We start from the raw sequence: 69,483 nt of genomic DNA, 5'->3' as shown, positions 1-69,483 counted from the left end.
CTCTGCTTTTTAATATGCTATTTAGGTTGATCATAGCTTTTCTTCCAAGGAGTAAGCGTCTTTTAATTCCATGGTTGCAGTCATCATCTGCAGTGATTTTGGAGCCACCAAAAATAAAGTCAGCCACTATTTCTCCATCTTTTTGCCATGAAGTGATGGGACTGGATTCCATGATCTTAGTTTTCTGAATGCTGAGCTTTAAGCCAACTTTTTCACTCTCCTCTTTCACTTTCATCAAGAGGCTCTTTAGTTCTTCTCCACTTTCTGCCATAATGGTGGTGTCACCTGCATATCTGAGGTTATTGATATTTCTCCCAGCAATCTTGATTCCAGGTTGTGCTTCCTCCAGCCCAGCGTTTCTCATGATGTTCTCTGCATGTAAGTTAAATAAGCAGGGTGACAATATAGTCTTGACTTACTCATTTTCCTATTTGTCTAACTCAATGAAACTAGGAGCCATGTCGTGTAGGGCCACCCAAGATGGACAGGTCATCGTGGAGAATTCTGACAAAATGTGGTCTACTGGAGAAGGGAATGGCAAACCACTTCTGTATTCTTGCCCTGAGAACCCCATGAACAATATTAGGGTAAAAGAGGAGAGTGTAAAAGCTGGATTGAAACTCAACTTTAAAAAAACTAAGATCATGGCATCTGGTCCAATCACTTCATGCAAAGTGAAGGGGAAAAAAATGGAAGCAGTGACAGATTTTCTGATTTTGGTCTCCAAAATCATTGTGGACAGTGACTGCAGCCATGACACTAAAAGATGCTTGCTTCTTAGACAGAAAGTTATGAAAAACCTTTTGTTGTTTTTCAGTCGCTAAGTTATGTCCACTCTTTGTGACTCCATGGACTGAAGCCTTCCAGGCTCCTCTATCCATGGAGTTCTCCAGGAAAGAATCCTGGAGTGGGTAGCCATTTAATTTTCCAGGGGGTCTTCCTGACCAATGGATCAAACCCGTGTCTCCTGCATTGTAGGAGGATTCTTCACCAACTGAGCCACCAAGAAAGCCCATTATGTAGAAGTAGTTTCCCTCTATGCCCATCTTCTGAAGTGTCTTTAGTCATAAACCTGTGTTGAATTTTATGAAAAGCTTTTTCTGCATTGTTTGAGATTTAATCACTGCATATCAATCACTGCATATCACAGTGATTGATATGTGGATATTGAAAAATTCTGCATACCTTGTATAAATCCCACTTGATCATAGTGTATGATCCTTTTATATGTTGTTGGATTCAGTTTGCTACTATTTTGTTGTGGATTTTTGTATCTATGTTCATCAGTGATATTGGCCTGTAATTTTTTCTTTTGTGTGTGTGTGATGTTTGTCTGGTTTTGGTATCAGAGGGATGGTGGTATCGTAGTATGAGCTTAGGAGTGTTCCTTCCTCTATAATTTTTTTATTACTTTTTTTTTGGGTCTACATTGTGTGGCATGTGGGATCTTAGTTCCCTGACCAGAGGTGAAACCCGATCCCTCTGCAGTGGAAGCACAGAGTCTTAACCACTAGACCACCAGGTAAGTTCCTTCCTCTACAATTTTTTGGAAGAGTTTCTAAAGGGTAAGTGTTAACTCTTCTCTAAATATTTGATAGAATTCATCTGTGAAGTTATCTCTCCTGGACTTTTGTTTGTTGGGGGATTGTTAATCACAGTTTCAATTTCAATACTTGTAATTGTTCTGTTCATATATTCTGTTTCTCCTTGGTTTGTCTTGAAAAGCTGTACCTTTGTAAGAATTTGTCAGTTTCTTCTAGTTTGTCCATTTCATTGCCATACATTGTATTTCTGTGGTGTCCCTTGTAACTTCTATTTTATTGGTTTGAGTCCTCCCTCCCACCCCCATTTTTTTTTTTCTTGAGGAGTCTTGCTAAAGATTTATCAATTTTGTTTATTTTCTCAAAGAACCAACTTTTAGTTTAATGGATCTTTGCTTTTATTTTCTTTGTCTCTATTTCATTTAATTCTTTTGTGATCTTTATGATTTCTTTCTTTCTACTAACGTTGGGGTTTGTTTGTTCTTCTTTCTCTAGTTGGTTTAGGTGTGAGTTTAGGTTGTTTATTTGATATTTTTCCTGTTTCTTGAGGTTAGAGTGCATTGCTATAAACTTCCCTCTTAGAACTGCATTTGCTATGTTTCATATCTTTTGGATCATCATGTTTTCATTGTCAATTGTCTAGGTGTTTTTTGATTTTCTTTTTGATTTTTTTTTTCACTGATCCTCTGGTTGCTTAATAACATTTTGTTTTACCTTTTAGTGTTTATGTTTTTTTTTTTTTTCAGTTTTTTTCTAATCTCACAGCATTGTAGTTGGAAAAGATTCTTGATATGATTTCAATTTTGTTAAATTTATCAAGGCTTGATTTGTGGCCAAAACTGATCATTCCTGGAGAATATTCCATGTGGTCATTGGAAGAAAGTGTGTTCTGTTTCCTTTGGATGTTCAGTTCAGTTCATTTCAGTCGCTCAGTCGTGTCCGACTCTTTGCCACCCCATGAACCACAGTACCAGGCCTCCCTGTCCATCACCAACTCCCGGAGTGTACCCAAACCCATGTCCATTGTGTCGGTGATGCCATCCAACAATCTCATCCTCTGTCGTCCCCTTCTCCTCCTGCCCTCAATCTTTCCCAGCATCAGGGTCTTTTCAAATGAGTCAGCTCTTTGTATCAGGTGACCAAAGTATTGGAGTTTCAGCTTCAACATCTGTCCCTCCAATGAACACCTAGGACTGATCTCCTTTAGGATGGACTTGTTGGATCTCCTTGAAGTCCAAGGGACTCTCAAGAGTCTTCTCCAACACCACAGTTCAAAAGCATCAATTCTTCTGTGCTCAGCTTTCTTTATAGTCCAACTCTCACATCCATACATGACCACTGGAAAAACCATAGCCTTGACTAGATGGTCTTTTGTTGGCAAAGTAATGTCTCTGCTTTTTAATATGCTGTCTAGGTTGGTCATAACTTTTCTTTCAAGGAGTAAGTGTCTTTTAATTTCATGGCTGCAGTCACCATCTGCAGTGCTTTTGGAGCCCAGAAAAATAAAGTCAGACACTGTTTCCACTGTTTCCCCATCTATTTCCCATGAAGTGATGGGACCAGATACCGTGATCTTTGTTTTCTGAATGTTGAGCTTTAAGCCAACTTTTTCACTCTCTTCTTTCACTTTCATCAACAGGCTTTTTAGTTCCTCTTCACTTTCTGCCATAAGGGTGGTGTCATCTGCATATCTGAGGTTATTGATATTTCTCCCAGCAATCTTGATTCCAGCTTGTGCTTCTTCCAGCCCAGTGTTTCTCATGATGTACTCTGCATATAAGTTAAATAAGCAGGGTGGCAATATACAGCCTTGACGTACTCCTTTTCCTATTTGGAACCAGTCTGTTGTTCCATGTCCAGTTCTAACTGTTGCTTCCTGACCTGCATATAGGTTTCTCAAGAGGCAGGTCAGGTGGCCTGGTATTCCCATCTCTTGAAGAATTTTCCAGTTTATTGTGATACACACAGTCAAAGGCTTTGGCATAGTCAATAAAGCAGAAATAGATGTTTTTCTGGAACTCTCTTGCTTTTTCCATGATCCAGTGGATGTTGGCAATTTGATCTCTGGCTCCTCTGTCTTTTCTAAAACCAGCTTGAACACCTGGAAGTTCACGGTTCATGTACTGCTGAAGCCTGGCTTAGAGAATTTTGAGCATTACTTTACCAGCATGTGAGATGAGTGCAATTGTGTGGTAGTTTGAGCATTCTTTGGCATTGCCTTTCTTTGGGATTGGAATGAAAACTGACCTTTTCTAGTCCTGTGGCCACTGCTGAGTTTTCCAAATTTGCTGCCATATTGAGTGCAGCACTTTCACAGCATCATCTTTTATCCTTTGGATGAGTGCTTTATAAATATCACTGAAGTCTATTTGATCTAATGTATCATTTAAGGTCTATGATTCTTTATTAATTTTCTGTATGTATGATTATCTCCATTGGTGTAAGTGGGTGTTAAAATCTTCCATTTTTATTGTGTTACTGTTGATTTCTCTTCTTATGACTGTTAGCATCTGCCTATATGCTGAGGGGCTCCTATGTTGGGTGCATATATATTTACAATTGTTCTGTATTCTTCTTGGATGATCCCTTAATCATTATGTACTATCCGTCCTTGTCTCTTAATATTTATTATTTATTTATTTATTTGGTGGCCAGGTCTTATTTGCAGTATGCAGGGTCCTCAGTTGTGGCATGCAAACAGTTGTGGCATGCAGGATCTAGTTTCCTGAATCAAACCCAGGCCCCCTGCATTGGGAGCACAATCTTAGCTACTGGACCACCAAGTAATTATTTTTCCTTGTCTCTAGTAATAGTCTTTATTTTAATGTCTATAATGTCTGATATGAGTATTAGTATTCCAGCTTTTACTTGATTTCCATTTTCATGGAATATCATTTTTCATCTCCTCACTTTTAATCTGTATGTGTCCCTAGGTCTGAGATGGGTCTCTTGTAGACTATACAAACATATATATATATATACATATATATATATACATATATATATACACATATATATATATATATATTACTTTTATTTCCATTTATCCAGTCTACATCTTTTGGCTGGAGAGTTTTATCCCTTTACATTTAAGATAATCATCGATATGTATGTTCCTATTGCCATTATCTTAATTGCTTTGGAATCATTTTTGTCAGTATTTCTTCTATTCTTCTTTTGATCTGTCTTGTGGTTTGATTAATGTTGTGTTTGGTTGCTTTTTATTTTTTTCCATGTATCTATTTTTTGCTTTTGGTTTGCAATTCCCATGAGGTTTTTTAAATTTGTATTTATTTTATTTCTTTGGCTGTGGTGGATCTTCATTGCTGCATGTTGGCTTTCATTAGTTGTGATGACTGAGGGCTGCTCTTTATTGCTATATGCAGGCTTCTACTTGTGGTGGCTTTTTTTGTTGTAGAGCACAGGCTGTATGTGCCCAAGCTTCGGTAGTTTCAGCATGTAGGCTCAGTAGTTGTGGCTCATGGGCTCTGGAACACAAGTTCAGTAGTTGTGTGTGTGAACATCACTCAGTCGTGTGTGACTCTTTGTGACCCATGGACTGTACAGTCCATGGGATTCTCCAGGCCAGAATACTGGAGTGGGTTGCCATTTCCTTCTCCAGAGGATCTTCCCAACCCTGGGATCAAACCCAGATTCCTTGCATTGTAGGCAGATTCTTTATCAGTTGAGCCACCAGGGAAGCCCTCAGTAGTTGTGGTCATGGGCTTTGTTGCTTCATGGCATCTGGGATCTTCCTTGACCAGGGATGGAACTGATGCCCTCTGCATTGCAAGGTGGATTCTTCTGGACCATTGGACCATCAGGGAAGTCCCACTGCCATGAGGTTTTTATATAGCAATCTATATATGTACAAGGTTATTTTAAATGGCTGGTTTCTTAATTTCAAATGCATATCCATTTCCTGTATTGTGTTCTCCTCTTCTCATAATTATTGCTGGTTTTGATATTATATTTGTATGATGATTTCTTGTAGTTACTTTGTTTGCCTTTACTTGTGAGCTTTTCCATTTGTGATTTTCTTATATCTAGTTGCCTCTTCAAAACATCTCTTACCTAGAGAAGTTCCTTTAGAATTTTTGTATGGTAGTTTGACAGTGCTGAATTCACTTAGTTTTTGCTTGTCTGCCAATTTTTATTTCTCTGCCTAATCTGAGTGAGAGTCTTGCTGGGTAGAGTATTCTTGGTTGTAGGTTTTCCCCTTTAATCATCTAAAAATTATTGTCCACTCTTATTTATTTATTTTTTTTCACTGTGGACCATTTTTTAAAAGTCTTTATTGAATTTGTTACAATATTGCTCCTGTGTTAGTTTTGGTTTTCTGGCTGCCAAGCGTCTGGGATCTTAGCTCCCTGACCAGGGATGGAATCTGCCTCCCCTTACTTTGGGAGTTGATATCTTAACCACTGGACTGCCAAAGAAGTCCCTTTCTGTACTTTACCAATGAGAAAATGAGGCAGTGTATTGTGTTGGACAAAAAGTTTGTTTTGTCTGTTAAATGTTACTGAAAATCCTGAACTAACTTTTTGACCAACACAATCAGTGACTTATTCCTGTATTCAGCTACCAAGAACCCTGGAAGTAGCAGAAGTACTTACAATACTTGTTGGTGTTTGAGCTTATAATATTTAAGGACTTCTTTCTATTTTTTTTAGAATATGTGCTATAAATATACACTATGTGCCCCAAATTGCCAGAGCACATGCCAAGCTTTGGGAGGAAATCATGCTTGTGAGTGACTCTCAGGTTTAAACTTTGATGTTTCTTGGAAATTTTCCTGGTGAATAAACAAAGAGCAGTTTGACTCCAAAGTCTGTGTTCCCTTGTTTATAGCACATGTTTTAAGTATTCATATTTTCCTAGAATTTGTATAATAGAACATGAGTTTGTATTTTTTAACCCAACAAGTGAAGTTGTGGATTATAGATAAAAGGCAAAAAAAAAAAAAAAAAATGTTGTCAAGAATCATGTGACAAATAAGCAAGAGACAGTTGACTGCACTTATGTGTAATTCTTTCATCAGGTAATTAGTAGAATCTGCTTGGTCAGTACTGATAATTATTGATTATCAGCAACAAACCACTCAATGGCTTAAAGGAACATAAAAGTTTGCACAGAGACATGGAGTAAAGAATGCTTAAATAACCCAGAATATGGGGGTGAACAGGAAAAGGAAGTGGTTATTGGGTTGAAGGGAAGATAAACGGCAACCTGCTTTCTCCTTATTGAGACAGACAAACTGCTTTGCTATTAAAAACAGGGACATTCAGTTGAGAATATAAACTCAGTTTCTTCTCTGTCATGGCTGTCTCATAGAATGAGGTGGATGAAACTGGAGCCTATTATACAGAGTGAAGTAGGCCAGAAAGAAAAACACCAATACAGTATACTAACACATATATATGGAATTTAGAAAGATGGTAACAATAACCCTGTATATGAGACAGCAAAAGAGACACTGATGTATAGAACTGTCTTTTGGACTCTGTGGGAGAGGGAGAGGGTGGGATGATTTGGGAGAATGGCATTGAAATATGTATAATATCATATATGAAACGAGTCGCCAGTCCAGGTTCAATGCACGATACTGGATGCTTGGGGCTGGTGCACTGGGACGACCCAAAGGGATGGTATGGGGAGGGAGGAGGGAGGAGGGTTCAGGATGGGGAACACGTGTATACCTCTGGCAGATTCATTTTGATATATGGCAAAACCAATACAATATTGTAAAGTTAAATAAAATAAAATTAAAAAAAAAAGAAAAGAAGTTTTGCATATTGTGAAAATACTGCTTCATTTAGCTCAGTTCCTGATGTGAATCTCCAGTAAATGTGCTCTCCTGGATTCCCTGTACCCTGCTTTGGCTTCATTTTCAAAGTATTAGTGTTGCTATATAATTTCCTTGTGTCTCCCTAATTCCCTACACCATCTTTCATATCATACTCACACCTGTTCTTGCATGTATAATATGTTATACTAGAAAGAAAAGTAATGTATCTCTTGAGAGGGTAACAGGCAGGAAGGCCAGGGGTCTCCAAATAGAGGAAATAGCCTGCAAGTGTCAGACATTTTTATCTCTCTTAAGCGGCAGGAGGAAACAAACTAGCAATATTTTTTCCTTCTCTATACAAATTTAAAGGGAGGTTTCTCTTAAAATACTGTGTTGCCATAATGACACCTGGTTTGGCCTGAAGTTAACTATTCTCAAACCTAGAGATAACCAATGCCTTTTTCTTATGGAAATGTTTGTCTTAAGCTATGCTAATGTACTATGCCTTTACCACAAACTCTGTCTCCAAGTCGGTTCCGCCTCTTGGCCCAGAACCTACTTGACAAACCACTATGGATATTGTTCCCCTAATCTATGTAAATAAAACTATTTGTATGGTGGTCTGCCCTTCTTCAAGATTCAAGTTAATCATTTTATGGCCCAGGATAAACCATTTGGTGCCAAGATTATCCCAAAATGCATCTTATGGGTGAGGGGCCTGGTGCCATTCTGAATTTTAAGACATTCCTTTCTTTCATTAACAGACTGCTAGTGACTATATAACATCCAGCTAAAGACTAGCAGGGGGGTACTCTTTCTGCCCCCTTCTGATGCCTATGTCAGAAGCTTTCTCTATCTCCTTTATACTTAAATTAAACTTTATTACACAAAAGCTCTGAGCGATCAAGCCTCGTCTCTGGCCCCGGATTGAATTCTTCTCCTCCGGGGGCCAAGAATCCTGGTGTATTCGCGTGATTCAACAACAACCTTTCACTCTCTTGTCCTGTTGGGTGCCAGCGCTCATCACAATACCTGGCACTATGTTGGCAAATGATACATATTTCTTGTTGTTAAAGGGTTTGACAGTGACCATGCAGGAGTAACTAGAGATAGCCCAGACCAAAACTACTGTTTGACTTGTTCCGCACACCCAACCTTTGTAAAAGGATCTGTCTCCTGTCCTTTGTGAGGTGAGCTTCACAGAGTACATGACAGCTTTCAAAGAGTGGGGACATGAATCTATTTATTTCAAAGGTTATAACAGTGTTGTGAGAGACAGGCACTGATTTTGAGATAAAAGATGAATAAATAAGACTCATATGGGACTGATTACATTGTGTAGAGTTGGTTTTGTCATACCACATTGTCAGTCTCTTCACTGGAGATTGATGTTGAGAATTTCCCTCAAAGTACAGATTTTGGGGCGGTCCTAAGATGGCAGAGGAATAGGATGGGGAGATCACTTTCTCCCTCACAAATTCATCAAAAGATCATTTGAATGCTGAGCAAATTCCACAAAACAACTTCTGAATGCTGGTGGAGGACACCAGGCACCCAGAAAGGCAACCCATTCTCATCGAAAGGAGGTAGGACAAAATATAAAAGACAAAAAGAGAGACAAAAGAGTTAGGGATGGAGACCCATCCCAGGGAGGGAGTTGTGAAGGAGGAGAAGTTTCCAAACACCAGGAAACCCTTGCACCAGCGGATCTGTGGGGAGTTTTGGAATTTCAGAGGGCAACATAACCAGGAGGTGGGGGGGAAACCCACAGATTATGCACCTAACTGCAACTCCCAGTGGAGAAGTAGCCTGGATGCTTGCTCCCGCTAGCAGTGGGGGCTGAACAGGGAGGCACGGGTTGCATTCTTAGGGTAAGGACCGGGCCTGAATGCCCTGAATACAATCTGAGGGAGCTAATGTGAGAAAGCAACCCATACTGTAAGATAGCCAGAGAGAGAAAAAAAGAGAGAGAGAGAACTTTCCCATGAAAAGCTCTAACCTAAGGCATAGCTTGGCCTGCTCACAGAACAAAGGATTGAGCGAGTACCAGAGGACAGCTAGCCAGAACAAAGGATTGAGTGAATACCAGAGGAGAGCTAGCCAACTGCAGACTGATCCTCCCCACGCTGGAGGCAGAGAGGCAGGCGGGAGACAGCCAGAACCGAATGGTGAGGGGCAATCTTGGCCCCAGAGATGGCATCCTCCACTGAACTGTGAGCAGGCTCCCAGTTGCTAACCAAGTGTTCCTGGGATCCTGGATGGTTGACATCTACCAGGAGGGTCGCAGCCAGAGATCAGCCACCCAGAGGAGATACACAGCACACCTGAGATGGTGCTCTTGCTGCACACCCAGGAAACCAAGTGGCTGGGACCAGGGAGGTGATTAAGATGCACAGACCACCTGGGACAGTGCACCTGCCCAACACCTGGTCACCTGAGCTGCTCTGACCTGGGATGGGCACAAAACACACATCCAACCAAGTCTGTACCTTTGTGGAGTGCCTGAGAACCTGAACCTGAGCAGCTTAGACCTGGGAAGTGCACGCAACCCAGGGCCCACTTTGGACAGTTCCCCTGCAGAGCAACCTGGAGCTTGAGCAGTGTAGACCAGGAAAGAACACACACCATGAGTGGGGGCAAACCCAATGTGGCCCAGACACTGTGAGCACTCCCTACACACACCAGTGATATTTGTTCACAGTGTTCCTCCCTCCCACAACACAACTGAACAAGTGAGCCTAAATAAGTAACCACCTTCGCCCCCTTGTGTCAGGGTGGAAATTAGACACTGAAGAGACTTGCAAACAGAAGAAGCCAAAATAAACCAAGAATAGGGAACTGCTTTGGAAGTGACAGGTACAACAGATTAAAACCCTGTAGTTAGCATTGACTACATTGGAAGGAGCCTATAGACCTTCAGAAGAAGTATAAACTGGAACAAGGAAATATCTAAAACTGAACTGACCCCACATTGCCCTCAACAGCTCCAGAGAAATTCCTAGATATATTTTACTATTATCATCTTTTAATTAAAAAAATTTTTTTATTTTTAAGTTCTTTATCACTCCTTTAATTTACATTTTTATAACCTACTATTACCTTGCAAAAAAAACCCCATTTAAAAGCAAATCTCATGTATATATTTTAATAATTTTTGTGATTTTGTTTTGTTTTTTAATATTGTATTTTTGAGAGTCTAACCTCTACTCTAGATTTTTAATCTTTGCTTTTTGGTATTTGTTGTCAATTTTGTACCTTTAAGAATCTAATCTTCAGTACCCATTTTTACTTAGAGGTGTGATCACTGGCTTGATTGCTCTCTCCCCCTTTTGACTCTCCTTTTTCTCCCCCAGGTCACCTCTATCTCCTCCCTCCTTCTTCTCTTCTCTACCTAACTCTGTGAATCTCTTTGGGTGTTCCAGGCTGTGGAGAACACTTAGGGAACTGATTACTGGCTAGATTTGTCTCTCTCCTTTTGATTCCCCCTCTTCTCCTCCTGGTCACCTTTATCTCCTTCTTCCCTCTTCTTGTCTCTATGTAAATCCATGAATCTCTCTGAGTGTTCCAGACTGTGGAGAGCACATAGGGAATTGATTAATGGCTAGATTGCTTTCACTCCTTTTGATTCCCCCTCTTCTCCTCCTGGTCACCTCTATCTCCCTCCTCCCTCTTTTCTTCTCCATGTAACTCTGTGAACCTCTTTGGGTGTCCCTCACTGTGGAGAATCTTTTCACCATTAACCTAGATGTTTTATCATCAGTGCTGTATAGATGGAGAAGTCTTGAGGCTACTGTAAGAATAAGACTGAAAGCCAGAGGCAGGAGGCTTAAATCCAAAAGTTGAGAACACCAGAAAATGCCTGACTCCAGGGGACATTAATCTACAAGAGTTCATCCCAAAGCCTCCATATCTACACTGAAACCAAGCTCCACCCAAGAACCAACAAGTTTCAGAGCAAGACATACCAAGCTAATTCTCCAACAATGCAGGAACATAACCTTGAGCATTAAAATACAGGTGGCCAAAAGTCACACCAAACCCATAGACACCTCAAAACTCGCTACTGGACACTTCATTGCACTTCAGAGAGAAGAGATCCAGCTCCACCCACCAGAACACAGATGCAAGCTTCCCTAACCAGGAAACCTTGACAAGCCACTTGTCCAACCCCACCCACAGGGAGGAACCTCCACAATAAAGAGGAACCACAAACTTCCAGCATACAGAAGACCACCCCAAACACAGAAATCTAAACAAAATGAAAAAACCAGAGAAATATTCAGCAGGTAAAGGAACATGATAAATGCCCACCAAATCAAACAAAACAGAAGGAGATAGGGAGTCTACCTGAAAAAGAATTCAAAATAATGATAGTAAAAATGATCCAAAATCTTGAAAACAAAATGGAGTTACAGATAAATAGACTGGAGACAAGGATTGAGAAGATGCAAGAAATGTTTAACAAGGACATAGAAGAAATAAAAAAGAGTCAATCCGAAATGAATAATGGAATATTTGAGGTCAAAAGCACTCTGGAGGGAACCAACAGTAGAATAACTGAGGCAGAAGATAGGATAAGTGAGGTGGAAGATAGAATGGTGGAAATAAATGAAACAGAGAGGAAAAAAGAATTAAAAGAAATGAGGACAACCTCAGAGACCTCTGGGACATTGTTAAATGCCCCAACATTCGAATCATAGGGGTCCCGGCAGAAGAAGACATAAAGAAAGGCCATGAGAAAATACTTGAGGAGATAATAGTTGAAAACTTCCCTAAAATGGGGAAGGAAATAGTCACCCAAGTCCAAGAAACCCAGAGAGTCCCAAACAGGATAAACCCAAGGCAAAACACCCCAAGACACATATTAATTAATTAACGAAGATCAAACACAAAGAACAAATATTAAAAGCATCAAGGGAAAAGCAACAAATAACACAGAAGGGGATTCCTATAAGGATAACAGCTAATCTTTCAATAGAAACTCTTCAGGCCAGAAGGGAATGGCAGGACATACCTAAAGTGATGAAAGAGAAAAACTTACAACCCAGACTACTATACCCAGCAAGGATCTCATTCAAATATGAAGAAATCAAAAGCTTTACAGACAAGCAAAAGCTCAGAGAATTCAGCACCACCAAACAAGGTGCTAAATGATCTTCACCAAATGCTAAAGGATCTTCTCTAGACAGGAAACAGGAAAAGGTGTATAAACTTGAACCCAAAACAACAAAGTAAATGGCAATGGGATCATACTTATCAATAATTACCTTAAATGTAAAGGGGTTGAATGCCCCAACCAAAGACAAAGACTGGCTGAATGGATACAAAAAGAAGACCCCTATATATGCTGTCTACAAGAGACCCACCTCAAAACAAGGGACACTACAGACTGAAAGTGAAGGGCTGGAAACAGATTCATGCAAATGGAAACCAAAAGAAAGCAGGAGTAGCAATACTCATATCCCATAAAATAGACTTTGAAATAAAGGCTGTGAAAAGAGACAAAGAAGGGCACTACATAATGATCAAAGGAACAATCCAAGAAGAAGATATAACATTTATAAATATATATTCACCCAACATAGGAGCACTGCAATATGTAAGGCAAATGCTAACAAGTATGAAAGGGGAAATTAACAGTAAGACAATAATAGTGGGAGACTTTTAATACCCCACTCACACCTATGGATAGATCAACTAAACAGAAAATTAGCAAGGAAACACAAATTTTAAATGATACAATGGACCAGTTAGACCTAACTGATATCTATAGGACATTTCACCCCCAAAAAATGAATTTTACCTTTTTCTCAAGTGCACATGGAAGCTTTTCCAGTATAGATCACATCCTGGGCCATAAATATAGCCTTGGTAAATTCAAAAAAACTTGAAATAATTCCAAGCATCTTTTCTGATCACAAGGTGGTAAGATTAGATGTCAACTATAGAGTGAAAAGGCAATGGCACCCCACTCCAGCACTCTTGCCTGGAAAATCACGTGGACGGAGGAGCCTGGTAGGCTGCAGTCCATGGGGTCGCTAAGAGTTGGACATGGCTGAGGGACTTCACTTTCACTTTTCACTTTCATACACTGGAGAAGGAAATGACAACCCACTCCAGTGTTCTTGCCTGGAGAATCCCAGGGATGGGGGAGCCTGGTGAGCTGCCATCTGTGGGGTTGCACACAGTCGGAAACGACTGAAGCGAGTTAGCAGCAGCAGCATAGGGGGAAAAACTATTAAAAATACAAACATATGGAGGCTAAACAACATGCTTCTGAATAACCAACAAATCATAGAAAAAATCAAAATCTGCATAGAACCGAATGAAAATGAAAGCACAACAACCCCAAACCTACGGGATTCAGTAAAAGCCGTGCTAAGGGGACAATGCATAGCAATACAAGCTTACCTCAAGAGACAAGAGAAAGATCAAAGAAATAACCTAACTCTACACCTAAAGCAACTAGAAAAGAAGAAATGAAGAACCCCAGGGTTAGTAGAAGGAAAGAAACCATAAAAATTAGGGCAGAAATTGGAAGAAATGGACAAATTCTTAGAAAAGTACAACTTTCCAAAACTCGACCAGGAAGAAATAGAAAATCTTAACAGACTCATCACAAGCACGGAAATTGAAACTGTAATCAAAAATCTTCCAGCAAACAAAAGCCCCGGTCCAGACGGCTTCACAGCTGAATTCTACCAAAAATTTAGAGAAGAGCTAACACCTATCCTGCTCAAACTCTTCCAGAAAATTGCAGAGGAAGGTAAACTTCCAAACTCATTCTATGAGGCCACCATCACCCTAATATCAAAACCTGACAAAGATCCCACAAAAAAAGAAAACTACAGGCCAATATCACTGATGAACATAGATGCAAAAATTCTTAGCAAAATTCTAGCAATCAGAATCCAACAACACATTAAAAAGATCATACACCATGACCAAGTGGGCTTTATCCCAGGGATGCAAGGATTCTTCAATATCCGCAAATCTATCAATGTAATACACCACATTAACAAATTGAAAAATAAAAGCCATATGATTATCTCAATAGATGCAGAGAAAGCCTTTGACAAAATTCAACATCCATTTATGATAAAAACTCTCCAGAAAGCAGGAATAGAAGGAACATACCTCAACATAATAAAAGCTATATATGACAAACCCACAGCAAACATTATCCTCAATGGTGAAAAATTGAAAGCATTTCCTCTAAAGTCAGGAACAAGACAAGGGTGCCACTTTCACCACTACTATTCAACATAGTTTTGGAAGTTTTGGCCACAGCAATCAGAGCAGAAAAAGAAGTCAAAGGAATCCAAATTGGAAAAGAAGAAGTAAAACTCTCACTATTTGCAGATGACATGATCCTCTACATAGAAAACCCTAAAGACTCCACCAGAAAATTATTAGAAATAATCAATGACTATAGTAAAGTTGCAGGATATAAAATCAACACACAGAAATCCCTTGCATTCCTATACACTAATAATGAGAAAACTGAAAGAGAAATTAAGGAAACAATTCCATTCACCATTGCAACGAAAAGAATAAAATACTTAGGAATATATCTACCTAAAGAAACTAAAGACCTATATATAGAAAACAATAAAACACTGGCGAAAGAAATCAAAGAGGACGCTAATAGATGGAGAAATATACCATGTTCATGGATTGGAAGAATCAATATAGTGAAAATGAGTATACTACCCAAAGAAATTTATAGATTCAATGCAATCCCTATCAAGCTACCAACAGTATTCTTCACAGAGCTAGAACAAATAATTTCACAATTTGTATGGAAATACAAAAAACCTCGAATAGCCAAAGTGATCTTGAGAAAGAAGAATGGAACTGGAGGAATCAATCTACCTGACTTCAGGCTCTACTACAAAGTCACAGTTATCAAGACAATATGGTACTGGCACAAAGACAGAAATATAGATCAATGGAACAAAATAGAAAGCCCAGAGATAAATCCACGCACATATGGACACCTTATCTTTGACAAAGGAGGTAAGAATATACAATGGATTAAAAACAATCTCTTTAACAAGTGGTGCTGGGAAATCTGGTCAACCACTTGTAAAAGTGCCAGGGTCCAGCCCCGGCTGATCCAGGGTATTCGAAGGAGAGATGGCATAGGTGACCTATTTATTTAAATATTTATCAAAGATATAAAGAGTAATAGAATAAGGATAGCTCAGTGAGGAAATTCAGTGCAGAAAAGAGGCTGAAATAAGGATAGCTCATTGAGGAAATTCCATGGAGAAAAGAGGCTGAATAATTCAGCCAGAAGGTAAGAGAAAGAACGACATGGTGAGACCAAATTTCGGTGAACAAGGCCCGCACTTTATTTTCCAGAGTAGTTTTTATACCTTAAGTTATGCATAGAGGATAATGGGGGAAGGGGTAGAGTCATGCAGCAAGCCAGGCTTTCTTCCTGCAAACTTATCATATGCAAAAGCTTAGGTGATTTGCATCATCTTCTGGCCCGGAGGCCTGTTAACATTTTAAGACCCTTTCTTCAGAAAACTTATTTTTCTCTAAAGGTGATTGGTCAGGAGCCACCCTCCAAAAGCATTAGATAAAGTTGCATTCCTACAGAGCAAAGGTGTGGTGGGCTATAACAAGAAAAAGAATTAACTCAAGGATCCCAGGTTACAAACATTAAAGCTACTATTTACACTAATTATATTAATTAATACACTGCCAGGGACACAGCAGGTAAGGGATATGGAAACTTAGCAGCAAACATTGGCCCAACAAGTGAAAATCCCTTCACCAATACAATTTCTAATTAATCTTTTAACTACTCAAAGGAATCTGTGTTTAGACAGTTTAGAACATCTCCTGCCTCTCACAGTTGGGAGGCTCTGAACAATCATATGCAGCTGGAAAAACCTATTCAGGCAGGCTAGAGGATTTCCAAAGGAGTTTGTAGGTTAAACACTGTCACACCCAGGAATTATTAACTGGAGCTGTAAGCTAACTCTTTTTTCAGAGAGAGGTAGTGGGGGACAGCCCCCCGTAAAGTCAGAGGTGCAGGTGAAAGCACAAAGCAGAAAGTAGGCAGACTCTGGTTTTGGGGGTAGATGGGGGACTCCTGAGGCTCGATCCCGCCTTTGCGTATGCCAAGCCTCCTTCCTCATGACCTTTGTCATGGGTGGAGTTCCTCACGCTGGCTCCTGGCAGTGATAGAATTCCAGTTGAGCTATTCCAGATCCTGAAAGGTGATGCTGTGGAAAGTGCTGCACTCAATATGCAATATGCAATATGCACTCAATATGCAATATGCCGGCTCCCGGCATCAAAGAATGAAACTAGAATACTTTCTAACACCATACACAAAAATAAACTCAAAATGGATTAAAGATCTAAACGTAAGACCAGAACTTATAAAACTCCTAGAGGAGAACATAGGCAAAACACTCTCCGACATACATCACAGCAGGATCCTCTATGACCCACCTCCCAGAATATTGGAAATAAAAGCAAAAATAAACAAATGGGACCTAATTAACCTTAAAAGCTTCTGCACATCAAAGGAAACCATTAGCAAGGTGAAAAGACAGCCTTCAGAGTGGGAGAAAATAATAGCAAATGAAGCAACTGATAAACAACTAATCTCAAAAATATACAAGCAACTCCTACAGCTCAACTCCAGAAAAATAAATGACCCAATCAAAAAATGGGCCAAAGAACTAAATAGACATTTCTCTAAAGAAGACATACAGAGGGCTAACAAACACATGAAAAGATGCTCAACATCACTCATTATCAGAGAAATGCAAATCAAAACCACTATGAGGTACCATTTCACACCAGTCAGAATGGCTGCGATCCAAAAGTCTACAAGCAATAAATGCTGGAGAGGGCGTGGAGAAAAGGGAACCCTCTTACACTGTTGGTGGGAATGCAAACTAGTACAGCCACTATGGAGAACAGTGTGGAGATTCCTTAAAAAACTGGAAATAGAACTGCCTTATGATCCAGCAATCCCACTGCTGGACATATACACTGAGGAAACCAGAAGGGAAAGAGACACGTGTACCCCAATGTTCATCGCAGCACTGTTTATAATAGCCAGGACATGGAAGCAACCTAGATGTCCATCAGCAGATGAATGGATAAGAAAGCTGTGGTACATGTACACAATGGAGTATTACTCAGCCATTAAAAAGAAAACATTTGAATCAGTTCTAATGAGGTGGATGAAACTGGAGCCTATTATACAGAGTGAAGTAAGCCAGAAGGAAAAACACCAATACAGTATAATAACGCATATATATGGAATTTAGAAAGATGGTAACAATAACCCTGTGTACGAGACAGCACAAGAGACACCGATGTATAGAACAGTCTTATGGACTCTATGGGAGAGGGAGAGGGTGGGAAGATTTGGGAGAATGGCATTGAAACATGTAAAATAGGATGTATGAAATGAGATGCCAGTCCAGGTTCGATGCACAATACTGGATGCTTGGGGCTAGTGCACTGGGACGACCCAGAGGGATGGTATGGGGAGGGAGGAGGGAGGAGGGTTCAGGAGGGGGAACACATGTATACCTGTGGCGGATTCATTTTGATATTTGGCAACACTAATACAATTATGTAAAGTTTAAAAATAAAATAAAATTTAAAAAAATAAAAAAATATTCAATTACAGGATAATTGCTTTACATTGTTCTGTTGATTTCTGCCATACAACAGCACAAATCACGTGTGTTGATATATATATAGACTTCCCTGGTGGCTCAGTGGTAAAGAATCTGCCTGTAATGCAGGAGACATAAGAGATGCAGGTTCAATCTCCAGGTCGGGAAGATCCCCTGGAGAAGGGCATGGCAACCCACTCCAGTGTTGTTGCCTGGAGAATCCCATGGAGACGGGAGACTGCTGGTCCATAGGATCTCAAAGAATCAGAAACGACTGAAGCAACTATATATATATATATATAATATATATCAGCAGCAGCAGTGTACATATGTCAATGCTACTTTCTCAATCTGTCCTACCCTCTTCTTCCCCCACTGTGTCCACAGATGAATGGATAAAGAAAATGTTATACATATATATATATAATGGACTATTACTACTACTACTAAGTCACTTCAGTCGTGTCCGACTCTGTGCAACCCCATAGACGGCAGCCCACCAGGCTCCCCCATCCCTGGGATTGTCCAGGCAAGAACACTGGAGTGGGTTGCCATTTCCTTCTCCAATGCATGAAAGTGAAAAGTGAAAGTGAAGTTGCTCAGTTGTATCCGACTCTTATCGACCCCATGGACTGCAGCCTACCAGGCTCCACCATCCATGGGATTTTCCAGGCAAGACTACTGGAGTGGGGTGCCATTGCCTTCTCCAAATGGACTATTAGTCAGCCATAAAAAGGAATGAATTTGAGTCAGTTTTAGTGAGGTGGATGAACCTAGTGCCTGTTATACAGAGTGAAGTAAGTCAGAAAGAGAAAAGCAAATATTATATGTTAATGCATACATATGGAATCCCTTAGATTTTTAATTTACCTCTTGCCTTCCTAAAGGTGTCATTGGTCAGAGGTCTGAAAATCTCAAGTGAGAGCAGCAAGTTTCAAAACTGCTTTCTTGGGTCTGTATGGTTAGCAAAGCCTTTCTCCAGCATGAGTTTTAATCCCATGGATTTTGCTGGATTACAAAAAGGTGATGGTTAGAAGGCCAGTTTGTATTTATGCAGCAAGTGCATCCCAAATTATTTTTATTTTTGTTTTATAATGTTTATTTTTGCTAATTGGTTGATTGGCTGTGTCTGTTTTTTTTTTTTTTTTTTTTCAGCAGAAAATTCTCGAGAAACAAATGAAAAAGATTCCTACCTGACAAACTTTTAAGACTTCATATCACTGATGAGACAGAGAAAAATATAAGGAAAAAACCCTTTCTATCTACAAAGTAGCAAGAAAATACACTAATACACTAAGGAAATACTAATTTCATTTACAACTCAATGTATAATATATGGGAACAGGCAATTCTACTAACAATTCAATATTTGGGGGGAGGTAGCTGAAAAGCTAACTTATCAATAAATTATTAATATTAATGGACAAGATAATTCAGAAACAGAAATACTGTGTAATTAGGATGTGGCTGGTTTATATATGGATCAGCACATAATGAACTCTAAATTTACCAAAATCAGAACAGAGTAGCATAGGTAACCAGTACCAACAGAAATACAGAAGTAGATACCAATACATCTGTAAACTTAGTACATGCTAGTTTCGACAACAAAAGTCATTGGCAAAGAGAAAGATTAAGTGCTCCTTGGAAATTCACTCATTGAAATTATAATGATGGGGACCTTTAAAGAGCAGATTTTTAAGTGCTTACTACTTTTTCTTTGCAATTTTCTCCCTTTTTTAAACAATAAACATATGTAAAATATTATGAAGTTATCAAAATTGTGGGGAAAATAACAGGATAAACAGAATTCAAAATGTATATACATTTAATAAAATCACTACAAATTAAATTTATATTTCAAATGCTCTGGTTAATTAGTATATGAAAGTTGTTCAAATTTAATAGTAGTTTAAGTCAAATCCAGTGTGAAATATTTGCTTGCATTTTTAAAACAGCAGGTTCAGGCCGGGGCAATCAGCCCTCAGGAAAGTGGATGGGTCTGAGACTGCCCCGTGTGATCCCGTGGGCCCGCGTGTCCCCGCGCTGAGCTGTCATCACCGCCACGCACCTGAGCCCGCGCCCTCACCCCTCCAGCCCTTGCCGCGAGAAGACGCGCTGGGGCTGGCGACCCGGGGGGAACCGTACCCGCGTCCCTCTGCTGCCGCCATGCAGACGCGGCCCCCCAGGGACTCGGGCGGATGCGGCGCCCTCAGAGCCTTTTGTGTGTCCAGCTGGTGGCGCGTTGGTTTGGAAGATGACACCCAACGGAGACAGACTTCTTCTCATTGTTCATTTGTTCAGTCGTGTCCGTCTCTCTGCCATCTTATTGACTGCAGCATGCCAGGCTTCCCTGTTTTCCCGGAGCTTGCTCAAACTCATGTCCATTGTGTTCATGATGCCATCTGACCGTCTCATCCTGTGTCAACCACTTCTCCTCCTGCTAGTGGCTGGAAAAGTATGGCATAAGTCGGATGTCTGTGTCTGCTTCCCCTAGGTCAAGAAATTATCTCCTTAAAAGGCAACATACTATGCATGCTATGAATTGTATCTGCTTGGTCAGTGATAAAGGAAGTAGGAATAGCAACACAGCAGCTGGATGCATGGTTGGGCAAGCACCACCACCAACTCCTCTCCACCCACCGACCAGGTTCAAACTCCTTAGAAGGGTTTCCTCTTTCTCCTCCCCCTCCCCCTCCGTTGACTGGAGGGCCTCTGGTCCCTCTCCCCACCCCAGAACTACCCTCAACCTCTCACCTGAACAGCTACAGCCACCTTGGTAAGAAAAAGTGAATGAGAAGCTTCTTTTTTTAAATTGGAAAACCATTCCAGAGGACCAGGTTCATAGCAAAACCAACATCTGGACCTTGGCACCAGGCAACAGCATCAGTACCAAATCGACACAGGGACCACCCAGAAGCTGTTTGGGCAGCAAGAAAATACCACCAAGTCTTCCTCTTCTAGGAGAGGAAGGCTTTAAAATTGTCCTCCAGGAAGGCCAGAGAAGAGATTACTATCTTGGATGCAAAACAGAGCATGAACATTGGGATATTTCTTAAGTTATTTAAGAATTCTCCTTGGTCCATTGAAGAAGACATTCACCAAGGAAAGAGTGAGCATGATGGACCAGAGGCATTGTGAGAATTTCTTAAGCTTTTGCCAGAGTCAGAAGATATGAAGAAATTAAAAGCATTAAGTGGAGACATGGCCAAGCTGTCCTGGGAAGATCCCTTAATTCAGATGCCAAACTACTCACTGCGGATTGAAGTCATGGTGCTAAATTAGAATTTTTGCCTTCTTCTTGTCTATACACAGACATGATGCTTCTCAAAACTGCTACAAAAGAGCTGATGTGTGTGAGGAACTACATTTGATATTATTAATATACTTGGTGCTGCAAGAAGGGAATATCATGATTGCAGAGGGGGCATGCTAGCAATGCAGTGTGATTTAAACTGTCTTCTTTGCTCAACTTGGCAGACAATGCAAATAAACCTATGGTGAATCTCCTGCGTTGTTGCACGGGAAGCCCAAAAGGAAGATGCCGTGCTTCTGAACTTTTCTGAAAAGTTTCATCGTGTTCTCAAGGATGCTAGATTATCTCTGGAAAATACGAAGGCAGGGTACACTCTCTCTTTTTTAAAAATACAATTTTATTTATTTATGGCTGTGCTGGGTCTTCCTTGCTGCACGCAGGGTTTCTCTACTTGCAGGAAGAAGGGGCTACTCTCTAGCTTTTCAATCCCGTGGCTTCTCTTGCTGCGGATCTCTGGGGTCTAGGGCGCTGGGGCTTCGGGAATTGCAGCAAGTGGGCTCAGTAGTTGTGACCCACGGGCTTAGCTGCTTCCTGGCTTTTGGGATCAAGACGAGATCTCTAAAGAACATCCAGCGGGGTGGTGGGTGGGTGTCAGTGGACGAAGATTTTCTTCTTTCAATGTGCCCTGGAAAAGCTGGGGCGCTGGAAGCAAGGGCTCGAAGACAAGCCGCAATGCCTTCACGGACTTCTTTTGTGAAGACAAAGACACCGCGCAACTGGACAAATGCCTCCAGATAGTCAGTGACTTTGTGTCAGATTCAACGAAGCGGTGAAGGACAACCGAGACCACGAGGCGCAGGAGCTGAAGTAGCGGCTGGGGAGCTGGGGATCCGGCTGGAGCAGCAGAGAATGACTCTGGGCTGTTGACCGAGAGGAGCGCGAAGGACCCGCCCGCTTTCCTCCACCCCACCACCCCGCGCCCATTAGCCCTTCCTACCAGACCCTCAACGCCCGCCGCTCCAGCCTCTCCCTGGGCGCCTCGGACCCTGAGCTTCTAATTTTCGCGGAGAGAGCTGCCCTGGCAGCCCCGAGGAGGAGCTCAAGTTCAACAGCTCGGCCGGGAGCTACCCCCAGCGGGACCCGCCCAGCGGAGCCTGGAGAGCCTAGGGACCAGGACCCCAGCCCAGCGTTCAGACCTCTGGCCTCGGAGAGCCAGGAGGAAGCCCCCGAACCTGCCTTGGCTTGGCCGAGCCAGTCCCAGCTCTCCCCGCACCCCCGGCCAGAGGACCCTCCTCCGTCTTACCCGGGGTTCAGCGCAGTGGGCTCGAGTAGCGAGCCGGGGTCTGGGTCCCGAGCGGTACCCCCTACTCTCGCCGTCTGCTCTAAGGATTAGGGGGCATGAGCTGGTGACCGGACTGGCTCACTTCTACCGCCAGGCCCCCACGGCCCCGGAAGAGCCGGGCCCCTGACGGTGAATGACTTCAGCCCTGTAGAGCTGGCGTCTGTAGGGGGATGAGAGACTTAGTCTCCGAGCGCCTGAAAAGACAGCCTGACGCCCGTGCGGGCAGAGGTGCCCAGGGCGGGGCCGGGGGAATGGCGGGGCGGCCCCGAGGAGCCCAGGAGCGAGGGTCTGATATTTGAGGGCAGCAGTGACCCTGAGAACCAAGATCCTGGCTCTCGGTTCTAAGTCTCAGACACCACTGACTGCTCGCTGCCCCTGGACTGAGAGGAGGGAACCGACTCCAGACCCGAAGCGGGGGACCCGCAGGATCAGGGCGATGGGGGAGGGCTCCGTGTCCTCCGGAGCCAGGGAGACCGGAGGCAGCCAGGTCTCCTCTAACCACACCTGCATCCCACCTGGGGAGGCTCCCACTGCAGCCGAGAGCCCGGCTGGCTGCCACGGGGACCTGCCCAAGGACAGGCCGGCCAGAGGGAAGGAGGTGATGGCCCCCCGAAGAGGAACTCCCTCAAAGAGGCGTCGGCGTCTGCTGCGGCCTCCGCGGTCACTGTTGCACAGAGGGTCGCGGGGCCCGGGCTGGCGCTGATGTGCTGCGAGAGCGAGAGCGGGTGCGCTCCCCTCCACAACCTCCTCCCCCTGCTCTTCCCGCTGCAGAGGGCTCCCTTCGCAAGGGCTGGCGGCTGGGACCCGCCCGCGACCCTGTTGAGCCGCAGCTGGTGAGGGGGCCTCCGACAAACTTCCGAGGAGGCCCTGGACAGCGGCCTGGCGGGGAGGGAGCCCCGCGCGCCACCCAGGACACCTTCAGGAAGCTCGGCTCCAAACTCCGCGCCCCCTGCCCCCTTCCCCTGCCGGCAACGTCAGGCGGCAGAAGTGCGGGGTGAGGGGTGAGGAGTCGGGGGGCAGGGTGAGGGGGGCGTTCTCGGGCCGGCCGTGTCCTCAGGTTCGCTCGCAACACCAGAGGACCAATTCTCACCACTGTGGGCAGAGCCCCCGGCCTCAGCCAAACCGTGTCTCAGCGGCAGCTGAGGGTGAAGGGTGGCCCAGAGACTCCACTCCCCAAGGAAAATGGCGTCTGCGTTCCCCAGTAGGGGCTGGAGTCGGCCTGGGGCCCCGGTGCTGCACAGAGATCCCGGGAAAGGACCGATAGACCGATAGAGATAGACCGAGGAAAAGGCCTCCCTTCCGTTGAAGGACGCCAGTGCAGCGGACCTGGGGAAGGGGCTCCATCCCATACGGAAGCAAAGAGCATCCGCCCTCCGCTCTGGCCTCCAGGACAGACTTCTGAGAATGGCCGACCCGCCCCTCCTTCCCGCTCATGGCTGTTCCACTTAAAGTCATCCTCTGGGGCCACCCGCAGATGCTCCTGTCACAGAAGGTGACAGTCTCTGGAAGAATGCTGGAGCTTCTGGAATTTACACGTGCTGCATTTTGATGGAAGGTCATCAGAGAGGTTTCAGTGAGCACATCTTTCCCCTTCTGTGTTTTCTCATTTGTTGTTGCTGTTCAGTTGCTAAGTTGTGTTCAGCTCTTTTCTACCCCATGGACTACATGCAGTACACCAGGCTTCCCTGTCCTTCACTATCTCCCGCAGTTTGCTCAGACTTATGTCCATTGAGTCGGTGATGTCATCCAGCCATCTCATCCCCTGTCTCCCCCTCTTCTTCCTGCCCTCAATATTTCCCAGGATCAAGGTCTTTTCCAATGAGCTGACTCTTTACATCAGGTGGCCAAAGTATTGAAGCCTTTTCTCCTTTGAGTATCTTATAAAACTAAGTGAACGCTGCTATGACTTGTGTTCGCTCTAGTTACAGGAAAGAATTAACTCTTCAGTCTCCCAGTCTTTCTCCTGGAGCCTGGAGAAAGTCCTTCTTTTGTCTGTCTGTCTGTCTCTCAATACTTTTTAATGTTGATATCTCTTTTCCAGGTGGCTCAGTGGCAAAAAATCTGCCTGTCAATGCAGGAGACGGGATTGATCTCTGGGTCGGGAAGAACTCTTGAAGAAAGAAATGGCAATCCACTGCAGTATTCTTGCCTGGAAAATTCCATGGACAGAGGAGCCTGGTGGGCTACATGGGGTTGCAAAATGTTGGACATGACTGAGCGCACACACACACACACACACACACACACCCCTGTTCTTTGGTACTGTAGTTTTAAATTCTGAATAAAACCAGATCAACTTTTTAAGGGCCATTGGGCCACTGGGTTTTTAAAAACAGACCTCCCAAAATGAAATTGCTTTCGGTTCAGTTCAGTTCAGTCACTCAGTCGTGTCCGATTTTTGCAACCCCATGAATCGCAGCATGCCAGGCCTCCCTGTCCATCACCATCTCCTGGAGTTTACTCAAACTCATGTCCATCGAGTCAGTGATGCCATCCAGCCATCTCATCCTCTGTCATCCCCTTCTCCTCCTGCCCCCAATCCCTCCCACATGAGGTGGCCAAAGTACTGGAGTTTCAGCTTCAGCATCAGTCCTTCCAATGAACACCCAGGACTGATCTCCTTTAGAATGGACTGGTTGGATCTCCTTGCAGTCCAAGGGACTCTCAAGAGTCTTCTCCAACACCACAGTTCAAAAACATCAATTCTTTGGTGCTCAACCTTCTTCACAGTCCAACTCTCACATCCATACATGACCCTTGGAAAAACCATAGCCTTGACTATATGGACCTTTGTTGGCAAAGTAATGTCTCTGCTTTTGAATATGCTATCTAGGTTGGTGATAACTTTCCTTCCAAGGAGTAAGCGTCTTTTAATTTCATGGCTGCAGTCACCATCTTCAGTGATTTTGGAGCCCCCAAAAATAAAGTCTGACACTGTTTCCATTGTCTCCCCATCTATTTCCCATGAAGTGATGGGACCAGATGCCATGATCTTAGTTTTCTGAATGTTGAGCTTTAAGCCAACTTTTTAAAAATATAAATTTATTTATTTTAATTGGAGGTTAATTACTTTATAGTATTGTATTGTTTTTGCCATACATCAACATGAATCCTCCACAGGTATACACATGTTCCCCATCCTGAACCCCTCTCCTTCCTCCCTCCCCATACCATCCCTCTGGGTCGTCTCAGTGCACCAGCCCCAAGCATCCAGTATCATGAATTGAACCTGGACTGGTGATTCTTTTCTTATGTGATATTATACATGTTTCAATGCCATTCTCCCAAATCATCCCACCCTCGCCCTCTCCCACAGAGTCCAAAAGACTGTTCTATACATCTGTGTCTCTTTTACTGTCTCCCATACAGGGTTATTGTTACCATCTTTCTAAATTCCATATATATGCATTAGTATACTGTATTGGTGTTTTTCTTTCTGGCTTACTTCACTCTGTATAATAGGCTCCAGTTTCATCCACCTCATTAGAACTGATTCAAATGGATTCTTATAATGGCTGAGTAATACTCCATTGTGTATATGTACCACAGCTTTCTTATCCTTCATCTGCTGATGGACATCTAGGTTGCTTCCATGTCCTGGCTATTATAAACAGTGCTGTGATGAACATTTGGGTATGAACATGTGTCTCTTTCAATTCTGGCTTCCTTGGTGTGTATGCTCAGCAGTAGGATTGCTGGGTGATAAGGCAGTTCTATTGCCAGTTTTTTAAGGAATCTCCACACTATTCTCCACAGTGGCTGTACTAGTTTGCATTCCCACCAACAGTGTAAGAGAGTTCCCTTTTCTCCACACCCTCTCCAGAATTTATTGCTTGTATACTTTTAAGCCAACTTTTCCACTCTCCTCTTTCACTTTCATCAAGAGGCTTTTTAGTTCCTCTTCACTTTCTGCCATAAGGGTGGTGTCATATGCGTATCTGAGGTTATTGATATTTCTCCCAGCAATCTTGGTTCCAGCTTGTGCTTCTTCCAGCCCAGTGTTTCTCATGATGTACTCTGCATACAAGTTAAATAAGCAGGGTGACAATATACAGCCTTGACATACTCCTTCTCCTATTTGGAACCAGTCTGTTGTTCCATGTCCAGTTCTAGCTGTTGCTTCCTGACCTGCATATAGGTTTTTCAAGGTATTTTTTCAATACCAGATGGTCTGGTATTCCCATCTTTTGAAGAATTTTCCACAGTTTATTGTGATCCACACAGTCAAAGGCTTTGGCATAGTCAATAGAGCAGAAATAGATGTTTTTCTGGAACTCTCTTGCTTTTTCCATGATCCAGTGGATGTTGGCAATGTGATCTCTGGTTCCTCTGCCTTTTCTAAAAGCAGCTTGAACATCTGGAAGTTCACAGTTCATGTATTTCTGAAGCCTGGCTTGGAGAATTTTGAGCATTACTTTACTAGCATGTGAGATGAATGCAATTGTGCGGCTGTTTGAGGAGGTATTACAAATAGCTGTGAAAAGAAGGGAAGTGAAAAGCAAAGGAGAACAGGAAAGATATGAGCATCTGAATGCAGAATTCCAAAGAATAGCAAGAAGAGATAAGAAAGCCTTCCTCAGTGATCAGTGCAAAGAAATAGAGGAAAACAACAGAATGGGAAAGACTAGAGATCTCTTCAAGAAAATTAGAGATACCAAGGGAATATTTCATGCAATGATGGGCTTGATAAAGGACATAAATGGTATTTACCTAACAGAAGCAGAAGATATTAAGAAGAAGTGGCAAGAATACACAGGAGAACTGTACAAAAAAGAGCTTCACAACCAAGATAATCACAATGGTGTGATCACTCACCTAGAGCCAGACATCCTGGAATGTGAAGTCAAGTAGGTCTTAGAAAGCATCACTACAAACAAAGCTAGTGGAGGTGACAGAATACCAGTTGAGCTATTTCGAATCCTCAAAGATGATGCTGTGAAAGTGCTGCACTCAATATGCCAGCAAATTTGGAAAAGTCAGCAGTGGCCACAGGACTGGAAAAGGTCAGTTTTCATTCCAATCCCAAAGAAAGGCAATGCCAAAGAATGCTCAAACAAATACTTAGGAAAATAAAATAAATCAGAGAGTCAAAAAAAAAAAAAAAAAAAAAAAGGAAGAAGAAGAATAAGTTAGCTAGGATACATAAAACATAAAATATTCTATAGTGAGGAGAACTATTTCTCTATAGGAGAAAATATTTGTATACATTTGCAAATTTCCTTGTCCTGCCAGGAAGGTAGAAGTAGTTTTCCATGGCAATGGCTTTAGGGAAGTGGGACTTACAGGAACCTCATCTCACTACCCCTTCCTATCTCCATGAAGCTAAAGCTGGGACCTTCTAGGTCCCAGTTTACAGTAAGACCTAGCCAAGTTGGCAAGGTCCATTCCTCCCAAGGGCTCCTCACTTCAGCTTGTGGAGGCCTAGCAGCCCCTCCTAACCCCAGACCTTCTTCCTTAGGGGCTCATCAGAGCCCTCCTTGAATCAAGCTCCCACACCTTATCCTGCCATGGAGACCCTCTGGGCACACCAACTCTAAGGCCAAGGATCACCCAAAGACTTCTTAAATAGCCTTCCTTCATGAAAAAGTATTCTGAATAGACTGGCCTTTCCCTATACAAGGTCCTTCTCTGTGAGACTGGGAAGTGCATGGAGTTGGATAGGCAGGAGACGAAGATGCTGAACAAGAGCCAATCCCATCCCATCCGTGCTCCTTGAAACTGCCATGTGTCACCTACACAACTCTGTGCACTTAGATGTGTGGTTGGGAGTAACTTCTCTCTGTTTTGCACTTTGGACTCAAGTCACTGAATGTGGTTAGTCACTTTTCCAGGAAATGTGAGACTGTAACTACCAAGCGAATCCTTGGAATTTCCTGGCCGTCCAAGTTCATTTAACTCTGACTTCAAAGGGGGATCAGTCTCCCAGTTTATGCACCCTGTACTCTGTTCTCCAACTTACAATGCTGCCTCTTCTCTTCCCCCTCCATACCCTCCACTGCATGTTAGAAGGTGTCCCATGTGTTACTGGGGAAGAGTGGAGGGCAGTTATAAATAGCTGCAGAAAGAATGAAGTGGCTGGGCCAAAGCAGAAACAATGCTCAGTTGTGGGTGTGTCTGGTGGTGAAAGTAAATCCAATGCTGTAAAAAACAATGTTGTGTAGGAACCTGGAACATTAGGTCCATGAATCAAGATAAGTTGGATGTAGGCAAGCAGGAAATGGCAAGAGTGAACATCAAAATTTTAGAAATCAGTGAACTAAAATGGATGGGAGTGGGTGATTTTAATTTAGATGACCACTGTATCTACTACTGTGAACGAGAATGCCTTAGAAGAAATGGAGTAGCCCTCATAGTCAACAAAACAGTCTGAAATGCAGTACCTGGGTGCAATCTCAAAAAACACAGAATGATCTCAGTTCATTTTCAAAGCAAACCACCTCAACATCATAGTAATCCAAGTCTATGTCCCAACCACTGATGCCAAAAAAGCTGACGTTGACTGGTTCTACAACACCTTCTAAAACTAACACCAAAAAAAAAAAAAAAAGAAAAGAAAAAGATATCATTTTCATCATATAGGATTGGAATGTGAAAGTAGAAAATCAAGAGATACCTGGAATAACAGGAAAGTTTGGCCTTGGAGTACAAAATGAAGCAGGTCAAAGGCTAACAGAGTTTGGTCAAGAGAACATGCTAGTCATAGCAAACACATTTTCCCAACAACCCAAGAGGTGACTCTACACATGGACATCACCAGATGCTCAATACCAAAATCAGACTGATTATGTTCTTTGCAGCCAAATATGGAGAAGCTCTATACAGTCAGCAAAACCAAGACTGTGGCTCAGATAATGAACTTCTTATTACAAAATTCAGGCTTAAATTGAAGAAAGTAGGGAAAATCACTGGACTACTCAGGTATTACTTAAATAGCTTATGATTATACAGTAGAAGTGATGAATAGATTCAAGGGATTAGATCTGGTAGACAGAGTGCCTGTAGAATTATGGACAGAGATTTGTAACACTATGCAGGAGGCAGCTATCCCTAAGGAAAAGCAATGCAAGTAGGCAAAGTGGTTGTCTCAGATAGCCTCAGTGGTTATCTGAGGACAGAAGAGACGTGAAAGGCAAAGGAGAAACAAAAAGATATACTCAACTGAATGTAGCATTCCAGAGAATAGCAAGAAGCAGTAATAGTACAAGTGCTTAGCTGCTGAGTGGTGTCTGACTCTTTGGGGCACTTTGGACTGTAGCCTCCCAGGTTCCTCTGTCCATGGAATTTTTCAGGCAAGAATATTGGAGTGGTTTTCTATTTTCCTCCTCTAAGGGATCTTTGCTATTTTCCTCCTCTAAGCGATCTTCCTGAACCAGGGATTGAAGCCACATCTCACAATGCAAAGAAATTGAGGAAAACAATAGAATGGGAAAGACGAGGTCTCTCCAAGAAAATTGTAGATATCAAGGGAACATTTCATGCAAGGATGGGCACGATAAAGGATAGAAATGGTGAGGACCTAACAGAAGCAGAAGATATTGAAAAGAGGTGGCAAGAATACACAGAAGAACTATACAAGAAAGGTCTTAATGACCTGGATAACCATGATGGTGCCACCACTTAACTAGAGCTGGACATCCTGGAGCTTGAAGTCAAGTGTGTCTTAGGAAGCATTACTACAAACAAAGCTAGTGGAGGTGATGGAATTCCAGCTGAGCTATTTCAAATCCTAAAAGATGATGCTGTTAATGCTGCACTCAATATGTCAGTAAATTTGGAAAACTCAGCAATGGCCACAGGGAAAAGGTCAGTTTTCATTCTGGTCCCATAGAAAGGCAATGTCAAAGAATGCTCAGTTCAGTTCAGTTCAGTTGCTCAGTCGTGTCCAACTCTTTGCGACCCCATGAATTGCAGCACGTCAGGCCTCCCTGTCCATCACCAACTCTTGGAGTTGACCCAAACTCAAGTCCATTGAGTCAGTGATGCCATCCAGCCATCTCATCCTCTGTCGTTCCCTTTTCCTCCTGCCCCCAATCCCTCCCAGCATCAGAGTCTTTTCCAATGAGTCAACTCTTTGCATGAGGTGGCCAAAGTACTGGAGTTTCAGCTTTAGCATCATTCCTTCCAAAGAACACCCAGGACGGATCTCCTTTAGAATGGACTGGTTGGATCTCCTTGCAGTCCAAGGGACTCTCAAGAGTCTTCTCCAACACCACAGTTCAAAAGCATCAATTCTTCAGCTCTCAGCTTTCTTCACAGTCCAACTCTCACATCCATACATGACTACTGGAAAAACCATAGTCTTGACTAGACGGACCTTTGTTGGCAAAGTAAGAATGCTCAAACACCACACAACTGTATTCATTTCACATGCTAGCAGGCTCAAAATCCTTCAAGTTAGACTTCAATGGTATATGAATTGAGAACTTAGAGATGTACAAGCTGGATTTAGAAAAGGCAGAGGAACCAGAGATCAAATTGCCAAGATTTGTTTTATCTTGGAGAAAGCAAGGGAGTTCCAAAGAAACATCTATTTCTGCTTCACTGACTAAGCTAAAGCCTTTAACTGTGTGGACCACAACAAACTGTGGAAAATTCCTAAAGAGATGGGAGTATCAGACCACCTTACCTGTCTCCTGAGAAACTTGTTTGCAGGTCAAGAAGCAACAGTTAGAACCTTACATGGAAAAACTGACTAGTTCAAAATTGAGAGAAGAGTACGACAAGGCTGCACATTGTCACCCTGCTTATTTAACCTCTGTACAGAATACATCATGTGAACTGCTGGGCTGGATGAATTACAAGCTGAAATCAAGATTGTCAGGAAAAATATCAACATCAGATATGCAGATGATAGCATTCTAATGGCAGAAAGTAAAGAGAACTAAAGAGTGTCTTGATGGCAGTGAAAGAGTGAAAAAGCTGGCTTGAAACTCAGCATTCAAAAACTAAGATCATGGCATCTTGTCCCATCACTTCATAGCAAATGGAGGCAAAAAGTGGAAGCAGTGAGAGATTTTATTTTCTTAGGCTTCAAAATCACTGCAGACAAGAAAGGCAGGCATGAAATTAAAAGACATTTGCTCCTTGGAAGGAAAGCCATGACAAATTTAGACGGTGTATTAAAAAGCAGAGACATCACTTTGCTGACAAAGGTCCATTTAGTAAAAGCTATGGTTTTTCCAGTAGTCATGTATGGATGTGATAGTTGAACTATAAAGGAGGCTGAGCACCAAAGAATTTATGCTTTTGAATCATGGTGCTGGAGAAGAGTGATGAGAGTCCCCTGGACAGTAATAAGATCAAACCAGTAAATCCTAATGGAAATCAACCCTGAATATTCATTAGAAGGACCGATGCTGAAGCTCCACTACTATGAACACCTGATGGCAAAAGCTGACTCATTGGAAAAGACCCTGATGCTGGGAAAGATTGAAGGCAAAAGGAGAAGGGGGTGGCAGAGGATGAGAGGTTAGATAGCACCACTGACTGAGTGGACATGAGTTTCAGCAAACTCTGGGAATTAGTGGAGGATAGAGCCTGGTGTGCTGCAGTCCATGTGGTCACAAAGAGTTGGACATGGCTTGGCAAGTGAACAGTAGCAACAAAGTCCATATAAACAAGTAAAACCCTTCCTTTTTTGTTCTTTCCACAGAAAAACCATGAAGCAGTTCAATTCTGTCCTTTCCATCTTCTGAAAATGACTGAATACTTACAGCAGGTTTATTTTAACTTGTTTGGAGACCATGTACATGCCAAAGTTCACTGTTGATGATACAGAATCACTGAGGACAAGCACATCAGAGAGTAAATCTTTAAACAGATTTAATGTTCATCAGACACAAGTATCTTTGGTAAATAATTTTCCCTATGACTATTAAAAAGCGAACATCCTATGCTTCCAAAAGGACTAGGGAAACTGTTTTCATTTCTCTATTGTAGTAGTGAGGTGAGTTGGATCCACTCGGTAGTGAGGAGAACCTGACATGAGGTCACATAGATTTAATGTGAATTAATGAAAGGATGCTGTTTTCTCCCTTTGAAGTTGCAGCTTTGATGTCATTGTAACTCTTCTTGAGGATCACCTGTTCACAATGGCCTTTGAGGAGCTCCTGGATAAAGTTGGTGGCCTGGGGAAATTCCAGATTGTCCAGGTGGTTTTTGTTCTCCCCACTTACATGATAGTAGTTTGTCACTCACTGTTGGAGAACTTCACAGCAGCCATTCCTGGTCATCGCTGCTGGGTCCACATTCTTGATAATGCCACTGTCTCTGGTAATGACACAGGGATCCTCAGCCCTGATGTCCTCCTAAGAATTTCCATCCCACTGGATTCGAACTTGAAGCCAGAGAAGTGTCATCGTTTCCTCCACGCTCAGTGGCAACTCCTTCACCTGAATGGGACCTTCCCCAACATGACTGACCTGGACACGGAGCCCTGTGTGGATGGCTGGGTATATGACCACAGCTTGTTCTCCTCCACCATCGTGACTGAGGTAAAGGCCTCATTTACCTCTTGTGAGTACTTGTTCTCTGTGTTTAGAATAATGTAAAATAAACACAGGTTCATTATTCAGGTAGCCAGCTTTTATTCATTCTTTTAGCAAATAGTGATTGCTGATTTTTTAAAATTGTCAATTACTTACAATTTGAGGACACTGAAATTAACAAACTGATTATGGATTTTACTATCACAAAACTTAAGTTTTGTGTGAATTTTTATATTTAGCCAAGTTAGTACTTGATATAAATTGTGGAAAATTATTCTTGGTCACGTGTTCTTAGCCTCTGTGCAAGTCGGAAATACTTATATTTATTAAAAAAATTCCATGTCCTGGATTCTTATGAAAGAAACAAACCAAATACATTTTATTCCATGTGTAAAATCTAGGCATCAGTAATGAAACAAAAATCCCCTCAATATTTTCAGTGTGTGGCAAAGTTTGAGAACCAGTGAGGCACACAGTGCTACGTGAGTATGATTTGCCATGATAGAACTTAGAGGATTTAGTTGAGGATTTAGAGAATTCCGTGCTTAAGCTGAGACTTGAGTAATATATGTGAGTAAATGTTCAAAGGAAATCAGAAGCTGTGTTTTCTGAGGGTTGTTAGAGTGAGTGAATGTTATTTGAGGGATATAAGAAGCTGTGAAGCTCCTCTGTGCTGGTTTCCTTCTCTTCCAGTGGGACCTCATTTGTGACCATCTGTCACAGAAATCAGTGGGTCAATCCCTATACATGGCTGGAATGCTGGTGGGAGGCCTCATATATGGCCTTCTCTCAGACAGGTGAGTGTCTCCACATCACTGCTGCCCTTCCTCTGGGTAGTTTCACAGTTTTCTATTAACTCTTTCATAAAGAAGTCTTTATTGAGTTCCAATAGGCAGTTTATACTGTTGGTTTCTAGGGACTATAGACGGAAATGGAGAATTAGACTCATTGTTACAAATGCAATTTTTTGGGGTCACAGAGCTCATTGTACTGGACACAGAAATAACATCTTTCTTAGGTCGGGGGGCATTTCAGAACAGTAGAGGAGGGTTACGTAAACTTCATTTGTAAAGATGAGCAGAAATTACCAATGAGAAGTGAGAGTAAGGTGCTTCAAGACAGGAGGTTCAATCTTTTTAGAGAAACAATATTGTGGGTTTATATGTTATGACTCTATGTTAATTCACTCCTTGACTCTGTGAGCTAAACGCCTGTGGGTTCTCATATTGGTCCTGCTGTCATAGTACCCCCCATATTCATTTCTAGAAAACTTTGGTGTTTAGTGAGACGGTTCTGAAGCTGAATTAAGAAATAATTGTGACTATAACCTGGATGTTTGGTTTTGCTTAAAAACCTCATTAGAGGTAATACTTCCAGATGAGTTAACTAATCTGTAAACCTCAGGTGATATAATTTGTGTTGTGAGACGTTTGGGTTATCTTGTACCTGGCAGTGGTCATCCAAAAGTAAGAGAACAACTGTGGCAGCCACACATCAAGTCCTCTGTAGGAGAAGTGGGAAGCTTAAAATATCCCTTGTCTGTAAGCCTAATATCATTTCTTCTTACATCTGAAAATTGTGAACTCTGAATGTATCACCTCTGTGTAATTCATAAAAGAATACATTTGAATCAGTTCTAATGAGATGGATGAAACTGGAACCTATTATACAGAGTGAAGTAAGCCAGAAAGAAAAACACCAATACAGTATACTAACGCATATATATGGAATTTAGAAAGATGGTAACAATAACCCTGTGTACGAGACAGCAAAAGAGACACCGATGTATAGATCAGTCTTATGGACTCTGTGGGAGAGGGAGAGGGTGGGGAGATTTGGGAGAATAGCATTGAAACATGTATAATATCATGTATGAAACGAGTCACCAGTCCAGGTTCAATGCACGGTACTGGATGCTTGGGGCTGGTGCACTGGGACGACCCAGAGGGAGGGTAGGGGAGGGAGGAGGGTGGAGGGTTCAGGATGGGGAACGCGGGTATACCTGTGGCGGATTCATTTCGATATTTGGCAAAACTAATACAATATTGTAAAGTTTAAAAAAAAAAAAAAAAAGATTTCAGAGCTGAAGTGCTCATATTGGCCAGTCTTCTGACTGAGCCTTTTATGATGATTCAAAACCAATGCTGATTGATCAATTTATTTTATTATTATTATTTTTTTTTTACTTTACAATATTGTATTGGTTTTGCCATACATCAACATGCATCCACCACGGGTGTACATGTGTTAGATAATACTGATGTGTGGTGATGCTTATAGATATGTGTTTGTTAGTATGTTATGACAGAAAATGAGAGAAGAAAATTCAGTGAAGAAGCAGGAAACTTATAGCTCAGTCAAAGATTTTGAACTAAAAATAGATAAAAAGCTCTGGACATTGGTATCAAAAGCAAAAATAGACAAGTGGGGTTATGTCAAACCAGAAACTTCTCCATTGCAAAGAAAATGACCAGCAAAATGAAATGGAAACCTACAGAATAAGAGAAAATATTTGAAAGACATATGTCTGATAAAGAATTAATATCCAAAGAAACTATTACAACAAATAAGAAAAGCTCTCAAATATCCTGATATTTAAAATGGCATAGGACCTCAGTCGATATTTCTCCAAAGAACATATAGAAATAGTCAATCAGTATATGAGAAGACTCTTAACATCACTAATAACCAGAGAAAGAGAAATCAAAAGAACAGTGAGATATATCCTCATGCTGGTTCTGATGGCTATTATATCTAAGATACTATTGCCAAGGAGATTTTCCTTTTCTTTCTTCCAGGAGTTTTACTGTTTTGGGGTAATGTTTAAGTCTTTAGTCCACTTTTAGTGAGTTGAAAAATTTTTTGTAAGTTTTCAGAATTTTATATATATAATTTCATATCATATGCAAAGTCAATATAATTCCTCCTTTCCAGTGGATGCTTTTTGCTTTTTTCTTGCCTTATAGGTCTGACTAGGGCTTCCAGGATTATGTTGATAGGAGGGGTGTGAGCTGGCACCTCCTTTCCCCTCCTAAACTGAGAGGAAAATCTTTCAACCTGTCCATACGAAGTATGCTATTATCTGAAGACTCATCATAATGTTGATGTGCATTGCTTCTATCCCCAATTGATTGAGTATTTTTATCACGAAAAGATATTGTATTATGTCAAATGGCTTTTCCTGCATCTTTTGAGATGATCATATTATTTTTATTTTTCATTCTATTAATGTATATCACATACATTGAATTGTGTATGTTGAACTCCAGGCATCCTAGGGCTAAATCCCACTTGATCCTAGTGTATAATCCTTTTAGTGTGCTGTTGAATTCGGTTTCTAATATCTTGTTAAGAAATTTTTGCATCTATATTCAGCAGAGATGTTGGTCTTTCATTTTCTTGTAATGTCCTTATCTAATTTAAGTACTATTGTGGGAAGCATGGACTTCCCTGGTGGCTGTCTCTGCTTTTTAATACACTCTCCATCACCTGTCCATCACCATCTCCTGGAGTTCACTCAAACTCACGTCCATTGAGTCGGTGATGCCATCCAGCCATCTCATCCTCTGTTGTCCCCTTCTCCTCCTGCCCCCAATCCCTCCCAGCATTAGAGTCTTTTCCAATGAGTCAACTCTTCGCATGAGGTACATATAGGCAATTTTATTTGCTTTTGTCAATTATACCTCAATTAAGTGGACAAATTACCAATGGATTTGAATAGATACATTTCTTTACAAAGAAGATATACAACTTGTAAGAAGCACATGAAAAGAAGCACAACAGCATCACTTATTAAGCCATACCAATCAAAACTATTGAAACCCCAACATATAATATAGGTAACTAATAAAGACCTACTCATAAAAAAAGCAAGAGAGTTTCAGAAAAACATCTATTTCTTCTTTATTGACTATGCCAAAGCCTTTGACTGTGTGGATCACAATAAACTGTGGAAAGTTCTGAAAGAGATGGGAATACTAGACTACTTGACCTGCCTCTTGAGAAATCTGTATGGAACAGTCTTATGGACTCTGTGGGAGAGGGAGAGGGTGGGAAGATTTGGGAGAATGGCATTGAAACATGTAAAATATCATGTATGAAATGAGATGCCAGTCCAGGTTTGATACACGATACTTGATGCATGGGGCTAGTGCACTGGGACGACCCAGAGGGATGGTATGGGGAGGGAGGAGGGAGGAGGGTTCAGGATGGGGAGCACATGTATACCTGTGATGGATTCATTTTGATATTTGGCAAAACTAATACAATTATGTAAAGTTTAAAAATAAAATAAAATTAAAAAAAAAAAAAGAAATCTGTATGCAGGTCAGGAAGCAACAGTTAGAACTTGACATGGAACAACAAATTGGCTCCAAATAAGAAAAGGAGTTCGTCAAGGCTGTATATTGTCACCCTGCTTATTTAGCTTATATACAGAGTACATTGTGAGAAATGCTGGGCTGGGTGAAGCACAAGATGGAATCAAGATTTCCGGGAGAAATATCAGTAACCTCAGATATGCAGGTGACACTACTGTTATGGCAGAAAGTGAAGAAGAATTAAAAAGCCTCTTGATGAAAGTGAAAAAGGAGAGTGAAAAAGTTGGCTTAAAGCTCAACATTCAGAAAACTGACATCATGGCATCCGGTCCCACCACTTCATGGCAAATAGATGGGGAAACAGTGGCTGACTTTATTTTTTTGGGCTCCAAAATCACTGCAGATGGTGACTGCAGCCATGAAATTAAAAGACGCTTACTCCTTGGAAGGTAAGCTGTGACCAACCTAGACAGCATATTAAAAAGCAGAGACATTACCTTGTCAACAAAGGTCTGTCTCGTCAAGGCTATCGCTTTTCCAGTAGTCATGTATGGATGTGAGAGTTGGACTATAAAGAAAGCTGAGAGCCAAAGAATTGATGCTTTGGAACTGTGGTGTTGGAGAAGACTCTTGAGGATCCCTTGGTCTGCAAAGAGATCCAACCAGTCCATCCTAAAGGAGATCAGTCCTGAGGGTTCATTGGAAGGACTGATGTTGAAGCTGAAACTCCAATACTTTGGCCATGTGATGCGAAGAGTTGACTCATTTGAAAAGACCCTGATGCTGGAAAAGATTGAAGGTAGGAGGAGAAGGGGACGACAGAGGATGAGATGGTTGGATGGCATCACTGACTCAATGGACATGAGTTTGAGTAAACTCTGGGAGTTGGTGATGGACAGGGAAGCCTGGTGTGCTCTGGGCCAGGGGAGTCGGACATGACTGAGTAACTGAACTGAACTGAGCTGAAAGACCTACTGTATAGCAGAGGGAGTTGGAGAAGGGAATGGCAACCCACTCCAGGATTTTTGCCTGGAGAATCCGATGGACAGAGGAACTTGGTGGGCTACAATCCATTGGGTTGCAAAGAGTTGGACACAACTGAGTGACTAACACACATGTACACACACAGCAGAGGGAACTCTACTCCGCCCTCTGTAATAACCTATATGGGAAAAGAATCTAGAAAAGAGTAGAGTACCTTGGACAGCAAGGAGATCAAACCAGTCAACCCTAAAGGAAATCAACCCTGAATATTCATTGGAAGGACTGATGCTGAGGCTGAAGCTCCAACACTGGCCACCTGATGCAAAGAGCTGATTCTTTGGAAAAGACCTTCATACTGGAAAAGATTGAAGGCAGGAGGAGAAGGGAGTAACAGAGGATGAGATGGTTGGATGGCATCAGTGACTCGATGGACATGAGTCTGAGCAAATTCTGGGGGATAACAAAGGACAGGAAAGCCTGTTTTGTTGCAGTCCTTGGGGTCACAAAGAGTTGAATTCGACTTAGTAACTGAACAACAACATGTTTATGTATAACTGACTCACATTGCTGTACAGCAGAAACTAGCACAACATTGTAAGTCAACTATACTCCAACTTAAAAAATCTAAATTGTATGGCAAAACCAATACAATGTTGTAAAATAATTAGCCTCCAATTAAAATAAATAAATTTATATTTTAAAAAATCTAAATTGAAACCAGTTCAAACACACTAGGATGACTAGAATAACAAACAGTAAAAATCAGAAATAACAGTGAGATGGTAGTTCAAGAGGATATGTAATTCACCCTCCCACCTGAACACATAAAAAACTACATCCATGTATGGAATGATCCTCAGCAAGCGCTATTGGAAAAGTAGCATAAGGACTTCCCTGGCAGCCCAGTGGTTAAGACTTTACCTTCCAGTGCAAGGATTGTCAGTTTGATCCCTGGTCAGGAAATTAAGATCCCATATGCTTTGAGGACTAAAAACCAAAACATAAAACAGAAGCAATATTTAATAAAAGACTTTAAAAGATGGTCCATATCAAAGAAAATATGGGGAAGAAGGTGGGAGGGGGGTTCAGGATTGGGAACACATGTACACCCGTGGTGGATTCATGTTGATGTATGGCAAAACCAATACAATATTGTAAAGTAATTAGCCTCTAATTAAAATAAATAAATTTAAATTAAAAAAAGAGATACATTTGACATCTTTAGCATTATTATTTCTGGAAATGTATTTTGCTTTGAAATTTATTTGATGTTAGTATAAATATTCCAGCTTATTATTATTACTATTTGTGTTGTATATATTTTTTGTCAATTTAGTTTTAATCTATAATAATTTAAGTACTATTGTGGGAAGCATGGACTTCCCTGGTGGCTCAGATGGTAAAGAATATGCCTATGATGCAGGAAAAGCAAAAAATTAAGTTTTCAAAGAATCCATTCTGGTAATTTCTATCAGTTGAAATTAGTTTGATATGATTGCTACAATTTTTGTCTATCAAGTCATTTTGTGTTTTCTAAATTATTTTCTTTATGATAATGATTACATATATGATTATTTGATGTGTTTGTTCCTATGTTGTACATTTTCTGTTTTTGGAGGAACTGTTTGAATAACTTAAGAATTCCATTTAAATATTGCAGAGGAATTCCTTATCCCAAATGTGTTTATCTGTTTTTATTACTGGATATATAGATTTGCATATCCTATTTAGTCCTAGATGTCTCCACTAAGACTCTGTTTTCATGACCCTCAATGAAACAGAAAATTTATTTTTCCTTCTTTGTTCTTTATCTTTTCCTGTTCATTCTCCATCTTACATAGTTCTTTTCTCTGAGAGATTTATATAATATCCTCTATCTGTGTTGTAGTGCTTTTACATTCTGTTCTAGAAAAAAAATATTGCTTGAGACTAATAAATCCAAATTCAACAAAGAGTGGTCCTTACATAAACCTCTTACAACTTTGTTGCATTTCCCACCAGTCTTTTGTATCAGTTAGCCTTAATCTGCCTGATCCTAGAAACCCAAGTACACTTTTAGCTCTCTTGTGGTCTACACACTGGATAGTCTATCTAGTTTGTTAAATATGTAAGTTAGTACAATATGTGCTTACAGTATGTTACAATTTCCAACATTGTAGTTCTCTTTATATGCTAGATGACAGAGTCCATTGGTGATTGGAGGATGAAATTTTGGTATTGCTAGTGTACATTTGTAGCAAGGAATGTTATTTGAGGAGATTTCCATTGCTGATTTAGCTCTTGATTTTTCAAGCATTCAGGTACAAAGAATCATTTGTTAAAGCATTCTTTACATTTCAGTGTATGTTTTCGCTTTCTTAATGTTTTGCCCCAAATTATCATTGCTTTCATATTCTAACTGCCTTCTGTTTCTTAGGTTTGGGCGGAAGTTGATTCTCAGGTGCTGTTTGCTCCAGCTGGCCATCTCTGGGACCTGTGCAGCCTTTGCTCCCACCTTCCTCATTTACTGCTCCCTACGCTTCTGGTCAGGTTGTTCTGCTGTGGTCATCTTATCAAATAGCGGTATGCTCAGTAAGTTGACAATTTTGATCTCCTCCATTTTCCAAACCTTGAAATTTCTTCATCTAACATTACTACCTCAATTTTGTTTCTTTCAGTTACAGAGTGGACCAGATCCCAGTCAAAAGCCATGGTAATAACACTGTTATCCTGTGCCCTTAGTATTGGACAGATGATGCTGGGAGGACTGGCTTTTGTCTTTCGAGAGTGGCGCACCCTACAGCTGGTGGTGTCTGTACCTTTCTTTGCCTTCTTTCTCTTCTCAAGGTAAAAGTCTTCTCTCTCACTCTGACTTAAGGGAACTGGGGTGAAAATACATATTGAATTGGAATATATTGACTGCCTTATTCCCTGGGCCCTTTCTTATTGTTAGGATATAAAACTCATATTTCTCATCTGTTCATTCTATACAATTTGAGATTCCAGGAGCAGATTTGTTGTTGTCATTCATTTGCTAAGTCATCTCTGACTCTTTGCAACCTCAAAGACTGTAGCATGCTAGGCTCCTTTGCCTTCCACTGTCTTCTGGGGTTTCCTCCAATTCATGTCTATTGAGTCAGTGGTGCTATCTAACCATCTTATCCTCTGCCTCCTCCTTCTCCTTTTGCCTTCAATCTTTCCGAGTACCAAGTCTTTTCCAATGAATCATTTCTCCACATCAGGTAACCAAAGTATTGGAGCTTCAGCTTCAGCATCAGTCCTTTCAGTGAATATTTTGGGTTGATTTCCTTTAGGATTGACTGGTTTGATCTTGCTGTCCAAGGGACTCTCAAGAGTCTTCGCCAGCACCACAGTTCAAAAGCATCAATTCCTTTGGTGCTCAGCCTTCTTTATGGTCCAATTCTCACATGCGCCCGTGATTACTGGAAAACCTATAACTTTGACTATATGGACCTCTATCAGCAAAGTGATGTTTCTGCTTTTTAATAAGCTGTCTAGGCTTGTCATAGCTTTCCTTTCAAGTAGCTAGTATCTTTTAATTTCATGGTTGCAGTCAAAGGTCCACAGTGATTTTGGACCCCAAGAAAATAAAATCTGTCACTGCTTCCACTTTTTCCCTTTCTATTTGTCATGAAGTGATGGGACAAGATGCCATGATTTTAGTGTTGTTTAAAGACCTAGATAAGATTTATTGATTGGATTGTTTTAGAAAACCAACGTCAAAACACTGACAAGATATGTCAATACAGATTGGACATTTTAGGGTAAATTCACTGTATTTCCTACCTGCTTATAGGTAACGAGATAGGATGGAAAAACTATCCTGATCATAAGACATGCGCATCAGACTGCAAAAGGACTTCCACACTATTTAACCGAACTGTGGTAAATAGCTTTAAAGTAAGGCAGGCATCATGTGAGGCCTAAGCAAAACATTTTTTAATTTAATTAACTACCTGACCTATTTACAATATTTTTTTTCGATTCCCTTAGAATGGGACTGGTGATGGGACCAGATGCTATGATCTTCATTTTTTAAATGTTGAGTTTTAAGCCAGCTTTTTCACTCTCTTCTTTCACCTTCATCAAGAGGCTGTTTAGTTCCTCTTCACTTTTTGCCATTAGGGTGGTGTCATCTACATATCTGAGGTATTGATATTTCTCCTGGCAATCTTGATTCCAGCTTGTGATTCATCTAGCCAGGCTTTTCACATGATGTCCTTGCTGTGGCTAGGACTTCCAAAACTATGTTGAACAGTGTCTAGAGTGAACGTCCGTATTTTGTTCCTGGTCTTAGAGGAAAGGCTTTCAGTTTTTCACCATTGAAAATAAAGTGTGCTGTGTATTTTTCCTATATGGCTTTTATTATATTGAGGTAGGTTCCTTCTATGCTCACTTTCTGGGAAGTTAATCATAAACGGGTGTTGAATTTTGTCAAAAACTTTTCTGCTTCTATGGAAATTGTCTTATGGCTTTTATCTTTTAATTTGTGACTATGGTGTATCACATTGATTGATTTTTGTGTAAGCATTCTTGTATCCCTGGGATAAACCCCACTTGATCATAGTGTATGATCCTTTTAATGTGCTGTTAGATTCATTTTGCTAGTATTCTGTTGAGGATTTTTGCATCTATGTTCACCAATGATATTGCCCTGTAATTTTCTTTTTTTGTGTGATGTCTTTGTCTGGTTTTGGTATCTGGGTGATGATGGCCTTGTAGAATGAGTTTGGGAGTGTTCCTCTCTCTGCAATTTTTTTGAAAGTGTTTGAGAAGGATAGACATTAGCTTTTCTCTAGACATATGATATAATAGAAATCACTAGTGAAACCATCTGGCTCTGGACTTTGGTTTGTTGGAAGGTTTTTGATCACAGTTTCAATTTCAGTGCTTGTGATTTGTCTGTTCATATTTTCTATTTCTTCGTGGTTCAGTCTTGGAAAGTTGTACTTTTCTAAGAGTTTTTCCACGTCTTCCACATTGTCTGTTTTATTGGCATATAGTTGCTCATAGTAGTCTCTTTTGATCCTTTGTATATTTGTGGTATCTCTTGTAACTTCTCCTTTTTCATTTCTAGTTTTATTGATTTTAGTCTTCTTCCTGTTTTCTTGATGAGTCTGGATAATGGTTTATCCATTTTTCTCAAAAAGCAGCTTTTTAAAAAAATATAAATTTATTTATTTTAATTGGAGGTTAATTACTGTACAATATTGTATTGGTTTTGCCATACATCAACATGAAACGAGCCTATTATACAGAGTGAAGTGAACCAGAAAGAAAAACACCAATACAGTATACTAATGCAGCTTTTAGTTTTATTGATCATCACTATTATTTTCTTCATTTATTTATGCTCTGATTTTTATGATTTCTTTCCTTCTACTAACTTTGGCCCCTTTTTATTCTTGTTTTTCTAATTGCTTTAGGTGTAAGTTTAGGTTCTTTATTTGAGATTTTTCTTGTTTCTTGAAGTAGAATTGTACTGCTATAAACTTTACTCTCACAACTGCTTTTGCTGCATTCTATTGGTTTTGAATGCAAGACCCAGATTTCCCCACAGTCAGTCCCTCCCATCAGGAAGCTTCCACAAGCCTCTTATCCTCATCCATCAGAGCGCAGACAGAATGAAAACCACAGTGTCAGAAAACTAACCAAAACTGATCACATGGATCACAGCCTTGTCTAACTCAATGAAACTATGAGTCATGCCATGTAGGGTCACATAAGATGGGCAAGTCATGGTGGAGAGTTCTGACAAAATGTGGTCCACTGAGAAGGGAATGGCAAAGTACTTCAGCATTCTTGCCTTGAGAACCCCATGAACAGTATGAAAAGGCAAAAAGATATGACATTGAAAGTTGAACTCCACAACTCAGTAGGTGAACAATATGCTGCTGGAGAAGAGTGGAGAAATAGGTCCAGAAAGAATGAAGAGATTGAGCCAAAGTGGAAACAATGCCTAGCTGTGGATGTGTCTGGTGGTGAAAGTAAAGTCCAATGCTATAAAGTACAATATTGCATAGGAACCTGGAATGTTAGGTCCATGAATCAAGGTAAATTGGAAGTGGTCAAACAAGAGATGGCAAGGGTGAACATCAAAATTATAGGAATCAGTGAACCAAAATGGACCAGAATGAGGGCAAGAATCTCTTAGAAAAAATGGAGTAACCCTCATAGTCAACAAGAGTCCAAAATGCAGTACTTGGGTGCAATTTCAAAAATGACAGAATGATCTCTGTTCATTTCCAAGGCAAACCGTTTAATATCACAGTAATCCAAGTCTATGTCTCAACCACTAAGGCTGAAGAAGTTGAGGTTGAATAATTCTATGAAGATCTACAAGACCTTCTAGAACTAACACCAAAAAAGATGTCCTTTTCATCATATGGGACTAGAATGCAAAAATAGGAAGTCAAGATATACCTGGAATAACATGCAAGTTTGGCCTTGGAGTACATAATGAAGCAGAGCAAAGGCTAACAGAGTTTGGCCAAGAGAATGAACTGGTCACAGCAAACACCCTCTTCCAACAACACAAGAGATGACCCTACACATGGACATCACAATGGTTAATACCAAAATCAGATTGATTATATTCTTTGTAGGCAAAGATGGAGAAGCTGTATAACGTCAGCAAAAATAAGACTGGGAGCTGACTGTGGCTCAGATCATGAACTCCTTACTGCAAAATTCAGATTTAAATAGAAGAAAGTAGGGAAAACTCCTAGGCCATTTAGGTATGACCTAAATCAAATCGCTTACAATTATACAGTGGAAGTGACAAATAGATTACAGGGATTAGATCTGATAGACAGAGTTCCAGAAGATCTATGGACAGAGGTTCGTAACATTGTACGGAGGCACCGATCAAAACCATCCCCAAGAAAAAGAAATGCAATAGTGCAAAATGGTTATATGAGGAGGCCTTACAAATAGCTGAGAAAAGAAGAGATGCAAAAGCAAAGGAGAAAAGGAAAGATATATCCATCTGAATGCAGAGTACCAAAGAATAGCAAGGAGAGGTAAGAAAGCCTTTCTAAATGATCAGTGCAAAGAAATAGAGGAAAATAATAGAATGGGAAAAACTAGAGACACTTCAAGAAAATTAGAGACATCAGGGGACCATTTCATGCAAAGATGAGCATAAAAAAGGACAGAAAGAGTATGGACCTAAAAAAAGAAGAAGATATTGAAAAGAGATGACAAGAATACATAGAAGAACTGTACAAAAAAGATCTTATTGATCCAGATAACCATGATGTGATTGCTCACATCCTGGAATGAGTGTCTGTCCAGCTAGACATCCTGGAGTCCAAAGTCAAGCAGGCCTTACAACACATGACTATAAACAAAGTTAGTGGAGGTGATGGAACTCCAGTTGAGCTGTTTCAAATCCTAAAAGATGATGCCGTGAAAGTGCTGCACTCAGTATGCCAGCAAATTTTGAAAACTCTGCAGTGGCCACAGGACTGGAAAAGGTCAGTTTTCATTCCAATCCCAAAGAAAGGCAATGCTAAAGAATGTTCAAACTACTGCACAGTTGCACTCATCTCACATGGTAGCAAAGTAATGCTCAAAATTCTCCAAGTTAGGCTGCAGCAGTACGTGAACCAAGAACTTCCAGATGTTCAAGTTGGATTTAGAAAAGGCAGAGGAACCAGAGATTAAATTGCCAACATCCATTGGATCATAGAAAAAGCAATATAATTCCAGAAAAGCGTCTACTTCCGCTTCATTGACTTCAAAGGCTAAACCCTTTGACTGTGTGGATCATAATATACTGTGGAAAATACTTAAAGAAATGGGAATACCAGACCACCTTATCTACCACCTGCGAAACCTGTTTGCAGGTCAAGAAGCAACAGTTAGAACCAGACCAGACTGGTTCCAAATTGTGAAGTACATCAAGACTGTGTATTGTCACCCTGCTTATTTTACTTCTATGCAGAGGACTTCATCCAAAGTGCTGGGTTGGATGAAGCTCAAGCTAGAATCAAGATTGCCAGGAGAAATATCAAGTACCTCAGATATTCAGAAGACACCATTCTAATGGCAGAAAGTGAAGAGGTACTAAAGAACCTCTTGAAAGAGGAGAGATAAAAGCTGGTTTAAAACTCAACATTCTTAGGACCTACACTATAGCTGACAAGTTAGATTAAGAGTGATGAGCCTAGAAATCTGCATTTTTAACAAGCTTGCCTTATGAAATGTCTGCTCACTATAATTTGAGAATTACTAGACAGAGGCAAGTGAAAAAGTTGGCTTAAAGCTCAACATTCAGAAAACTAAGATCATGGCATGTGGTCCCATCACTTCATGGGAAATAGATGGGGAAACAGTGGAAACAGTGTCAGACTTCATTTTTGGGGGCTCCAAAATCACTGCAGATGGTGACTGCAGCCATGAAATTAAAAGATGCTTACTCCTTGGAAGAAAAGTTATGACCAACCTAGACAGCATATTGAAAAGCAGAGACATTACTTTGCCAATAAAGGTCCATCTAGTCAAGGCTATGGTTTTTCCAGTGGTCATGTATGGATGTGAGAGTTGGACTGTCAAGGAAGCTGAGTGCCGAAGAATTGATGCTTTTGAAGTGTGGTGTTGGAGAAGACTCTTGAGAGTGCCTTGGACTGCAAGGAGATCCCACCAGTCCATTCTGAAGGAGATCAGCCCTGGGATTTCTTTGGAAGGAATGATGCTAAAGCTGAAGCTCCAATACTTTGGCCACCTCATGCGAAGAGTTGACTCACTGGAAAAGACTCTGATGCTTGGAGGGATTGGGGGCAGGAGGAAAAGGGGACGACAGAGGATGAGGTGGCTGGACGGCATCACCGACTCAATGGACGTGAGTTTGAGTGAACTCCGGGAGATGGTGATGGACAGGTGATGGAGAGTGTATTAAAAAGCAGAGACAGCACTTTGCCAACAAAGGTCCATCTAGTCAAAGCTATGGTTTTTCCAGCAGTAACTTATGGGTGTGAGAGTTGGACCATAAAAGGCTGAGCACCAAGGAATTGATGCCTTTACATTGTGGTGCTGGAGAAGACTCTTGAGGGTCCCTTGGACTGCAAGGAGATCAAGTCAGTCAATTCTAAAGGAAATCAGTCCTGAATATTCATTGAAGGACTGATGCTGAAGCTGAAGCTCTAATACTTTGGCAACTTGATGCAAAGGGCTGACTCATTAGAAAAGGCCCTGATGCTGGGAAAGATTGAAAGCAGAGGACAGAGGATGAGATGGGTGGATGGCATCACTGACTCAATGGACATGAGTTTGAGCAAGATCCGGGAGACAGTGAAGGACAGGGAAGCCTGGCAAGCTACAGTCCATGGGGTCGCAGAGAGTCAGACATGACTGAGCAACTGAACAAAACCATCCAATAGGTTTTGGGTCAGTGTGTTTTTGTTGTCATTTGTTTCTAGGTATTTTTTATTTTCTCTTTGGTTCCTTTAGTGATCTTTTCGTTGGTTAGAAGTGTATTGCTTAGTCTCCGTGTGTTTGTGTTTTTTACAGTTTTTCCCTGTAATTGATATCTAATCTCAGTATTGTGGTCAGAAAAGGTGCTCAATATGATTTTAATATTCTTAAGTTTATGGAGGTTTGATTTGTGACCCAAGATCTGATCTATCCTGGAGAGTCATGTGCAGTTGAGAAGAAAGTGTATTCTGCTGATTTGGGATGGAATGTCATGTAAATATCAATTAAGTCCATCTGTTCTCATGTGTCACCTAAGGCTTGCATTTCCTTATAAATTTTCTTTCTGTATAATTTGTTCATTGGTGTAAGTAGGGTGTCAAAATCCCCACTGTTATTGTGTTATGTTGATTTCCCCTTTTATGGCTGTTAGCATTTACTTTATATATTGAGGTGCTCCTTCGTAGGATGCATAAATATTCACAATTCTTGTATCTTCTTGGATTTATCCCTTGGTCATTATGTACTGTCCTTCCTTGCCTCGTATAACAGTTCTTATTCTAAAGTCTATTTTGATCCCCTTACTTTCAGTCTATACATGTCCCTAGGTCTAAAGTGGATCTCTTGTAGACAGCTTATATATGGGTCTTATTTTTTTATTCATTCAGTCAATCTGTATTTTTTGGTTGGAGCTTTTAATCTATGTACATTTAAGGTAATTATTAATATTTATGTTCTTATTACCATTTTCTTAATTGTTTTGGGTATGTTTTTGTAGGTCTTTTCCTTCTCTTATATTTCCTGCCTAGAGGATTTCCTTTATCATATGTTGTAAAGCTGGTTTGATGTTGCTGAATTCTCTTAACCTTTGCTTGTCTGTAAAATTTTTTATTTCTCCATTGAATTTGAATGAGATCTTTGCTGGGTAGAGTATTTTTGGTTGTAGTTTTCTTCCTTTCATTACTTTAATTATATTCTGCCACTATCTTCTGGCCTGCAGAGTTTCTGCAGAAAGATCAGATTTAAACTTATGGGGATTCCTTTGTATAGTATTTGTTGCTTTACTCTTGCTGCTTTTAATATTTTTCTTTGTGTTTAATTTTTTTTTTTACAGCAACTTGAGTATCTTTATTATGATGATTTCTTGATACTTAATGAACAGCAATAACCATAAAGCCTTATTTCTAAATATTTGTTCCACACTGTCCCAGAGGCCCCAAGCATGGACCAGGAACTTTAGGCTCACTCCCTCTCCCTACCAGCTGGTGTCTTCAAACCAGTGCCCTAAACTTTCTGGGCTTTATTTATCACCTTGCGGGGAGAAGGAAACCGAGGTTCCTGGCTTGCCCACAACCTGCGTCTGTCTCTCTTTCTGATCCCCGCCTGCCTGACTGCCTCCAATGTCCTTGGTTGCAGTGCTTTCTGCTCAAGCTAGACAGACAGGGCTTGCTGCCCGTCAGCGCAGAGTGCATTGTCTGTCATGTTTCTCCACTGAGTGTATGCTGTATCAAACTCTCTGTGCTTCTTGGACTTGATTGGCTATTTCCTTTCTCCTGTTAGAGTAGTTTTCAACTATAATCTCTTCAAATATTTTCTTACCCCTTTCTCTCTCGCACGCGTGCTCTCTTTTCTCCCCTGGGATCCCTATAATTTGAATGTGTGCATTTAATATTGTCTCAGAGGTATCTGAGACTGTCCTCAATTATTTTAGCTCTCTTTTTTATTCTAGTGTGCTTCAGTTATTTCCAGCAATCTATCTTCCATCTCATTTATTCATTCTTCTGATTCAGTTATTCTGCTGTTGATTCCTTCTAGAGTATTTTAAATTCAGTTTTTGTGTTGTTCATCATTTTTTATATTATTATTCTTTATTTCTTCTAGGTTCTTACTAAGTGTTTCTTGCATTTGCTCCATTCCATTTCTGAGATTTTGTATCATCTTTACTATCATTGGGCTTCCCTGGTAGCTTAGCTGGTAAAGAATCTGCCTGCAATGCAGGAGACCCTGGTTCAATTCCTGGGTTGGGAAGTTCCCCTGGAGAAGGGACAGGCTACCCACTCCAGTATCCTTAGGCTTACTCTGAATTCTTTTTCTTGTAAATTTTCTATTTTCTGTTTATTTATTTGGTCTTGTGGGTTTTTACCTTCTCCTTCATCTGCACAATATTTCTCTGTCTTTTTTATTTTGTCTAACTTTATGTGTTTAAGTTTTCCTTTCCCCAAGCTGCAGGGTTATAATTTTTGCTTTTGGTCTTTCCCCCAAGTGGGTGAGGCTGGTCTAGTGGCTTGTGTAGAGAGGGCAAGTGTCTGCATTCTGATGGGTGGAGCTGAATCTTTTCACTCTGATGGGAGGGTTGTGTAAAGTGATGTGTTTTGGGGTGTCTGTGGGCTTAGTATGACTTTAGGTAGCTTGTCTGCTGATGATTTGGTTTGTGTTCCTATCTTGCTTATTGTTTGGCATGAGGTATGCAGTGCTAGGTGCTACAGGCAGTTGGGTGGAACTAGGTCTTGGATTTGGATGGAGGCCTTTATGGGCGCGCTCACTTATTAATAGTCCCTGGGGCCAGGAATCCTCTGTTCAGTATCCTGGACTCAGTGCTTCCACCCTAGAGGCTCAGGCCAGACTTCCAGTCAGGGAATCAATACCCCACAAGCCATTCATCATGGTAATAAAAGGGATAAAAAAGAAACCCAGACAAATGTTAAAGCAAAATCTAAAAAAACAGAAGAGCAAAGGAAATATAAGCATGTGTATGCATGTGTGTGCGCACACACACACACACACACACACACACACACACAAGAAACCAAAACAAAACCAAGAGAGCAAAGTAAAAGACAGCAACCAGACAAGCAAAGGAAACCCAAAATGAAATCAACCAATTAAAAACAAAACTAACAAAAATACAAAACAGAAAATAAAACCAAAGCAGAGTGCCAACTGAGGAATAAAGCAAAGAAAACAAAACAAATGGAAAAATGATTAAAAAAAGAACAACAGAAAAGCAAAGTTAATACAGAAGTATATAAAAGATATATATATATATATTTTTTTTTTAATAAAAGAAATCCCCACAAAACAAAAAGGAACCAACCCCTCCCCCCAAAAACAGAACAGAAAACCAAAGTAAAAGTAGAGATAGATTTAAAAAATTAAAAGTATGGTTAAAAAAGAATCCAGCAAAACTAAATAGAAATAATAATAATAATAGGATTCATGTTGATGTATGACAAAACCAATACGATATTATAAAATGATTAGCCTCCAATTAAAATCAATAAATTTAAATTAAAAAAAAAACAGCAATCACAACAGCAGAGAATAAAGAAATTTCAAAAATAGCCAAAGTGAAAGTGAAATCACTCAGTCGTGTCCGACTCTTTGTGACCCCATGGACTGTAGCCTACCAGGCTCCTCTGTCCATGGGATTTTCCAGGCAAGAATACTGGAGTGGGTTGCCATTTCCTTCCCCAGGGGATCTTCCCAACCCAGTGATAATGGCACAAATCAAAACACAAAAACAATAATAAAAGTTTTCCTAGGATCTCAGCCATTGGTGTCCTTTGCCCTACCTTGAATCATTTCCCTCCACTGCTTTCCCAAGAGACCCACAAATGCTGGGGAGGGCTAATCTCTAGACCTGCTGTGGACCTGTGAGGACAGCTGAGACTGTAATTTGGCTTTTCTCCCATGTGTGCTTGCCATCAATATCCACAGCTGCCAGAGCTAGAGCATTTTCTTTTGTGGGAGCACTCATTATACTCTCATATATTCCATAGATGCAGAGTCTTTAGTTGATGTTGAGTATTTAATCTGCAGCTTGAACAGCTGATGAAAAGGTTTTTGATCCTCTTACTTAATTGCCAGGCCCCTGTTGCTCACTTGTGGTTTTATCACCAACTCTGCATGTGGGCCACTCACAGGAGTCTGCTCCTAAGGCTGCCCTGGAGGACTTGGGTCTGCTGCAGTGGGGACCAGGCATGGAGGTAGCATAGCTGCTTGAGTTGAGGAAGGCTGGTGGTGCCCAGCGTACAGGGAAGCCAGTGGCCATGGATGCAAGAGATAAGGCTCTATTGATTGCTTTTCCTAACCTCCAGAGGCAGGCAGGCAAGGGGCAGCCATGGCTGGTTCTTCTCTATTGCTAGGTAGCCCAGGCTGGTGTGTGGGGAGAGAGAAGCTACAGTGGTGACTCTACTCCCTGCATGTGACTCAGCAGTAGTGCCCTGCTTCCACGGCAGTCCAATTTTCCTCCAAAGGCATTCCCTGTTGTGGATTTTCTCCTCCTATTCCCTTAAGACGTCTCCCCCCAGCCAACGGCAGTCCTCGCCTGGGTTTGCTCTCCAATCCCCAGGCTCCAGCTCCCAGACCCCCTGCATACCCGTGGATGTGGCTTCCAGTCTAGGGTATGTAGGACTGTGGCACAGATTGTCCGTATGGTTCTAACTCTATCCAGACTGTCACAGACCAGCTGGTTCATAACTGACAGCCCCAAATTCTTCCCTTCTGTCTCAATTGATTTCCCTGGATGTGGGAATCTCTCCTTTCCTTCAGCTACCCCACCCTGCGGTGTAGGTCTGCTCCTACTTGCTCTCGTCCTTCTTCTCCCTTCTTTCTTTCATCTTAGCCAGTTAAGTGTGGCTCCATATGGTCCTTTCTGGTGATTGAGTTCTCCTGCTAGTAGTGTTCAGCCAGTGTTCTGTGAGAACTTTTGCATCTGCAGAGGTATTCCTGATGCATCCTTGGACAGAGATGCACTCCTTGTCCACCCACTCCCCTACCATCTTGGAAAGCCCCAACAAACAGTTTTTAAATAAATAAATTCATTCCTACACTTAAAACCATTTTAGGAAGAATCAGATTTAATAGACCACAGAAAGATGACTATATATTTAACAGTGAGATGAGTTCAGAGAGAGGGGACAGTGTAATCCATGTCCGAATCACATGCTCAGTCATTCTATCCTCTTAAAAACCATAAAAGGAAGCTAGGCCTCTTGTTCCCATTTTACTGATGAGAAAATTGAGGCACATGTAATACGTGACTCACATGTGTAGTTAGATATAAACATTGTTGGTAGTGGCAGGAGTATTTATTTATTTTTTGGGGGGGGTTAGTTATTTTATTTATTTATTTTAATTGGAGGCTAATTACTTTACAATATTGTCATGGTTTTTGCCATACATTCACATGAATCAGCCATGGGTGTACATGTGTTTAAAATATTTGTTGACCTCTACCAGACCACCTGATCTGCCTCTTGAGAAATTTGTATGCAGGTCAGGAAGCAACAGTTAGAACTGGACATGGGACAACAGACTGGTTCCAAATAGGAAAAGGAGTACATCAAGGCTGTATATTGTCACCCTGCTTATTTAACTTATATGCAGAGTACATCATGAGAAACGCTGGACTGGAAGAAACACAAGCTGGAATCAAGATTGCCGGGAGAAATATCAATAACCTCAGATATGCAGATGACACCACCCTTATGGCAAAAAGTGAAGAGGAACTAAAAAGCCTCTGGATGAAAGTGAAAGTGGAGAGTGAAAAAGTTGGCTTAAAGCTCAACATTCAGAAAACGAAGATCATGGCATCCGGTCCCATCACCTCATGGGAAATAGATGGGGAAACAGTTTCAGACTTTATTTTTTTGGGCTCCAAAATCACTGCAGATGGTGACTGCAGCCATGAAATTAAAAGACGCTTACTCCTTGGAAGGAAAGTTATGACCAACCTAGATAGCATATTGAAAAGCAGAGACATTACTTTGCCAACAAAGGTCCATCTAGTCAAGGCTATGGTTTTTCCAGTGGTCATGTATGGATGTGAGAGTTGGACTGTGAAGAAGGCTGAGTGCCGAAGAATAGATTCTTGGACTGCAAGGAGATTCAATCAGCCCATTCTGAAGGAGATCAGCCCTGGGATTTCTTTGGAAGGAATGATGCTAAGGCTGAAAGTCCAGTACTTTGGCCACCTGATTCGAAGAGTTGACTCATTGGAAAAGACTCTGATGCTGGGAGGGATTGGGGGCAGGAGAAGAAGGGGACAACAGAGGATGAGATGGCTGGATGGCATCACTGACTCGATGGACGTCAGTCTGGGTGAACTCTGGGAGTTGGTGATGGACAGGGAGGCCTGGCGTGTTGTGATTCACGGGGTCTCAAAGAGTCGGACACGACTGAGCGACTGAACTGAACTGAACCATACATAACTGGGGCTTCTTTTTTTAAAAAAGTTTTTATTCATTTGTTTATTTTTGCTATGCTGGGTCTTCGTTGCTACATGGGCTTTTCTCTAGTTTCAGCCAGCAGTGGCTACTCTTCATTGTAGGGCATGGGTTCTCACTGGGGTGGTTTCTCTTGTTGTGGAGCAGGAGACCTGAAGCACACAGACTTCAGTATTGTGGCACATGGGCTTAATAGCTGTGGTTTCTGGGGTCTAGAGCACAGGCTCAATAGTTTTGGTGCATGGGCTTAGTTGCTCCCCGGCATATAGGATCTTCCCAGAACAGGGATTAAACCTAGGTCTCCTGCGTTGGCAGGTGGATTGTTTACCACTGAGATACCAGGGAAGCCTGGGGCACTTTTTGAAAAGAATATATATTATGTGCACAAAATTGCTAGATTTCATATCAAGCTTCGAGAGGAAATTATGTATGTGAGGCACTCTCCAGTTTAACCTTCATAAACTTCTGGGAAAAACTCCTGCTGAATAAGCATAAAGGCAATTTGTCTCCAAGTCTGTCATCCCAGCATGGAGTTATCACTCTCATATTTTCCTAGAATTAGTCTAGCACAACATGAATGTCTAGTTGATGTAGTGGATAGTAGGTGGAAGACATAAAACATGTTGTCAATAATCAAATAGCAAATAAGCAAAGAAGGGTTGACTCTATCCGTCTGCTCTTCTTTCATCAGGTGGCAGGTGGAATCTTCACGGTGGCTGATTGTCACCAATAAACCAGATGAGGGCTTAAAGGAACTTAAAAAAGTTGCACACAGAAATGGAATAAAGAATGCTGAAGAAATCTTGAGTATGGAGGTAAGCCGGAAAGGGAAGGTGGTTATTGGGTTGGAGGGAAGTCATGAACTAGTACCTGCCTCCTCCTTATTGAGAGAGACAAACTGCTTTTCTAACAAGGCCATCTAGTTGAGAATGCAAGCTCAGTTTCCTGGTCTTTCATGCCCATTTCTTATAAAGGGAGCTTTGAACACTATACAAGGACTTCTTCCTTTAGTTCATCTGCTGATTTGAACCTGCAGCCTATGTGCTCTCATGGATGCCCTGCCCACTTCCCTCCACCATGGCCTCATTAAAAAAAAAAATCATTGTTGCTGTGTAATTTCCTGGAGTCTCCCTTAACTCCCTACATCCTCCTTCATATCATGTTCACACATGTGATTGCATGTGTAATCTGTTGTACTACAAAGAAAGGGAAGGTATCTCTCCTATCCTATTGGGTGCCAGTGTTCATCACAATACCTGGCACTGTGTCAGCAAGTGATATGTGTTTGTTGTTGTTGAAGGGATTGAAAGCGACCATGCAGGAGGAGCTGGAGGCAGCACAGACCAAACCTACTGTGTTTGACTTGTTCCGCACACCCAATCTGCGTAAAAGCATCTGTCTTCTCTCCTTTTTGAGGTGGGCTTTACAGAATGCATGTAGTTGTTGCTATTGTTCAGTTGCTAAGTCTTGTCCAACTCTTTGTGACCCCAGGGACTATAGCATGCCAGGTTCTTCTGTCCTCCACTATCTCCTGTAGTTTGCTTAAACTCATGTTCACTGAGTTGGTGATGTTATCTAACCATCTCATCCTCTGAAGCCCCCTGTCCTTTTGCTTTCAATCTTTTCCAACATTGGAGTCTTTTCAAACAAGCTGGCTCTTCACATTAGCTGGCCAAAATATTGGAGCTTCAGCTTCAGCTTCAGCAGTAGTCCTTCCAATGAATATTTGGGACTGATTTCCTTTATTATAGACTGATTTGATCTCCTTGCTGTACAAGGAACTCTCAAAAGTCTTCTCCAGCACCACAGTTTGAAAGCGTCAATTCTTTGGCACTCAGTCTTCTTTATGATCCATCTCTCACATCCATACAGGACTACTGGAGAAAACAGAAACTATAAGCAAGGTTAAAAGACAGCCTTCAGAATGGGAGAAAATAATAGCAAATGAAGCAACTGACAAACAACTAATCTCAAAAATATACAAGCAACTCCTGCAGCTCAATTCCAGAAAAATAAACGACCCAATCAAAAAATGGGCCAAAGAACTAAATAGACATTTCTCCAAAAAAGACATACAGATGGATAACAAACACATGAAAAGATGCTCAACATCACTCATTATCAGAGAAATGCAAATCAAAACCACAATGAGGTACCATTTCACGCCAGTCAGAATGGCTGCGATCCAGAAGTCTACAAGCAATAAATGCTGGAGAGGATGTGGAGAAAAGGGAACCCTCTTACACTGTTGGTGGGAATGCAAACTAGTATAGCCACTATGGAGAACAGTGTGGAGACTCCTTAAAAAAAACTGGAAATAGAACTGCCATACGACCCAGCAATCCCACTGCTGGGCATACACACCGAGGAAACCAGAATTGAAAGAGACACGTGTATCCCAATGTTTATTGCAGCACTGTTTATAATAGCCAGGACATGGAAGCAACCTAGATGTCCATCAGCAGATGAATGGATAAGAAAGCTGTGGTACATATACACAATGGAGTATTACTCAGGCATTAAAAAGAATACATTTGAATAGTTCTAATGAGGTGGATGAAACTGGAACCTATTATACAGAGTGAAGCAAGACAGAAAGAAAAACACCAATACAGTATACTAACACATATATATGGAATTTAGAAAAATGGTAACGACAACCCTGTATGCGAGACAGCAAAAGAGACAAAGATGTATAGAACAGTCTTTTGGACTCTGTGGGGGGGGGGATGATTTGGGATAATGGGATTAAAACATGTATAATATCATATAAGAAACGAATCACCAGTCCAGGTTCGATGCAGGGTACAGGAAGCTTGGGGCTGGTGCACTGGGATGACCCGGAGGGATGGTATGAGGAGGGAGGTGGGAGGGGGATTCAGGATGGGGAACACGTGTACACCCATGGCGGATGCATGTTGATGTGTGGCAAAACCAATACAATATTGTAAAGTAAAAAAAATAATAATTAAAAAAAAAATAAATAAAATAAAATAAAAATAAAAGAGTGGACATGAAACTATTTCATTAATTACAACAGTGTTGTGAGAGGGAGGCACTGATTTAAAGATAAAAGATGAGGGAAACACACCAAATAATACTGCCACAGAAATTAGTATATGAAGTAGAGTTGGTTATATCACTGTGTCAGTCTCTTCAGTGAAGGTTTATGTTGAGAATTTCTGTCACAGTGTGGATTTGGGGGTTTATTTTTTCTTTAAATTTTAATGGAAGCAATTTTTGCCAATTGATACATGAAGATATTATGAATATATACAGATTAATGAATATTTCAACATGTAAAAATGTAGCAACCTCCAGATCAAAGCAGGAAAATCCTGATACCCCAGGATTCCCCTCACATATCCTGTACAATAATAAACACCACTACCTCCACCACTGCCTCATTCTTGTTCTCTCCTCACTGCCCTCGCCTGTCCAGCTGCTCTCATCTCTTTCACTGCAGAAGAGTCTTGCCTGATCCTGACCTTCACCTAATGTAAATGATATGAGGATTCTGTGACAGGCCCCCTTTTCTCATGCTCGTTCCTGAAGATTTACCCATTCTGCTGCGCATAACATTAGGTGGTTTTCCTCCCTAGTGCTTCAGTTTTCATTAGATGAATACACTACAATTTCTTTTTTTTTTTCAAATTATACCTTTTTATTATTTTTTAATATAAATTTATTTATTTTGATTGGAGGTTAATTACTTTACACTATTGTATTGGTTTTGCCATACATCAACATGAATCTGCCACAGGTATACACGTGTTCCCCATCCTGAACCCCCCTCCCTCCTCCCTCCCCATTATGTACTTCAATGTTGGTGGACTTTTATTGGTTTCCAATTTGGATACATTTTATTTGTGTGTTAGCACAAGGGCTTCTGTAAGGAAATCTTGGTTATTGTCTCTTGAGGGGATATAAGTACTCACTTTGGTAGAGTCAAGAGGAGAAATTTTAAATATAATTCTTAATTTTTGAATACTGAATGCTCATGCACGAGAAACATACAGGACAACATAGACCCACTGACAAGCTTAAGTAAGTGACTATTGCATTGCATAATTGATCTCTTCCCAGGCATAGCCTAGTAGACCATTTATGCATTTAACTTTATTATGCTTTTTAATAATGAAGAATGAGGGGGAGACACTGATTGGGAGATAGAAGATGAGGAAAAGACACCTAATAATACTTACATGGAAATTAGTGCCTCCTTCTTTTGAGGGGCTTCCCTGGTGGCTCAGACAGTAAAGAATCCATCTGCAGTGTGGGAGACCTGGGTTGGGAAGATCCCCATGGAGGAGGGCATGGCAACCCTCTCCAGTGTTCTTGCCTGGAGAATCCCCAGGACAGAGGAGCCTGGTGGGCTACAGTCCATTGGGTTGCACAGAATCTGACACGACTAAGTGACTAAGTTCACAGCACATGCATTTTCAACTTTTCCATATTCACTAGGACATAGACTTGTGTTTCTGAATCCTAGACAATCAGAGTGGAAAGAAAAAGTAAAGATGACAGTCATCAGACACCTTTTTTGGAATACTGTGATCTGTGATGTTTCTTCTATTTTAATGTCTAAGTCTAGTTGTACTAAGTCTAGCTCTCTATAGGTATAGTAGATCATTAAAGTGGGCTTCTTTAAATGTTTTCTGGGTAAAATCTGAAGTGAGATCCTTTGATTCCATTTCTGATGTTACTGTTGGTATATGTTTGCTTTCCTGTATTCTTACACTGTTTCTTAGCCTTAAAAAATCAGGAATGAACTTTAAATTTCCTAGAACTGTGTTAATCCCCAGGGCACTATGCTGTCAAGTCAAGGGGACACAGACAGTATTTTCCAGCTTCAACCACTAGTTGAGAAAATAGAAATTCTTTGCAGTATTGGGATTGGGCGAGGAGGGGGAGGACTCACAGCATATAGACAACCCTCAAAAAGAAATTATTTCCCTAATTTCTAAGTTTTACTATTAATGCTTCTGTTGTCAAGTATTATATACTATCCTGTTTGGAGACTGAGTCACGTTATGTTTCCTCTTACTGTCATATTTGTGTTTAATAAATCAGACAAAAGAATGTCAGAAAAAGTGTTGTTTTCATATACAGCCATGTAATTTTTACGACAACTTTTCACTTTAAAATGAAGAATTACACAAGTCAGATAGGGCCTTTATTGTTTAATATTGATCACTGGCTGCCTGGGTGAATATAATCATCAATTATAGTACCTTTGCTCTAAGTCTTATGGCTTATGTCTTTTTTCTTCTTTTTTTTTCCCCACTACAGATTTGCAACCACAATACCCTATTTTGGCATCTTTATGAATCTACAGCACTTTGGGAGCAATATTTTCCTGTTCCAGGTAATCTTTGGAGCTCTCACTGTCTCAGTCCGAAGTCTTGCAGTTTTACCACTGAATCACATGGGCCGTCGACCAACCCAGATGTTTCTCATGTTCCTGGTGGGAATATCCATTTTGGTCAACACATTTGTGCCCCAAGGTGAGAGAAGACTGGACTTTGGGGAAACGAAGGGTCTTTTTCTCATTCTTCAAGGTTTGTTTGGTCATACTTGTCTGAAGCCAGGAGTAAAAAGAGGTCCTAATGAAAGGTTAAGTATTCCCCCAAACCAAACTGATGAGAAATTCTGCTAATAAGTTTTTGAGGAAAGAACTAAAGGTCAGTAAGGGGCAGCGCAAACATATATTTATCTTTCATCACATAGTGGAAACGTCTGGAAAATGGTCCCATTTATTCCAGGTAGTCTCTCTAAGACAGCAATCATTCACTTGTGGTTTTCCCATTCACACATTAAATAGCCAGTAAAGAGGGATGAGGCCTTGCAATTATATCCCATGTGAGAGCATACTATGGCCACTCCCTCTATTTGGGCTCTTCATTACCAGCTTTGATGACTGGTCTACTTCCCCATTTCTATGTATCTACATATGACTGTGAGCTTAAGTCACTATGACTATAGTTCTTGCTTAAGAAAGTCTCCCAGGAAATGAAAAAAAAAAATCCTCTTTTTCAAGTGGGGAAGGAGGGTGTAGTAGAAACAAGAACTGAAGCTGAGAAAAATCCTTGTCCATTCCCTATCAGATTACTTTATAAGTTAATAGAATGATGATATGTAATAATTAGGAGAAACTTGGTGGGCAATTTGCATCTCCAATGCAGGAATGTGACACAGCATTACAGATAGGTATTTTTATTGCTTCTCAGAATATCATCAATAATGCATTAATAATACTTCTTTACTATGGAGTTCTTTCCAATATTATCTGGTTATAATTACATTTCTTTTTATACTGTGTAGAAAACTGATTCCCCTCAATTTTCTCAATTGTTCCTTAATTTTGACAATTTTTCCCAACTAGAGGCTTCAATTTTAGGTTCTTCATGTCTAACATTGATGTAGATCTAGCTTCTCCACAGCCTGTTCACTAATAGAGCAGTACTGTCCTGTTACTCTCTGGTGTCATACTTACCCCATGGCAATGCTGTATCTACACTAGGTTGGTTGACTTATTTGGGTTTACCTGGGACTTTTCTGATTTTATCAATGAAAATCTCACATTATCAAAACCTTCAAATTCCCAGGATGACTGGTCACTTTAAAACCTGCACTTTAATTACAAACGTCTCAAGATTGGAGCTGAACATTAGACTCAGTAATTGTCCATGTCTTAACTTCAGCAATAAGGATATTGCAAATACCAGACAAAATTAGTGAAAGCAAATTTCTGCCACACTGTTTCCTTTTTCTTTTCTTGCAAATCTCAGATATGCAGATGGATTTGTTGCAATTATTCCAGATAGTTTTATGTAATTTTACCACATATATTGATGATTTTACATTTCTCAGTTTATCAACATATATATATATTCTATGGTATATTTCAAATCTATCAATAAACCATAGTTTTCTTTTTTTCCTGAGTAAATTTGGTGGATGCCACTTCCTCCAGCCCAGATTTCTTAGTGTTGCTGGTCTTCCTGTCTCCAGAAATGCAGACCCTGCGTGTGGCTTTGGCAAGTGTGGGAATTGGCTGTGTTGCTGCCTCTGTGTCTGCTCTTTCTGTCCACTCTAATGAACTCATCCCCACTCTCCTCAGGTAAGAGTTTATGGATGCTCTGCCAGGATCTAAAGTATGACTTTCCCATCTAACTGATGCTTATTTCAGGAGTGAACACAATAAGATCTTTAAGTTATAAATTAATCATTTGTAATGGTAATACTATATCAATAGCAACTATAGCCAAAGTTAATTGAAAAACCCAACTTTGTTCTGTGTATTGTTCTGAGCAGTAATTCAATCCTTCTCATTAATCTTTTGAATCTCTTATTACTATAGGTCCAATGTGTAACATTCCATATAAAATAATGAAAATATATCAATACACTTGACAAAGACAGCTAGAAAACCAGGGACAAATCTCAATAACAAGGGTTTATCATCAAGCTCATGAATATAGTAATTGTGTTTCATTGCAGAATAATATCTCATGAATTTTGTGTGCAGATATTTACTGAATTACTACATCATGTCATTTATTCCTTCAGGGCAAACTTTTTAGGATTAGATATGCTAGCTAGTAGATGTGGGGCAACCCTGGCTCCCCTCTTGATGACCCTAGTAGTGTATCTACCCATCCTGCCCTGGATCATCTATGGAGTCTTTCCAATCATTGCTGGTCTTCTCATTCTTCTCCTACCTGAAACCAAAAATCTGCCCATTCCTGACACCATCCAGGATGTGGAAAATAAGTGAGTAAACCTACCATCCCCTGGGAGGGACTGTGTGCTTTGGATCTGTGGGTCAGAAAGGCAACACACCTCATGAGTCCCTCAGATCACTGGGGAGGCTGAGCCTTGCCTGGGATACTCCCATCTTGGGCCATTATCTTCATGAGAGGCAAGGTCATTTCCATCCATTGTGAATTCTAGTCTAGACTGCAGAGATCCCCTCTGCCCTGTTCTCATTGGTAGTTTTAGTGCTGAAGTGATGGTAATTAGCTCTGTTATGATTTTACATCCTACCTGTCCTCATGAGAAACACACATTCATATTGGGATCATGATCCTCAGATCCTTAAGAGCTTGGGATAGAGGGGAAAGAAATGGGATGACTGGTGAAGGAGCATTGTTAGAAAAATCACATTTTAAGGACTTTCCCACAATTTAAGGACTTTCTGTGGAAAGGCAGTAAAAAAGTTATTTATTTGCATGTGGCTGTAAGATTCAGTTTTGCTGCCACAAGTTATGCAAAGATTGACGATAATAAGAAACTGGAAAAGGCATTTTAAAACTATAACGTTGTATCTTAGTTTCATAGGGCTTCTACAGTAGAATCTGATAAACTGAGTGACTTAAACAAAATAAATTTACTGTGTCAAGTTTCAGGAGGCTGAAAGTCTGAGCTCAAGTTGTTGGCAGGACTCTACATCTTCTGAAGGCTCTAGAGAAGGGTCTGTTCCAGGTCTCTCCTGGATTCTGGTAGTTCCTTGGCTAGTGGAAAATAGCTCCAGTCTTCACATTGCATCCCCCTGGCATCACTTTATGTCTCAAGTTCCCCTCTTTTAATAAGAACATCATCATATTGGATCAGGGGCTCTTTCTACTCCAGTTTGATCTCATCTTAATTAATCAGCAACAATCCCGTTTTCAAATATGATAATTGCATATTCTGAGGTAGATGGTTAAGACTTCAATATATATACTTTGGAAGGTACACAACTGAACCTATAACAAGTTGGGAACTCCTTTAGATTTTTAACCCACCTCCTGACTTATCAAAGGTGTCATTGGCCAGAGATCCAAATGACAAAGTGAGAATCCAAAAAGACCAAGTGCAAGTAGCACTTTTAAGTGCATTCATGTGCCTGCACAGTTGGTGTCATTTAGTCACTAAGTCACATCTGATTCTTTTGGGACCCCATGGACTGTAGCCCATGAGGCTCCTTTGTCCATGGAATTTACCAGGCAAGAATATTGGAGTGGACTGCCATGCCCTTCTCCAGGGGATCTTTCTGACCCAGGGATCAAATCTGTGTCTCTTACATTGGCAGGAGAGTTCTTTACCATTGAGTCATCCTGATTCAGTGGTAAGGAATCTGTGACTTAGTGACTCAATAGCAACAATGAAAAAAGCTGATGGTTAGGGATCAGTTTGTACTTGTACAAGGAGGGCATCCAAACTTACTTTTATTTTTTCTCTTTCATAATGTCTATTCTTATTTTCTGATTGGTTGGTTAATTTGTTGTTTCTCCTTTGGTTTTTCAGCCAAAAATTCTCAAGAAAAATAAATGAAAAAGATTCTTACATAAAAGTGACAAAATTTTAAGGCTCTTCATGGTCTTGCTGGTGAGGAAGAAAAAATTATGAAGAAAAAATATCTCCAGGAGTAGATATCTCCTTTATATCTACAAAATGGCAAGAAAATACACTTGAAAAATACATCTCATTTATAATTATTGCATTAATTGGCAATTAAACATGTAATAAATGAGAATATGTAATTCCATGAACAGTCCCATTTTGGGGGGAAGGAGTCAAAAAAGTTTCAAATTTGTCAATAAATTATTAATAGACAATGTGATTCAGAAACAGAGGAATACCATGGCAGGTTCATGTAAGGAGGACCATATGATGAACTCTAAATAAATTTGCAAAAGTCAAATCAATCAATGTAATACACCACATTAACAAACTGAAAAATAAAAAGCCATATGATTATCTCAATAGATGCAGAGAAAGCCTTTGACAAAATTCAACATCCATTTATGATAAAAACTCTCCAGAAAGCAGGAATAGAAGGAACATTCCTCAACATAATAAAAGCTATATATGACAAACCCACAGCAAATATTATCCTCAATGGTGAAAAATTCAAAGCATTTCCCCTAAAGTCAGGAACAAGGCAAGGGTGCCCACTATCACCACTACTATTCAACATAGTTTTGGAAGTTTTGGCTACAGCAATCAGAGCAGAAAAAGAAATAAAAGGAATCCAAATTGGAAAAGAAGAAGTAAAACTCTCACTATTTGCAGATGACATGATCCTTTACATAGAAAACTCTAAAGATGCCACTAGAAAATTACTAGAGCTAATCAATGAATATAATAAAGTTGCAGGATATAAAATCAACACACAGAAATCCCTTGCATTCCTATACACTAATAGTGAGAAAATAGAGAAATTAAGGAAACAATTCCATTCACCATTGCAATGAAAAGAATAAAATACTTAGGAATATATCTACCTAAAGAAACTAAAGGCCTATATATAAAAAACTATAAAACATTGGTGAAAGAAATCAAAGAGGACACTAATAGATGGAGAAATATACCATGTTCATGGATCAGAAGAATCAATATAGTGAAAATGAGTATGCTACCCAAAGCAATCTATAGATTCAATGCAATCCCTATCAAGCTCCCAACGGTATTTTTCACAGAGCTAGAACAAATAATTTCACAATTTGTATGGAAATACAAAAAACCTCGAATAGCCAAAGTGATCTTGAGAAAGAAGAATGGAACTGGAGGAATCAACCTGCCTGACTTTAGGCTCTACTACAAAGCCACAGTCATCAAGACAGTATGGTACTGGCACAAAGACAGAAATATAGATCAATGGAACAAAATAGAAAGCCCAGAGATAAATCCACACACCTATGGACACCTTATCTTTGACAAAGGAAGCAAGAATATACAATGGAGAAAAGACAATCTCTTTAACAAGTGGTGCTGGGAAAACTGGTCAACCATTTGTAAAAGAATGAAACTAGAACACTTTCTAACACCATGTACTGCTACTGCTAAGTCACTTCAGTCATGTCCGACTCTGTGTGAGCCCATAGACGGCAGCCCACCAGGCTCCCCCGTCCCCGGGATTCTCCAGGCAATAACACTGGAGTGGGTTGCCATTTCCTTCTCCAATGCATGAAAGTGAAAAGTGAAAGTGAAGTCGCTCAGTCGTGTCTGACCCTCATCGACCCTATGGACTGCAGCCTTCCAGGCTCCTCCATCCATGGGATTTTCCAGGCAAGAGTACTGGAGTGGGGTGCCATTGCCTTCTCTGTACACAAAAATAAACTCAAAATGGATTAAAGATCTAAGCATAAGACCAGAAACTATAAAACTCCTAGAGGAGAACATAGGCAAAACACTCTCCAGCATAAATCACAGCAGGATCGTCTATGACCCACCTCCCAGAATATTGGAAATAAAAGCAAAAATAAACAAATGGGACCTAATTAAACTTAAAGGCTTTTGCACAACGAAGGAAACTATAAGGATGGTGAAGAGAGAGCCTTCAGAATGGGAGAAAATAATAGCAAATGAAGTAACTGACAAAGAATGAATCTCAAAAATATACAAGCAGCTCCTGCGCCTCATTCCAGAAAAATAAATGACCCAATCAAAAAATTGGCCAAAGAACTAAACAGACATTTCTCCAAAGAAGACATACAGATGGCTAACAAACACATGAAAAGATGCTCAACATCACTCATTATCAGGAAAATGCAAATCAAAACCACCATGAGGTACCATCACACGCCAGTCAGAATGGCTGCTATCCAAAGTCTACAAACAATAAATGCTGGAAACAGTGTGGAGAAAAGGGAACTCTCTTACATTGTTCGTGGGAATGCAAACTAGTACAGTCACTATGGAGAACAGTGTGGAGATTCCTTAAAAAACTGGAATAGAACTGCCAAATGACCCAGCAATCCCACTGCTGGGCATACACACTGAGGAAACCAGAATTGAAAGAGACACGTGTACCCCAATGTTCATCACAGCACTGTTTATAATAGCCAGGACATGGAAGCAACCTAGATGTCCATCAGCAGATGAATGGATAAGAAAGCAGTGGTACATATACACAATGGAGTATTACTCAGCCATTAAAAAGAATCCATTTGAATCAGTTCTAATGAGGTGGATGAAACTGGAGCCTATTATACAGAGTGAAGTAAGCCAGAAAGAAAAACACCAATACAGTATACTAACTCATATATACGGAATTTAGAAAGATGGTAACGATAACCCTGTATGTGAGACAGCAAAAGAGACACAGATGTATAGAACAGTCTTTTGGACTCTGTGGGAGAGGGCGAGGGTGAGATGATCTGGGAGAATGGCATTGAAACATGTATAATATCATATGTGAAACGAGTCACCAGACCAGGGTCGATGCATGATACAGGATGCTCAGGGCTGGTGCACTGGGATGACCCAGAGGGATGGTACAGGGAGGGAGGTGGGAGGGGGGTTCAGGATGGGGAACATGTGTACACCCGTGGTGGATTCATGTTGATGTATGGCAAAACCAATACAATATTGTAAAGTAATTAGCCTCCAATTAAAATAAATAAGTTTATATTCTAAAATAAATAAACAAATAAATTTGCAAAAGTCAGAACTGTATAGTATATGCAACTGGACATCGAAAGAAATCCAGAAGCAAATATCAATATATCTGTAAACTTAGTGCATGATACTTTTGATGTCATAAATCACTGGCAATTAGAAAATTATGTTTTTTTTTTGGAAATACATTCATTGAAATGGTAACAGTGGTGAACTTTAAGTGGTCAAATTTTAAGTGATTACTGTTTCTTTGCAATTTTTTATGTTCATGTTTTTAAAAAGTAAGCATACAAAATTAAAATATTATAAGGGGATGACCAAGTAACTGCTTAATAAGGAAATTGTTATGGATCAGCCATCTCAACAGAAGCAAAGCTATTGTTCAGGGTCATGGAAGAATGACCATGAAGGCAATTCAGAGAGCTGCCACTCCATTCAAAAGCCCAGAGGGCAAGGGGCTGAGAGGGCCTTGTTGTTATTGTTATTTGGTCGCTAAGTCATGTCTGACTGCTACCCCGTGTGAGCTCTGCCTGGTGCTGTCTCATCTTGTTGTTGTCTATGGTTCCCTTATTTTTGGTATAATTTACACATGGTAAAAAGTACAAATCCCAAGGTCAAAATTCAGTGTATTTGCATAAATTCATATACCAGGGGCAAATGCAACCCAATCAACAGGGAGATTAATTTCCATTCCAGAAATTACTTTTGTGCTCATTCCTCAGTCAGAATTGTCCCTTAGCCTTCAATCCTCTTCCACTGTGTATTTCACTAGGTGTTAACTTTGTTTCTCCTAGAACATCACGTAAGTTTATTACAGATTTATACTTTTTTTGTATTGACATTTGCTTGGTATATTGTACTTGAAATTCATGCCTATTGTTGTTTGTATCAGTATTTTATTCCTTTTTATTGCCATGAAGTATTACATAGTATGGATTTGAAAATACTGCCAAGTTAGATATCTGAAAAAGGGTTAATATCCAAAATTCATAAGTAACTCCTACAATTCAATAACAAAATACCAAGTAACCCAATTTAAAAATAGACAAAGAACCCTAATAGACATTTTCCTAAAGAAGATATACAAATGGCCATCAGTTTTTGGACAGTTGCTCAACATTACTGATCATCATGGAAAGGAAAATCAAAACTACAATGGAGAATCTCCTCACACCTCTTAGAATGACTGTGATGGAATAAAATTTATACTTTAAAGCAGGACAAGAAACTTTAAGCATGACATACTCCCTGCCCATACTGATCCCTCCTTCATATGCAATGTGTATCTGCGTTATACATTAATCAGAGCTCCTAAAGGATGAGACTGCTCAACTGTAACAGGTAATGGTGACCTGCTGCTTGCTTGGTGTGTGCAGAACTGGACTATGTATCTTTGGTGAACTTGATGCAAAATGTCAGTGTGTCATTTGTGACATAAATTTCTTTGTCTCAAAAATATATATATATGACTGTGCCTTCAACTTCTAACAAATAGAACAGTCCTCAGAGTTTTCTGAAAGGCTGTCTCCTGGATTACAATCCTCAGCCTGGTTCAAATAAAATTCTCTGTTTCTCCTTTGGATTGACTATTGGTTAATTTTTGATTCACAGCTAGCATCAAGAAGACAAGAGATAATAAGTGTTGGTGAGTATGTGGTTATGGTTGTTATTTAGTTGCTGAGTCTTGTCCAACACTTCTGCGATGCCATGGGCTATATCTTGCCAGGATCCTCTGTCCTTGGAATTTTCCAGGCAAGAATACTGGAGTGGGTTGCCATTTCCTTCTCCATGGGATCTTCTTGACCTAAGGATCAAGCCTCCCTCTCCTGCATTGCAGGCGGATTCTTTACCACTGAGCCACCAGGGACGTTAATATGTGGAGTAGAGGCAATACTTGGTGCTAATATGAATCAGTGCAGTCATTATGGAAAACAGCATAAAGATTCCACAAAAAAAATTTTTTTTAAATAGCATATAATCCAGCAATCCTGTTTCTTGTTTTATGTGCAAAAGGAATGAAAACAGGACAATGAAAAGATATTTGCATTCCCATGATTATTTTTTACAATAACAAAGAAGCAACATAAGTGCTAATCTGAAAGTGAGTGGTTAAAAACATAGTGTAAGTTTAAATAATAGGATATTAATCAGTCATGAGAAAAATAGAAGTGTTATTTGTGAAAACATGAATATACCTTGACAGCACTGTGCTAAGTAAGATAAATCAGACAGAGAATAACAGATACTGTATATAAGTTAGATGTCAAATGTAAAAAAAGTCAAACTTGTGCAAAATGGTATAAGTAGGATGGTGGTTATCAGGAGCTGAGAGATCGGGGAATTGGGGAAAAGTTTAATGGTACAAATTTGCAACTAGTAGATAAGATGTAATGCATAATTTGTGATTATAGTCAACAATGTAGGTGTGTGTACGTGTGTGTGTGTGTGTTTGTGTATGTATGTGTGTGTTAGTTGCTCAGTCGTGTCTGGCACTTTGCAATCCCATGGACTATAGCTTGCCAGGCTCCTCTGTCCATGAAAGTCTCTTGGCAAGAATGCTGGAGTGGGTTGCCATTTCCTTCTCCAGGTGATCTTCCCAAACCAGGGGTCAATCTTGGGTCTCCCGCATTGCAGGCAAATTCTTTCCCATCTGAGCTACCAGGAAAGCCCATAGTCAACAATACTACATTGCAAATTTCAAATGTTGTAGTCTGGATCTTAATTATTCTCCACACGAAAAAGAAATGATAATTTTGTGGCATGATTAGAGTGTTAGCTTGTAGCTAACACTATGATAATAATCATATTGAAGTATATAAATGTATCAAATCAGCACTGCTGTATATCTTGTTGTTTAGTTGCTAAGTCATGTCCAACTCTTTGCAACCCCATGGACTATAGCCCACCAGGCCACTCTGTCATGGATTTCCCAGGCAAGAATACTGGAGTTGGTTGCCATTTTCTTCTCCAGAGGATCTTCCCTACCCAGGGATCATACCCACCAGTTTCTTGCATTGGCAGCAGATTCTTGACCACTAAGCCACCAGGGAAGCCCCCACTGTATATCTTTTGCATGT

At 40.6% G+C, this 69,483-nt stretch overlaps 1 protein-coding gene and 1 pseudogene across 9 annotated transcripts; both read left to right on the top strand.

The window, feature by feature from the left end:
- The first annotated feature begins 20,537 nt into the window (after positions 1-20,537).
- Positions 20,538-23,490, top strand: LOC147341988 (FH2 domain-containing protein 1 pseudogene; annotated as a pseudogene).
- A 9,003-nt stretch (positions 23,491-32,493) lies between these two features.
- LOC147341987 (solute carrier family 22 member 10-like) lies at positions 32,494-67,991 on the top strand. Of its 9 annotated transcripts, none has more exons than XM_086384490.1 (10): positions 32,494-33,081; positions 33,769-33,872; positions 40,795-40,940; positions 41,036-41,204; positions 54,711-54,834; positions 55,320-55,435; positions 59,312-59,526; positions 61,034-61,142; positions 61,592-61,795; positions 63,311-67,989. In XM_086384490.1, the coding sequence occupies exons 1-10, from the start codon at positions 32,680-32,682 to the stop codon at positions 63,369-63,371; spliced, it is 1,650 nt and encodes a 549-aa protein (XP_086240616.1). In that variant the 5' UTR covers positions 32,494-32,679; the 3' UTR covers positions 63,372-67,989. The 9 variants fall into 9 exon arrangements, 7 of the variants coding, with proteins under 7 accessions (XP_086240616.1, XP_086240615.1, XP_086240617.1 ...); XM_086384489.1 differs by having other exon boundaries at positions 40,795-40,949; positions 63,311-67,988; XR_015157829.1 differs by lacking the exon at positions 55,320-55,435 and having other exon boundaries at positions 63,311-67,990.
- Positions 67,992-69,483: the final 1,492 nt, after the last annotated feature.

Source organism: Bos grunniens, chromosome 29, assembly GCF_055505025.1.
Source record: "Bos grunniens cultivar Pamir isolate PY7600 chromosome 29, Bosgru_T2T1.0, whole genome shotgun sequence".
Lineage (NCBI taxonomy): Eukaryota > Metazoa > Chordata > Mammalia > Artiodactyla > Bovidae > Bos > Bos grunniens.
This window is presented reverse-complemented; position numbering and strand designations above follow the sequence as displayed.

Bases quoted from the DNA above. Each gene is read 5' to 3' on its own strand.
- LOC147341987 (XM_086384489.1), top strand. From the start codon at position 32,680: ATGGCCTTTGAGGAGCTCCTGGATAAAGTTGGTGGCCTGGGGAAATTC. The intron at 33,873-40,794 runs GTGAGTGTCTCC...TCTGTTTCTTAG, and splicing joins TATGGCCTTCTCTCAGACAG to GTTTGGGCGGAAGTTGATTC. The intron at 61,143-61,591 runs GTAAGAGTTTAT...TTATTCCTTCAG, and splicing joins CTCATCCCCACTCTCCTCAG to GGCAAACTTTTTAGGATTAG.